This window comes from Pseudopodoces humilis, chromosome 2 (genome assembly GCF_049639895.1).
Source record: "Pseudopodoces humilis isolate 2021_Gansu_Grassland_sample_001 chromosome 2, ASM4963989v1, whole genome shotgun sequence".
NCBI classification, from domain to species: domain Eukaryota; kingdom Metazoa; phylum Chordata; class Aves; order Passeriformes; family Paridae; genus Pseudopodoces; species Pseudopodoces humilis.
The window spans coordinates 47578651-47650739 of record NC_142201.1 but is presented as its reverse complement, the minus strand read 5'-3'; the positions used below and the strand labels follow the sequence as shown (position 1 = coordinate 47650739).

The 72089-nt window shown below is 41.9% G+C and overlaps 2 protein-coding genes across 2 annotated transcripts; both read right to left on the bottom strand.

The window, feature by feature from the left end:
• Nucleotides 1–31675: 31675 nt before the first annotated feature.
• On the bottom strand, nt 31676–33770 carry POU4F1 (POU class 4 homeobox 1). Its single transcript, XM_005516431.2, has 2 exons — nt 33562–33770; nt 31676–32725 (listed from the first exon to the last, which is right to left on the bottom strand). Exons 1-2 carry the CDS (start codon nt 33682–33684, stop codon nt 31676–31678), a joined length of 1173 nt encoding a protein of 390 aa, XP_005516488.1. The 5' UTR covers nt 33685–33770.
• Nucleotides 33771–42777: 9007 nt separating this feature from the next.
• OBI1 (ORC ubiquitin ligase 1) lies at nt 42778–65722 on the bottom strand. Its single transcript, XM_005516432.3, has 6 exons — nt 65589–65722; nt 60867–61002; nt 59788–59879; nt 57915–58163; nt 54631–54719; nt 42778–45127 (listed from the first exon to the last, which is right to left on the bottom strand). Exons 1-6 carry the CDS (start codon nt 65658–65660, stop codon nt 43624–43626), a joined length of 2142 nt encoding a protein of 713 aa, XP_005516489.2. The 5' UTR covers nt 65661–65722; the 3' UTR covers nt 42778–43623.
• Between the last annotated feature and the right edge of the window lie 6367 nt (nt 65723–72089).

Below are 72089 nucleotides of genomic sequence, written 5' to 3'. Positions count from 1 at the left end.
AACCAACACTGTGCACATGCTGTTTGCTAAAATTGCAGGATGTTTTTCTATCAAGTTGCCTTTCCATTACATTATGCCCTGTGATTTATATTGCTAGCTCTGCTGGATTGTGAGTATTGCCATGGAGGGGTATCTGAAACATTCAATTCATAGCTGAGGTTGTGGATGTATGCTATTGTATCTCCCTTCATTTGGTTGCTGCATATACAATGTCAGTTAAAAGGGGCTCTAAATATTTTTGAGGGTGCTGTACATTAAAAAATTTTCTTTTGTGACCCACTAGATGATTCTGAGTAGATCAGAATCAAAGTGGAGTTTTGAACATTGTTATACCCATTTCAGATGATAATATTATGCTTTTCATAAATAAAACATTTTGGCTTTATCAAAGTAATTATTTGTAATAAGATTATTTGAAGTTACTGAATAAAAAATGTTGCAGGCTTTCTATGGCAGGAAATAACTTGAGATTTCAGCATTTCACACGTTTTAAAGATGAGTGCATTTTGAGATGTGAAAAATTCCTGTGAAATAGAAACTTCATTTTGCAACCAGCTCTGCTGATTGACTTTTCTTTAGTACTACAGATAACAGTTGCATTTTTAGTGTGAATTCCTGGAGTCTGATTCCAAACATTCATCAGCTGGGATTTTCTAGTGAATATTTGTCTCTATTTTCTTACTTTCTTGCTTCCACACCTTTCTCTAACACCCTGACTAATGTAGTTATTTGACAGATTATATGCTAAAGCAGATATTTTAATTAAAGGAAAGAAGTATCTTGACAGGTCAAGCCAGCCCCACCAAGTGCTCCTGCATACTTAAACGCAGAGAACCCTAAGTGAAAGCAGCAGAAAAGGACGGTGTTGCTTGTATTCACAGACATTGCTAGTTATTTTGGATACAGCAGGTACCCCAACACAGAAGTCACAAATTCATCTCAATTGTCAATAATGATATAAATACCTGCAAAAGAAGTATTGCGTCCTGATACAAGGGTCTGCAAAGGTAACTACCTATCATCCAGCTGAGAAAGTATTTTGGTCATAATTATGATCTAACATGCAGTCTTCCAGAAAATTTATTCTGGATGAGGCAGCAGCTTCTGTAGTGTCCTCAGGAGATAAGCCATCATGGAGATATCCACTTCCACCTCTGCTAGAGCTGGCTTTGCACTCTGGTTATTCTCACAGCATATGATGGCTTCTCAAAAACTTATCTGGCAAGGGAATTAAGTGAATAATTTTTTTCTTTCATCAACTTTTTTATCTGCCTTCCCTCAGTCTTAGATGAGATGAACTGATGCACTTTGTATAATGCAAATATAATAGGAATGTGTGATTAGATAAATGAGATTTTCATTTCAGTTGATGAGATATTGTGTCTTGCTGCTTTTTACTTTAGATATCTCTTTTATTCTGAGTAGCAAGACAGAGCTCTTCACAAGTGAAATGAGAAAATATTTCATCAGGTTTCCCTACAAATAATGGGTTTGAACTTTTTATTTTTTTCAGATTTTCACAAACAATTATTTGTTTGAATTACATATGGCAAGATCAGATATTAGATTTATGATACATAATACTCATGTTGTACAGACCAAAAAAGATTTTAATTTTTCCTTCCAAAAGTTTCTGACCTGTAAGAAGTAATTAGGATTCTCATTAATTGTAGAATTTGGGGTTTTTTGTTCACTGTAGCTCTGCATTGGAAAGGAGCAAAATCAATTTTGTGATGTAATTGCATTTAGAGAGAGAAAGAAAGCAAACGAGTCAGATTACTTATATACAGGAAATATATGTATGTATATTCCTTCTTACCATAAATACTAACATATTATTTATTTGTATTAATCAATGCATAGGAAGCCTACCAAGAATCATTGAAGCAATACATAGTAATGACAAACCAACAACAGGAGATTTTTTTTTTTAAATCAAGTATCAAATTCTTACCTAAAGAGCACAGAAATAACCATCCTACTTAGAAAAAAAAATCAATTTCCAGTTAGTCAGAAGGGAATGGGGAGAAAAAAAAGAGAGGGTGACAAAGAAAATCAAGAGAACAATGCAATGAGCAAGAAAAGATAGGTTCCTTTAAAATAATTGCATTCCCCAAAACATGGATGTAGCTGCAATCAGAGATACACCATCACTTCAACATTTTTCAAGCTATGATATGTGTGAAAGCAAAGGAAATAAACTGAATAGTTTGTGCTCTTTTCCCTCCTGATCTGAGTATTTTCTTGAAAGAAATGTTTTTTATTTCTCAGTGTGAAAAAAGGTACAGAGTAAATTAAAAGTAATCTCAATGTAACCATAAAAATAATGCACTAAATTTAAATCTAAAAGATTAAAAGACCATTTAGACTAAAGTCTAAAAGACCATTAGAAGTATGTTCCTCCTAAAACTGTTTCTTCCAAAAGTATTTATTTACTGCCTTAATACAACTGTGTTAATTTTAAAGGTTTCGTATAGTTTCCTCTTTTCTTTTTCCACACCAAACAAACAAATAAATAGATGGGTTCCATAGTGTTATATAACTAAAGCACCATTCAACCCTGTAGCAGCATAATGGGTCAGAATGTCTCTGACTATCTGTGACACTGGACAACTAACTCCCTGGCATCATTTTGGATCACTCCAACATCTCCTTCAGAAAGTAATTTATTCTAGAGGATCTCAGCACTGGATGTGTGAGGTTAGCAAAGCTGGATATCTGAATTTTGCACTAGAAGATCCAGTTGATAAGAGTGAAATACCTGCATGTATTTCAGATGTGCATTTTAAGTGAAATTCCTGAATATGTACCTGAAAAAATACAATATGTGTGAGGTTTCTCTTGGCCAACCTGAGATGTCTTACATGTTGACATTTACATAAAAATTATTTGTCTAGATACTTGGGCAATGAGGAGCACCAGACATTTGTAGATCTCAATTTACATGATGTATTTGGACATCTACTTTCAGAAGAGAAGTATCACTCCCCAGAAGCATGCTTTTGTTGTCTGTTGCTTATAAAAGGAGGCAATTACCTCTGATTGAACTTGCAATGCTAATCCCATCCTAACTTGGCAAACATATAAATGTTTCCATTTCCTTTGGTCACCATCACTTCCAAAATATTTTAACAGGAATGAGCTGCCTTTGACCCAACCTCCATAAAATGAATGCATTTTGTCTGTTATGTTCCTCCATTCTTGGTATAAACTGCTAGGAATTTTCTTATAGGTATAAACCCGCTAGAGGAAATGAAAGCAATGCAGTGTCTTTGACTTAAGAACTTGTAATTAAAAGGTAGTTTTACAGTCTGGTTTCTTTAAACACATCCATGTCAGAACGAGAGTCTCTCTGACATGGAATCCAGTGGATGTGGACTCCATAGCAGCTGTGCCAGGAGGATGGTGGCAGTGAGAGCTAAGGAAAGCTGCTGCTGACAGTGAGATTATCTGCAACAGAACTAAACTTGCACATGGTCTTGTTGTGTTTGATAACAAAGGGAAAACATAGAGAGGGCTCTGGAGGCTCCTAGCACACAATAAAAAAAAAAAAAAAAATATAAAAAAAAAAAAAAGTAGCAGACAGATGTGCTGAATCTCAAAGTCCAGTGCAAACGCATTTAGGTCAGGAAAAGTATAAAGAAAAAGAAAGGAAAAAAGTCCTTAAGATGAACATCAGCAGATTTATAATTTCTTGAGACTGTGAAAAACAACAGCAGTGACTAATTTTTCCCTCTTGTCCATTTCTTCTCACTGTGTCTCAATGGTCAATGTAAATAACCATCTATGTGTTCACACAAATACTGTATTTTGAAAATGCGTCTCTTTTTATTCTTCCTTGAACTTTTTTTTCTTCTTTTCAATCAGAAATAAAATAAAGACAGGCTATTACGCCAAACTAGACAGTACACAAATTAATATTTCCCAAATTCTTCAGCCTGGCTGCTTTTATATCATTTATAGTTTCATTTTTTCTGTGACAATGAACTACGGAATTTGGCTTTCATTCTCAAAACTAAGAGCCTCATTAGTGTAGGCTGCAATTCTTTTCACATCTTAGAAACTAAGTAATTTGCTGTTAATTTCACTGATGTTTTTCATTAACTTTGAGTAGTACTCGGCAGGGTGAATTCTGAAAGAATTCTGAAGGGATGGTGATGGCATTTCAACAAATCTTTTCTCAAAACCAGTGACTTTAAAGGTATCTAGAAGAGGTGATTGGCTGGCATAACTTGTAATCTTCATTTTATTAGAAATGGCCTGTAAAACTACAGTTACCTATACCTCCTCCCTTTTTTCCCACCATAAAAACTGTTTGGAATTTTTCAGTATTTCAGGAGTGTCGCCAGAGTATCAGGAGCTCTGACTAGGCTATAGTGACTAATGCCTTAAGTGCTATTAAGAAAATTACCAGAAGAAAAATAACTGTCATGCAGTTTCAAGATTGGCTTCAGTTTTCAGATTTTTCTGGATTTCAATTGTTTAAATTTAGATTTTTTTAGAATTAACAGTGTGTGAGTTTCTTAAATGCTTATAAGATAGTATAGCATTAGAGCACTATAACACTGCTAGGTGTATTAAGTCACCTTTATTGGGTTTTTGATTTTGTTTTGGGAGTTTTTTTGGTTGGTTTTTATGGGAGGGTTGGTTGGGTTTTTTTGTAGCTGGGATGGCTTTTTAGGATGCAGCTTTCTGTCTATCAGCATTTCAGAATCCTAGTAGGAGAGAGAAGTTCCCAGAAGAACCTGATTTGCTAGACTTCTTCAGTCTGACCTTTAACTGTTTGGGCTCTGCTGAGTATGACATCACTGTGATTCCCAACTATTACACACTAGTCTCGTGGTTAAAACACTTAACCAGGTTATACAATAATTCTGGTCCTAAACTACTCACCCAGGTGTGTAACAGCCAGGTTCTATGTGTACACAAGCCTGTGGTCTCACCCTGAGAAGATCTTCCCCTCTGTAGGTGTATAGTCAGTGTGTGTGCTCACACCTTTCCTCCTGAAATTGGTCCAAAGGGCACAATTAGAGCATGCATATCTATAAATTCTTACGCACAGACTGAGAAGGCTGTGGAATACTTGCTTTTCTTCTTAGCGAAGAGCTTTAAACACCCAGTTTTGTTGCTGATTGAAGATGTGATACATTTCTAAGAGAAAGCAATCAGATAAATAATTGCCCCTTGTTGCCCCTTTCCTACTGATTGCCACTGACATCACAGAAAACAGCATGAAGTCTCTCTTGAACCCCTAAATAAGTGTCTCATTATTTTTCTTTGGCCACCGTGCATGCCAGAGCAGAACACCCAGCCTGCTCACACTCATGCAGACAGACTTTAGACGGACTTTACTGACTGCCTGTCCTAGTGACGCTGCAGATGAGCAGTAGCATTTCTTTTGATGCTGGACACGGTGCCAGAAACAGAAACATAGAAACAGAAGTAGTATCTCTGGCACTTTTAAGTTCCTGATGGATTTTTCTTCTGTACAATTGCATTGGCTGCGCACATACAGGAATGGTCTGACATTAATAAATTAATTTAGAGTGACTCCTTTAAAATGACCATCAGCATATCATGTGGTGGGAACCAGGCTTTTATTTGCAAGGTGAGAGACTTGTCTCTGATTCCTTAGTTAGAAGAGAGAGGTTTAGTGAAGAGGAATAGGGACAATAGTAAAACAGTTACAAGTAAAATTATTTTATGAATTTCCCAATGTGTTCCTAGAATCTTTTGGATTTTAATTAAAAAGTGACCTAGCAGCATCCCTGAGTATTTCCCAGTTTAAGGGCTAATTGGAACATGAATCTCAGATGCCAGGGCAGGAGTGGAACACCAACCAACACAGTACTGGCTGCCCTCCCAGGGTGAGCCACCTGCTCCAGCACTTCTGAGCCACACCAAGGAACCCATTTGCTTGCTGGCTCCTCATTTCTTTACTTCTTTTTTCTTAACATGACTCAATTTGGAATTATTTAAAATGTCTTCTATCCTTTTACTTTTTAGAAAGGCAGGTAGTGCAGAGAGCTTCTGGCATGTTGAAGCTAAAAAAGGTTATTAACAGCAAGCAGACAAGTACAGAGCCTTTAGGGAGAATTTCCATATCTCTTGCCTCATCCTATCCACATCTCATCCTTAATCTTGCTCTTTCAGTCTGGAAGAGCACACACAAGCTTAGTGTAACCTAATAGTTTTCCTTTCTAGTCCCCTCTTTCTCCTTTGTGCTTTCAATAGAAAGGATCAAGGCCCAGATATTTCTTTTAGCTTGTTGAACTTTAGCGAATAAGAACAAAAATGAACAAAGCCAACAGTTTTTTATAAGTGATAGCCAACAGAAAACTTCCTCTGGCTGAAAAGTTCAAAGACTATTTTCAGAAACAGAGGATCCTAGCTTTCCTATCATGCCTTTCTGGATAAATATTTTGTTCTATTGGGAAAGAAAAAAGTAGCTACAAATGAGTTTGCAGCCAAGTCTTCCATTTAAGGAGAATTTTAAGGATTATGCTGGGCAAGTGAGTCTGGAATGCCCATGGTTGGATAGAGGGATAAGAGTGCAGGAAGAAAGCAAAAATAGCAGAAGTGAAAGAGGGGAAAAATCAAAGAGAAAAGGAAACAGTAAAGGATTAATGGTAGGCAGAAAGGGGAGAGAGAGAGAAAGGAGAAAATACAAAACATGAGAAGGTGTTATTTAAGGTCTACTTTGTTATATCTTTATGCAAAAATCAATCAAGTCCCCTCTTTTTTCTGAATCACTTCTTCCATCTTCTTTCTGAGGCAAGAAAAAACAGTTGTTTATCTTTCCAGGTGAAAATTTACATCTGGTTCATATTGTGACATGGAAAAGATTTGTATGGTTGTTTTTTTAAATTATTTTTCAATGTGTTCTACAAGGAAGTCAATATTTATTTTTCTTTTCTTTCTCTCTACTGCCTAATGCCAGAATTTTTCAGTGTCCAATAGGTGTTTTCTTGGGCAGATATTTGTAATTCAGGTCTTGAATTAGCAAGTTCATAGACATAATTTAATGCACAGATTTACCCCTGAAACTTCCTAGGTCATTTGTTGATAAATGAGAGACACATCTCCATGAGACATAGTAGATGTTCAAATTATTCACAACAATATATATAACTTTATATTTGTCAGCATAGAAACATATGTTAAAAAAATCAAAGAAAGAAATCCATTATCTTTGTATCAAGAATTAAATTATAATGGAAACTTGTGTTTAACAGGGTATATACTCTTTTTCCTTTGAAATTGCATGGGGAAAATAAGGCATAAAAGACACGTCTGCTGGTACAGATCTGCCCCTTCTTAAGTCCATGGTAAAATTGACACTGACTTCAGCAAAGCAAAATGTCTTTGAGAATTTTACCTTAAAGGATAGATCTGCAAGGGATTTTAGTTAAATATCATAGTACAGACATAACTTTGCAGCAAAATCCATAGTCTTAAGTTAGAAGTCTGTTTCCTTACAGATTGTACTGAAAAGATGGAATCCACAAAGACATTCTAGGCAAGGAAGCACTTAAGGAAATGTCAATATTTAACATATGCCTTAAACCTTCTTCCTGCGCTGCAACTTACTTTTGAGTTAGAGGAGATGCTGTCTTCCACTTGGAATTCCATGATTCTGAAGTCCTGAATTACAGCATTTACTCCTTAATGAAAGGGTGTTCTATCCCTCTTCTATCTTTTGGATATTAAAAGGACCTAAAAAACAGACATTTAGTTTTCCTTGCCACATAGAACTACAATCTCCCACCTCTTAGAGAAGTGCTTGCTCTTCCCAACCACAGCTTTCCTGGATAATTAAGTAATCACTGGAACAGACAGAAAGCATGAAGTACTTGATAGCCAACCCCCACCCCACGAGAAAAAAAGAAGCTGGGTTCCAGTTCGTGAACGAGTGTATGTATTTAATACTAAGTAATCATTACAGCAGTGACTGGAATCCAGATCTCCCTTTTTCCCAGGTGACTGCCTTAAGTACCAGACTCTTTCTGTCTTCTGAGAAGCTTGTTCTTTCACTAGCTTAATGAATATTTAATCACTCTCTGTGAAGTGGAACATCACATCTTGCAAGGAGAGGCTGTGAGCAGCCAACCCCAGAAAATCTACTAGCCTGATGCTTAGAACATTTTGGTGAGAGATGCAGCTTCAAATCCTTGACAAAACAGAATGAATTGGATCAGAATTTTCTACCTTTAAATGAAAACAAGTTCACACTAAACTTAAAGCATATGCTCTATTCTACTTTTATGCAACAAATCCTGAACGGCTTGGCATCCCTCATCCATTTACAGGGCCACAGAACTTGGCAAGGTACATCAGGAGTTAAACCTATTCTTACAGAGCTACATATACAATAAAGGTGTTGGATAAAATAACTAAATCCAAAGATTGTATAAGCACGTGTTACATATCTGGAGGACCAGGATTTAGGCAGTTAGCAAATTGTCCAGAAGCAGGTTTTTGACTCTTGGATAATTTCAATAATGAAGTGCTGGCTGCTTGGGCACAGTCTCAAAAGAGTTATATCATCTCCTAATTCCCTTTTAGGAGTTAGGAAAATTAAGAACATTAATTAGGTAGTCACAGACTGCCTAAATTGGGTGCTTAGGCTTCCTAATTGATTAGTGGAGTGAGCTAGGCACCAAAGAGTTTGCCTACTGGGAGCACACTCATGTAAAGAGAGAAGTTATGGAATGTCAGCCACAGAATTTGGCTATACCACTGCCTCCCTCTGAAGTTTATACACTTACATTCAGAGATTCATCCAGTTGCCTATACATAGGTATTTGGAGTTGTAAATGTGTGCAGAGTAGAACTGCAGCTGCCCTTTAGTTGACACCCCAGGTCTACTTAGCTCCCATGTTATGTCCACCAGCTCTGCAGACAGATAAACCTGGGGTGTTTGAAATAGCACTAGGGGCTTATTCACGGTCAACTGAATCAAACCACGAGTCATCTGAAGCTGAAACAAGTCTTGAACCCAATTCCTAAAAAAAGTATCCTAATGATAAGACTTCCTTAGAGAAAACAGGATCAATTCCGGTTGTGTTTTGACAGACGTATTTAACAACTGTAAGGCATGAAGACTCCTTGTTTCCATGGTATGACACCAATACACTTTGGAGCTGGAGATCTAACAATTTATGGTCCTAAATGGTTGGTTACCCAGCTTTTCTATGAAATTCAGGGGAAGAATAGGAATTAGAAACTTAAATATTTTATGGGCCTCCCAGGATGAACTGGGAGTCTGAACAGAAGATTAGAGCAATAGGTTTTGGACTTGGATCGCAAAAGTAAAATTCTTTATTTTTAAACTTTAAGAACTTAAGTTCTTAAACTTTATTTTTACATCTTAAATGCCCATAACTGGACAACTCACTCTACATTCCCTTTATCATTGACAAAGCCAACTTCAAGGGTGCAAGTCATCTCTCCATAAAATCAATGTCTCCTTAGGTCAGTGAGGGACTCCTTTTCCTAAATATAGCATCTAGTGCCATTCCAGACAGCATTAGATATTGCTCCTGGCCCTGCTAAGTATATAGGTCCTGGTTTGTATCTGTCAGTTCAAAACACAATGTAGATATCTTGGTTACCCTACCACCTCTCCAGTGGCACTTGGCACCTCAGCAAGAAACATAACCAAGATCTTTGAGTCTCCTGATCCAATGAACAGAATCACATCTCACTTGTCTGTCTGAAACTTCCACATCATCACTTATGAAAAGCACTTGAAGGTCTGCAATAGAAAAAATTTTAGTCGTACCATTTAATGTGACTAAAGACAATTCTTATGAAAAATGAAGCCATCTCTATTTCATCAACATCAAACCATTTTACAGTTAAACACCTAAAAACTAAACTACTAAAAACGCTTTAGTAATTTTCATATGTAGCTATCATATAAAGCTCCTTTAAAGGGGGAACAAAATCATCTGTATACTCATTAATTATTAATACTGAAATGTAAACCATAAAAACACATAGTTTTGTCTTAAGCCAACAATGTTGTACTTTTTCCATCTTTGTGTTAAATATACAACATTATTATGGAGAAACAACTACTATAAATATTCTAATCACAAACCAGTTATAAAACAATATCTTTTTAGGTACATTATTTGTTCACACCTTTAAAAATAAGTGGAAATAAAAATGTATATTATTCATTAGAGTGATATATAAAGGAACCTCAAGAATAACTAGCTCAATATTAAGGTTTATATGCTGTATCTTTCTTGTTTAATACAATTGTTCATTATACAGGGAAAGCAAAATAAAAGGTACTCCTTATTGCTCTTGTCCTTGTTTTTATGAGCGTGGTGTTTATGTGTGATGGGTAGGAACATATTTTTACACTTGAACTCCTTTTCAAAGTGTTTATTTCTGAAGATATTTTCATTTCTTTCATTGTTAAAACTCTTTCTATCCATACTTCCTAAATATTTTTTACAGTTTGGTTCAACCAATAGTCATTATAACTCCTGTTTACAACAGCAGTCTGTCAGGGGTTAATAAAGGCTCACCTTTAACTACCACCCTCTCCAAACTGTTTCTCAAAAGTCTGAAAAAGCAGTCTTCCCAGCTTCCAACAGGGTTAATAAACTGGAAATCTCCAACAGAAGAGGCGGGTTTTGCCTTTACATTTTTTCCACTGGAGCTGTTCCATAGTGTTGCTTCCCTAAATGAAGACCCTGTACTACTCGTGGCTCCTGTAGCCATACAAATGCACAAATATGTATATTGGTGAATGCATAAAACACATCTGTGTTGTACAGTGTGCTCCTGCCTGCCTTTTTTATGGTCAGATGACAACTGAAATCACATAAATATTTTATAGGAGGAAAAGGATTGAGTCTCCCTAGCTGTAACCCTTTAAAAATGAAGAGAAATAGGTACCTCCAAGGAGTGATTCATCTATCCTGCATGAGATACTTGTTCAGAGGTGGACTGAATTCCCACGAGGTGTTATATCTTTACATTGACTCCAAAGAGACCTTGAACAAACAGTTCAGGTTCAATGCCTATTTTTTGAATGTCTAAAGCCAGCTGAAGGGAATCTCACCCTAATTAATTGGTCTGTCCCAAAGGAAGAAATCAGTATTACTGTAACTACACAAAAGGAATTGATGATATCCATGTAGCTAGCATGGTATAACAGAAGATTAATACTGCTCTTACACCCACTCTCTGTTGTTGCTTCCTTGTCACCTCTGTGCAGGAGCTGCTTATCACAGCTGACTATCTCAGCTACTTTTCCTTTCCTGTCTGTACCTTTGACAGATAATCACCTCAAGCTCTCAGGCCCAATGGTGCAGCACCATCCTGACCTGACCAGGACCAGTGCCCTCACGTTGGCAGCACATGCACTACACTGTGTTCAGCCACTGATCTTACCAGGCCTTCTGCTGGGATCATGCAGCCCTAGATCAAGTTCAGGGATGGGAACAGGGAGAGGAGAAAAAGGCAGATGATATTTAAAACATCCGAGATATCACGAGGGATGCCCACTACATTAATTTTTAAGAGCAGAAGCAAGTAACAGAAATTAAAAAACATCTAAATATACAGTCATATAAAATACATTTTGCTATTGACCCAAGGAGAAGGGGATACTTCCTCTTTTTATCCTAGTCTCCTCTCCATCCCGCTTAAGGCAAAGAAATCAAGTTGGATCTCTGAGAAGGCAAGGGAAGTTTCTAGCCCAACCAACCAACCTGCTGTTGCTCCTTCCACATGAATGACTTTGGAGTCATTCTCATGCTCTCACAACTGCAGCCAAAACAAATTCCTGACTGAACAGACCCCCTATTTTCCCATGCTATTTTACAGACCTACCTAAAATTCATGCAGACCTGGGCCACACAGACTGAGATGAGGAGGTACAGCTCTCCAAAGCTGGTTAATTGCTGAGGCTTTACATCTGTACTAGCGCCATTGAAAGGATAGGCACCTCCAGAGAGCTATTCAGCTCAGCTCTCACAGTCAGTTGTTCTCAGGTGAAATAAATCTCCATCCAGAAAAGTCTACCTCTCTATTCATGAGCAGTATCAGAAACCTAACTGTTAGCTTAGACTAGGCAATTTGTCTCTTTTATGGTTAAAAGTAGGTGAGATGAACATACAGCTCATTGACCATTTTCTTTGGTCACAAGGTTCACTCTGTGATGACTGATAAATACAGGGATGCCACCCATCATGACAGATGTGCATATGAAATCAGCCAGCACATGAATTTCATCAGATTCACTTTCAGACCATTAATTACAGCAGGTACCTTGGCCTCTGCCCCCTGCAGGTGCCTTGGTACTGGTGGTAATCACATTTATTTTTGAGAGTAAGGAATACCTACTAAGCCACACACAAAGCATAGTGCCAAGTAGTGCCAAACCTAATGGGCACACCACAGAAGAATGGGAAAAGATATAGAAAAAATGATGTGTGGGAAGATAGAAAGTATAATGTTTCTTGTATGAAGAAGGGAGAGGTGGGATGGGAAGATTGAGCTCAGGTAAATGGAGTATGCTATGCAGAAAGACATGGCTAGGTGAAGGGACTGAAGGTCAGATGGGGAGAGGGAGCATTTTCTTTATATCATATCTCAACAGTAGCACAAAAATCTTTTCCTTGGGATCAGTGGGCATTCCATGTCCATGTACAGCTTTTAATATGAGTATGGAAGAAAACTACCGCTTGATGGTTGTGATGATAATTGCCCATTAGAGACTGGGTGGAAACCATCAAGCTCATTCCACTTCAGATTAAGGAAGGAACTAAAACTGGCATCCTCCAGATGAAAAGCTAGGTTTTTATCCACTATACTAAAGAAGTTTGAGGGTTTTATATCTATTGAGCAACTGTGAAAAGAAAGATTGTGCAACAACTAGAAGTACACTGTAAATATCAAGGTTACCAAAAGTCACAGAGCAACCTTTCCAGTAATCTGAAGTGGTGATAAGAAGAGTAACACAGCAAATTTGTATTGATGCAGAAATCATTAACCCTATGCCCTCACTTGGATTTGCAATAAAGAATCAGCTGACTGTTTTTTCATGCTCATTGCTTCTACCAAAACTGTTTAAGCAGGTCGGCAAATTTATTGTCTTTGAGTATATGTGTGCATATGTGTGTCCACCTATGTGTCTGTGAATGTTGGGAAACATAAAATACCCTGAGTTCCTTATGTTACAAAATAGTGTGCATATATTATTCTAATATTTTAAACATGCACTCTTAAAGACCACTTAAGGTGACTCAATTATGTGAATACAGATTCTGCCAATTTAGCAGCTGTTAAGGAATATTACTTTGGGCAGACCTACTGAAATATGTAACACATTTCTTGGGAAATGAGGTAGTCATGCAGAATCTGACCCAAACTGTTATTTCCACAGATCATTATAAACAACCATTTGTGCTCTTATTCTTACACAGTCTGTTGTCACTCCTGTATACTATGGCTTGTCCTATCCTTTATAGATGAGCCCTTGCAAAGCAAGAGTTCATTGGGATGCCTGAGTCCCTTATCCACATAAAACAGCAACTACTCACATTATTTTTCAGTGTCAATGATTTGAAACCCTACAGTGAGCAGGCAATTTTAACTGGAAAACCAGGAAAGGCTATTTAATAGTAAAGTAATCAGGAAGCAAGTAACAGTGAATCATTAGGATGGTTAAGAAAAAATAAACAGAAAAAAGTAACTGAAAAAGCAAGGATAAAATTAAACAGTAATGATGATTTATAGTAAGATACTCTGAGACATGACAGAAGTCTCAGTACACCAAAAGGAAAATCTTGTTTGCTCAAATTATTTGTTTCTTCTGTCTAATGAATGTAATTCTAATATACAAGTGATAACACTGGCATTTCTTTGAAATGTTGATTCAGTTTAATTATGAAAATCACCAAGGTATTTTCTGGCTGCTGCATCACTCCCTGTACTAAGATTAATCACATCAACATCATTCATTTAATCTTCAAAGAGTAAGCAGTTGTCCACAAAAGCCTTCAAATAGCTTCATTAGTGCAATTTTTCAGACTCAAACACTTATCTGGCAGCATATGATTGAGTGTAAGGAAGGTCGTTATATTCATCTGTTTCCTAATCCAGTTTATTTTTTTAATGTTTCTACTTTTTTTTTGTGTGTGTGTGTGTGTGTGGATAACTTTAAGCTCCACTTTCTTGTCTTTTATTATGGACAACCAAGCCATGTGCAGTTCAAATACAGATAAAATTGTTGGGGCTATCATGATTTACTCTGTTTGCGACAGACGAATTTGATGCAAAATGTGTTCCTCTCCCAAGCCCAGCACTGACTTAACATACAGATTGTTTTTGTCAATAATCACAAAAAAACCTGAAAATATGTTTACTTAAACATGCAAACAAGGTTAAAAAGGTGAGGCACACAGTAATGTGCCTAATGTTTTCAATGCCAGACTGAGACTTATTAACAATGTTTTAGAGAATAAAAATAAGTCCAACCTCTCCCTGTTATTAATATTTAACTACATGCTAAGAGCATCATCCTCTTCAGTCTCCCATGGATGCTGAAAAGACATTCCCTTATTACATATTACTTAGAAACTTCTCTAGCATGACCCTGGGTATTTTAAAAAAATCATGGTGCCCAATGTCCAATTAGGTGATACTGTGATACAATCTTTGAGCAGTTAATTTTTTTAAACATAGGATTGTAACCCAACATATTAGCTGTGTGACAGCTCACTATCACGATCACAATGACAACCTGGTCAGAGACAATTATCTTACCTGCATAGCACTAAAACAGCCACTGATCAGAATGTACTTAGTTCTATTATTGAAAACTAAAGCCTCCAGGTTTAGTTTTGAAGCTTTAAAAAACAAAGACTTTATTAAAGTTTCTGCTAACATATTTGCCTGCAGCTGTCAGGGAATTTTGTAAAAAAATCCATCTATCAGAAAAGGGGAAGCCTTGAAAAGCCAGTCAGCAAATGTATTTTTTAAAAATATAGACTATTTAAATAACCATAAACTATAAAAATAACTACTAAAAATTAATTAAAACTGTCATTTTATTTAATTTTAGGTAAGGAAAAAAAATAAATTTTGCATTTAACAAAAAAACTTGAACAAAAATTTACAAAAATTAATCTTAAGGCTCCGGTGAATTAGCACTGTTGCAAATATGCCAATCATTCAGAAGGTCTCCAAAAGCATGCAAAAATGTGTTTGAACCAGTAAGGTATTTGTTTTATTAACAACTGGATTTAGTTTAGAGAGAGGAGCACAGGATAGTTCTGTAGCTACAAAGCAATATATTTGTTTCAGTTGTCAGTATATCTCACAGAGAGATTTTCATTCCTTTCCCTGGCACACAAACAGCAGTCATGCCCCTTCCTAGGTTTGCAGTGCTATCTAAAATCAATTGCTATATGAAAAAAACAGCATGAAACACAGACTCCACATAGTTCTCAACCTAGCCACTCAACAACGTAGAGGTGAGGCTTTTCTAACCAAGGGTCCCCTGCAAAAGCAAAGATTTTCTTTATGCTTGTACTTTAAAAAAATAATAAAAAAAAAAAATCTGTATTCTCAGAAGCACATGTATAAGCTGATACCTTGATTGCACCTTTTGGTAGATAAGACTTCCCCAGCTTTGATGCAGAAAGGAAAAGCATAGGCTGGTGCAATATTTATTCAAGGCAGAGATGATTAAGGCATATCTCAACATGAGTTTACATACAAGCTTTAATCCTTGGGCTGTTTATGAAGTCCAGGGATTTTTCTCTTTTTGAGCTCTTTGGCTACTGAAGACTCATGCTTGGGGACACCTCACTTGTGACAGAAGATTAAGTCATGGAAATCATTTTATTTATAGCGGGGGTCAGGATGCAAGAAAGTCACAACAGCTGGAATAGCTTCTGTAGCTGAAGTGATACAGAAGCCACAAGAATGTGTCTCCACTGGTATTTATCAGGCTTTTTTCATCATTCATATTTTAAGCCATGTTGATATCTCACCCTTAGTTTGAGGTGTTAGATGCCATATTTATTTCTACTTTCATATATAAGAGCTTTCCTTTAAAGAACCAAGGGCCTCTGCAAAGGATTGTTTGTTGTTGCTGTTAAGAAAAACAGCAAGTCTGAGATTGGAGAACTGTGCTCTTTAAAATCTTTCCGTAAATTACTCTCAGATCTTGTCCCTGGATCTTGGCAGTATGAGGCCACATCATTTCAAACTGTGAACAGAGGGAATGACCAGATTCATCCTGCAGTTTGTCCCATTTCACTGAAATACTTAGAAAATCTTATGCAAGGTAAGCTTATTTCTGCCTCTACCTTCCCTCTGCAGGACATGGTGGAGTGGTGGGACTGCTGTTCTGCACTTTTAGACAGGAATATTTGTGAAAAAGAACAGCTGTATAACCCTGGAATCCTTCCATCCACAGAGCTGTCTGCAGTCATGGTTCAGTACTAAAATCAGTATGTTACTAATAACTCAGCCTTAAAGGGCTAAGCCTATACTCCTTGGGTGACATTTAAGCTCTCTTTTTCACTTATTCTTTTTATTCGGATAGTGTTATCCTCAGGAGTCCCAAAGCTTCTAGATCTCAATCAGGCCTTAAAAGAAGGAAAATTCTTCAAACAGGCCTTGCTGTGAAAAATGTGAGTATTATATGCTACTGTTCTTTCTGTTGTCCTCAAATCTCAGTTTCCCTAATTACACATTACTTCTCTGAAAACTATGAATTATATAATGAGTCTAACCAAGATGTATGCTGCATGTACTGCTTCAGTTATCAAGCAAAGATAAGAAAATAAAGCTAATCACAGGGAAAGAATTTTCAATTAATCTGCCTCACTATGTCGATGTATAAGGCATTTATTTATGTTGATTGCTTTTAATTTTAGCAATAAATGAACTTTTATTGTTAATGTAAGAACAGATCCCTGAATAAGTGGCAGTGTGCAGGGTAAATAATCAATTAAGGGTGTATTTATATAAAAAGTAAGAGAGAAATAACCTGTAACCCCTTAAGACAACCATGAATACAAATTTATTTAGATCATCCACTAAAAGAGAATTCACCTCTCCAACAGTCATGATCTGCCTTTTTTTTTTATTAACAATACACGAGTTTTCAATCAAAATTTGTACCAAGTGAAAAACCTTCTTCATAGAGCATGAAGAAGTAGAGATTCACCTTTCTGACAACCTTCTTTCCTGTCTTCTATATATCCTCATAAAATATTTACTCTGCTTCTGAATGACCACCCTGATTATCCTTAGACTCCTTTTCAGATTCCCTGATGATGTCATGGAAATGTTAAACCCATTATGCTAAGCTAGGACCTCCATCTACTGTGACCTCTTGGCACTAGCTTCTGAGGACAGCATGACACTTTTACATAAAAGTTAGTCTTCCTTTGGGTCATCAATAGGTGGACTGGTAATACATCAGCACTTCAATCAACACCAGTAAAACTTAAACAAGGCCATGTAAAAAGTCCAAACCCATTCTGTGCTTACAATAAAGTGATTAAAACGTCTGGTAAGAGGTACAATTATTTCCCATTGGAAAACAAGCATTTGTATTATTTCATGGGTCCTCCCCACAAGTAATACATGGCATTCCTTTTCATTAAGCTATTAGGGAAGTGATTAGTGACTAGCACCCTGCTCTAATTATCTTTAATGTAGTGTTTCAAATTGATCATGCATAATGCAATTAGAAATCATAATTAAATTAATTTATATTGATTTAAGCCTTTATAAGTTGTTAATAACCATGACCCGTTACATTAATTCCTACGAGCCAACATTAATATTTCCAATATGCTGAAATATTTCCCTTTTCCCCCCTTCCTTGCATCGGGCAAGGAGCTCGCAGGGGGTGACTGTCTGGGGATGCTCCCGGACAAGTGCCCGGCGGCTCCAGCCTGGCCCTCAGTGGTCCAGCGCCAGTGGGTGCTGGGAACGAATCGATCGCTGCCTTTAATGCGGGAATAATGACCGCTGCCAGGGCTGAGAGCCGCCCCTTCGATTTCCATGGAGACGGAAAGACCCCGACAGCCGCCCAAGGGGAAAACCCGAGGGGTGGGAGGCAGAACAGAGGGTTGGTGGGGGGTGCATGCTGAAGGAGACCCCCCAGCTCTCCCCCAGAAGGGCTTCTGCCGGGGGTCCCCGCTGGCCGGGAGAGCGCCCCGGGGCGCTGGGGCTTCCCTGGCTCGGGAGGCAGCGGGACCCCGCGGGGCCGTGCGGGAGGGCTGGGGCTGCGGACAGTCCCCTGGGGCTCCTGGGGCATGTGGCCGTGGAGGCTCCCAAAACTCCTCTCCCCGGACCCTGAACTTGTCCCGCCCCTTCCTTCCGTCCCCGTCTCCCTCCCCCCAACACAAAAGCTCTCGGGAAAGTTGCTGTTAAACTTGCGCAGCGCGGGCCCCTTTTCGGAAGAAATATGCATATAAACAGGCAGGAAATCATCCAGGGCGGGATGGCAGGGGCCAGACAGAACTCTCAAATGGGAGTACTTCCACCCCACCCCGTCTGACACCTTTCCATCACATACGAACGCTCCAGGGTCAAAATAAGTTTTCCAGTAAGAAAGAGGCCCGCTATAATAAAATCTTACCGCGGGGGGTGTCACAAATGATTTAAGAAACCATCTTTGCTTAAATAATATTTCCTTTAAAATAAATTCGGGGTTTGCAAATCACGATTTGGTTTGAAGAGGCATGAATTCTATTATATGTACAATTTAATCACGGGGTATTTAAAATAGACATTTCCATCTAAAATCCAATCAGAAATCAACACAGTACCTCGAGGCATTAAGATGATCATCTCCATTTTGCATTTGTAAACTGGTAGAAATAAATGTGGCTTGTGGATACCAAGAGGTCAAGTACGGCTGCTCAAATATTTTTCTTACAAAATGACGGATTTATTAGACAAATAAGTGGCCCGGCTGATGCAAAACCCCCAGTGATTGAATTTTGACGTTGAGTCAACAACAACTCGAACTACATCAGTGCTCCAAGATTTAGTTATGATGGTAGAGATTACTGAACAAATAGGAGGCAGAAATGAATACAGATTTCCTAGGATCTGCCCCTGGCACCCTCTTCTTGACATTCCCCTCCATATGCTATCCCTATTCACAGTGTATTCTAATTAAAGGACTGGGCTATGTCTTCTAATTTTACAAGAACTTTTAAATAATTAGTCTGGTGTGTGTTAAAAGGGACAGCTTCAGACATAAGGGGATTTCAGTCCCTTTAGGATCTCTCCTCGGCTTTGCAGTTATCATGGTCCCCTCCATAAGGAAAGGAGGAAAACGCCTCTGATTTGATTGCAGAAAGATGTGAACCCTAATCAAACTGCCGTATGCAAACACAGGCGTCAGCGGTTCATTTCCAGCCCATTCAAAGAGAATGCCTGGGGAGGGGGTGGGAGGGAAGGGTTGTGTTTGGGATTTTGGTGTGAGATTGGGCTTTTCTTTTCCCCTTCCCAGTGGAAAAGACGCTGAGAGTTCAGCATTCCTGTGAAAATCTGTCCACGGATCCAAATCGCCTCTGAAACCAGGTTGGGCTGTAGCCTGCACTGCATCGATAGCGGAATTTTTGCCACTCTGAACCTGCCCTCTCCCTCCTTTTCCCCTCCCTCTCTCCTTCTTCCCCCCTCCCCGCTCCCCACCCTACAGGTGTGTGTATCTAAAGAGTTCCCCGGTCTGGGCGCTGTCAGCCGGCAGGGAGCAAGCCGTGTGCTGGGGAGGCTGCGTGAGCTGGGCGAAAGCGGTGTTATTCTTGCTTCATTTCTTCAGCGCTTTGGAGCGTTACTTTTACTTGCTAATCACGAAGGGGCGCTTAAATAATTGAGAGTACGTTTAAGCATAAAGCAGTCAGTTTCTAATCTTTTCAGGGGAAAAGGGAGTAATCTGCACCTGCTGTGAGAGCCCTTTTTTTATTTATTCTGTATATTACTTCCACTCCAAGCTGGACCTGATGGCTCCAATTACAGTTGAGCCTTGCAGAATCCATACCCTCCCATTCACAGACCTTTTCTCTTCTCTCCTCCACAGCAATAAACTTTTCCTTGGCAGAGAAGAGGGATCGGGGTGATCTTAACAGACACCATTTAGCCGAGATTATAATTTATTTATTTTTTAAGAGAAGCTCTTCAGAATTCCCAAGCTCTCCAAATTTGCCTTCTTTCATTGCTTCTACTGTTTTGTATGTATATTTGTAGAAATGAGAAGCACACAGAGGCTGTCACGGTGGTCTGGATTGTTTTTTTTAACACGGGATGGTTCGAGAGGAGTGTTTTAAAGTAGATTTTCTCCTATTAAGAGTTTGGGAAGAAATTGTTTAATAAGCTTTTCCTGCACTACCTACTTTCCCTGCCGTGTTTTTACATTGGGTAGAGGCATCTCAGAGTATTGCCAAAGTTAATTCCAGATTTTTGTATCTCTAACCTACTTAGGATGCAAAAAGGAGAAAAAAAAATCCCTTCAAATTAAAGTGAGTCCTCCTGTCTTGTCTTCTCCCAGCAAATAACTTGCAGCACCTAATAAATCCAGATGGAGTTCCTCATATAGCCCGGTGTAGAAATAATTATTGTCCTGGCTTGTTTCATGTCAGAGGCCTCTTTGGCTCATCTGTCATGAAACCAATTTCACTTTATTTACATCCATTTGCTAGTTTAATTACTGTGCTGATGAATAGCCTGAAGGAATTAAGTTACGAGTCTTTGGAAACCTAAAACGACAGATATATGGGTTACCTTTTAAATAGAGGAAGAAAATGATGGGTGGTGTGTGCACCAAAATTTAAAGGTAATAAGAGACTCTTTGCTAGGTGGAAATGCAGAATCAACTGACACTCAGCCCATGCATTTACCTCTGTCTTTATGTAAAGTACTGCTTCGAAAGGCACTCATATTTTTGCAGGTTTAAAGAAATCTGTATTGAAGCAAAGGTTCTGCAAGATGGGTGCCAGCTTTAGGTCTAAGCACAGATGTACTCATTATTTTCCAGCCACAGAAAGAGGACAAATATTAGAAAATAAGTTGAAAGTAAGTCTGAAAGACTGACTTCAATATAACCCATGCACTGTACCATATAATACATATCAATAGGGTTACTATCCTATGGCTGCAATAGCGGAAATAGTCTCGAGCACCTCTTCCCTCTAACTTGCCCCTCTGTGATGCTCTGTACCAACAGAGGGAATTTCAGCCAGCTAGGGGATCTTGTGCTTTTTATTTAAATCTGCAAAACAGCAGAGCTTATCCTTGTGTTAGCTGTAGCCTGCATCCTTTCCTCTTCTTCGGGTTTTTCCATCATTTGCATCTCACACATGCGTGTCACTTGACCTGGAGATCAGGAATAGGGAACCCGTCCCATCCGCTCTCATGGTGCTGCTGCAGGATCCTGGCACACGGAAGTTATCCTGCCCTCCCCTCCTTCACCACTCAGTAACTTTCCTGAGCCATTTTCCTGATCTGCTGCTTTTATAATAATCTAGAATTTCAAAACTTTATGCAGCAGGTACCTGAACGAAAGGTCAGTCTCTTTAATGCTCACTCTTGGCCATCGTAAAAGGAAAAAAAAATAAAAATAATAAAAAAAAAATTAAATAATCCGGTGGCCTTGGAATTAGATCGGGAATGTCAATTGTCGGGGCTGTGCCCCAACACATCACCTACAGACTGGCAAATGAGGTCCAGGAGGAGCCCTTGTGAGCATGTTCATTCTAGCCTTGAAGACAAAGTCCCCCCAAAACCCTGTCCTCCAAACAAAGAGTGGAAAACAGATCTAAGAGCCCGTGCATCTTCTCGGGCTCTGAGCCTGAGAGGCACAATTTTATGTGGGCACGCTTTGAGGGCTCCATGAAAAATTCACATACACAAGAGCACTCTCCTACACAGACTGCTTCTTCTCCTTCTCCCTGTAATTTTGTGGATCCAATCCTTTTGTGGATCTCACGTGGGACAAACCTTCCTTGAAGAAATGATATGAGGCAATAGGCAATAGGGCAGATATAAAAGTGGTGAGGATGGCCAGAGCTCTGGCTGCCTGTGGGGGAGACGATGCTTGATTCGCTAGAAAAAGCCTTCTTCTCAGACACACCCTCCTCAAGGAGATGGCTGAAGGCGCGGACAGAGACCCCCTTTGTCACAGAAGTTGAGCAGCACTTTAAAACCAAATCCTTTGCCGGGGGAAAAGGGACGCATTCCCCCTTCCTGCCTCAAATATCGCTATCCACTAACCCGAGCTGGTTACATCGAGGCTATAAAAGAGCAGATCAAAAGAGAATTACAGCTGCCTATTCGAGGTACTCCGGGTCTTTATATCTGAGAGAAATGAAAGGAGAAAGTGTACAGCAACACAGGCTGGGGTATGAAAAGCTCCCTCCCCCCACTCCCCGCCTCTCCCCTCTTCTCTCTCCCCCTTTGATTAATAGATCCATGTGGCTAACGGCCTGACATATGGTGTGCGAGGCAGCTTGAGATGGTACCTCGGGCATACCCTACGGCTATTAACATATTACAGGCTTCTGTGCAGCCGCAGACGGACAGAGGGAGAGTCGGGCAGACAGACAGCCTCCCCTCGCCCCGCGCCGCCCGCCGCGGCCCGGCGGAGCTCTCCGTGGTGCTGAAGCGCCGCCGCTCCGCTCCTCCTGAGCGCAGCCCCCGCTCCTCCTGCGCACATCCCCCTCTCCTCCTGAGCGCAGCCCCCGCTCCTCCTGAGCGCAGCCCCCGCTCCTCCTGAGCGCAGCCCCCGCTCCTCCTGAGCGCAGCCCCTGCTCCGCCTGAGCGCAGCCCGCCCGCGGCGTCTCCGCCGTGGTACAGTTCAAATAGCAGGCGTGTACGCCCAGGCTGATTTGAAAGTCCTGCGCCTCTTTCAAACGAAGAGGAGGAAAGCAACACCGGCATTACTCCTTGTACATAATCTAGGGAATTTCTCTCCCTCTCCTCATTTTTTTTTCTCCTAGATAAAAAAGGTGTTGCTATGTATACAGCTCCTTTACCACAGAGTACATAAAAATTGCTTTCTGTGGAATCCGGTCGCATATACAATGCAGTGCCAACTTGCAGTGCAGGACTTTCCTGCCAATGATCCAGAATTTAGGGAACTCGCACCTAATGCACCTGGAGGTGTGGGAGAGATGTTATTCCCAGCCGTGGTGTTTGGGAGGAGGAATTATATTAGACAAAAGAGTAGCTTCGAATGCAGCAAAACCTGAGGTTTATTTGATAAATTTCAAGGGTTCTGACAGAAATACACATCACTCCCTGCACTTTGCCTTGTAGTCTGCTGTAGATAGCTTCCCCGACTCTTTAACTTTGTTCTGGCTGTTTTGTTGGGAAATAAATGCTAACACCAGATTAAATGTTTCAGGTAGCTTCATCTTCTGATTTCAGTAAAATAGTGTTAATAAGGAGCTTTGATGCCGTTTTACTTTCAGAGTGTATGCCTTAAGGCAGAAAAGCGCATAAAGGTACCTGGGAAAGTAAATTGCCAGAAGCGAAGAGCACCCCCCCCCTTTCAAAATCCTGTAAGTACTCCTCTTTCTTACATCAAACCGACCCTATGAAGAGCAGTGCTAGCTGTTTGGAGATTTCCTGGCTTTCACAAATATCTCTTCTTTCACTGCACACACGGCGTCGTGTGCCCTGTGTTTATGTGTGTGCACATTTCAGTATTAGCAGTTGCTAGTGAAACTGAAGATTATGGGGGAAAATGCCATAGCTGCTTTTTTATTATAATTATTTTCTTTTTCCCTAATAAGAATACAAAATCCCGTGAGGCAAAGCCTCCTAGAGATTTTCGGCAAAGAGTAAAGCCGATGCAACGTGAGTAGAGAGCTGTAGGTCTCCACCACGCTGAAGGAGCCCAGAAAAAAGTTTCGTATCCTGTATGTACGTTTGGAGCTTTCTTAGCTATTTCGCCAGTAGCCTCCTCAATTCTTTCGGGAGCCCAGCACATCAGCATCGCAGATTCCTCACACACAATCAATACATTTTGCATAACTCGAGTCTCCCTCGCACGCTCTCTTCTTCTCTTGCTCCCTCTCTATTCTGCTTTGCCTCTTGTCGGTGGCCAGGGTTTCTACACGGGGCTTTTCTTTTAAGAAATTAGCGCCGACGATAGAGACTCTCAAAAGCAGAACCTGCTTGCTCGCGTCGGAAATTTCGCTGGAGCCCACCACAGCAACCTTTCAAGCATGCGGTTCGGTTTCAGACAGACACAGCTTGTCTCTCTCCAGTCTCTCCTCTCCCCCCCCCTCCCCTTCTATTCCTCTTACAGCAGTGCTTTAATAAAGTCACATAAGTGATTGAAATTAACATAAATCATTATTAGTTATTAGGATTTGCTCTAAATTACTCTGTGAATATAACACCAAACCCCATCTGCCACTCCTGCTCTAGCAGCAATAGATTGCAGATAAAATAAATGTCCTTACCCCATTAGAATGTTCCTGTCTCTGTAGCCAAAAGCCAAACAAAAGCAATAAATACAGAGCTTTTTTCTCTCCACTATTCAGCTGTGACTGTTTTCATCAGCTCTTCCTCTAGAAAAGCTCAATAGCTGCCTGAAAATATTGCATTTTATATCACCAAAGGGCGATTAATATTGCATTAACTGTATTTAACATTTTTTAAGCGCGAGTAATCTGAAATGAGTAAGTTTCTGTTACTAAATACAGGGGATGTCAGAGCTGGTGAAAACAGCTTAAAATATCTGTATAAACAGATTATTTGTTTCATACTTTGTATTTTTATAATGTTATGGTATAGTGTGCTCTGTTTGAAGTAGAAGAAGCCATGCTAATGGTCTGTTTAAAGTATTCTGACACTGTCTGGAGACATCCAAGTCTCTGCCTTCATTAAATGTTTATTGTCAACACTTCAGTGAAAAAAAAGTCTTGTGTAAGTGAATTTCCACTGCTGGATGCTGTCAACACTTTGTTTTATTCTGATCCGCGTGTACAAAAGTTTGTATACATTATGCTGAAGTGAAGAGAGGTAGAGATTTAGTGAGCTATAATTAGTTACCAAACAAACTTTTGTTAGTAATTCGGTTTATATAATGACCATAATCAAGGGCTAAGTTATGTATATCGGCGCCTCGTCTCCTTTCCGCACAGCCCGTAAAAAGATGTGTTCATGTTGACATGCTACCTTCTTGTCAAGGAACACCCTTTTTAAAATAAAGTAAAAAAAGCAACAACAACAAAAAAAAATCAAACCAAAAGCATACACACGGTTCTTACATCTTTTAGCTATGCCTCACAATTTTACATTTTTTTCTTCCACCCGGGCAAGGGACGAAAAATCCCTCTCCGCACGCCGGTGTTTGCAGTATGAGCCGTCTGTCTGTCTGTCTGCTCCCGCCGCTGGACCAGGGCTCGGGGCGGTTTGTCCCCGCACCGGGACCCGCCCCGTGCTACAGCCCCTGTGAGAGGCTGGGTCGGTCGGCATTCTCACCCGAGGAGGCACTTTGGAGTCTTTTATGGCTCGCCTGTGGAAATCTGTGAGAAGTTACAATTTATCTTCAGCATACCAGGACCGAGTGTCTTTTTAAAAAATTATTAATTTTTATATAAAGCCTTTTAAATACTTTAAATACAGTCTTTATGGTGATTAACGTCTTAAGACATCATTTTTTTAAAAGTAATTTCCCCTACCCCCCGACTGCCTGATAAATTTTAATTTTATATTAAAGCCAAAAGAGGTGTTTAACCACTTTTCCCCCAGAGTTAGAGATGCTTTGGTGCACTTAGGTAAGAAGGCTGAAGGAGTTAAAAAGCAGTTCAAAGGAGGACGCCTGCTTTCCCAGAGGGGCTATGACTCCAATTTGGGAAGCAGATTTTGCACGTACAGCTGTCCCTGGACTACCAGCCACGGCGAGCACCCGAGCGGGGCTTGGCCGGCGACATCACCATAAATCCGCAGCCGTGCTGAGACCGGGCTCCCCGGCACCCTCTGCCCGCGGGGACACCGCGCTGAGTCCGCCTCAAAGTTGCATCTTAAACCAGCGGGCGGAAAGGGACTCGGCGGGGGAGGGCGAGCATCCCGCGGCGCCTCCGCCCCCGCGGAGCAGGAGGCGCGGTGGGGGCCCCGCACCGCCTGCCGCTGCCATCGGGGCTGCGGAAGAGAAGGCGGAAAGTGCGCGGCTGTGCCCGCGGGCCCTGCCCTGCCCTGCCCTGCCCTGCCCTGCCCTGCCCTGCCCGCCCCCAGCCGCTGCCCGTCCGCCCGCCGGCGGGGCTGGGGCCCTCCGGTGCAGGCGCTCCCTCTCTGCTACGGCTGCTTCTTCAAAGATTTATATGTGACATCTTATTTTGAATTAACTTTTGAGCCCTGGGTTTCATTCATCCATCCACGCACCCACCCACCCGCCGCTTGCCTATCTATCTCGCTACGATGCGAAGAGACTCGCTTGCAGTTTTACCACCTCGGTCTCATCTCTGGGACCTATATATTCAGCTGACCTATATATTCATCCACTGCTTTTCTCCCAAATCGAGCCTCCTTCAGGTGCGAAGGGGTTGCAAAGGAGAAAAAAGAAAAAGCTTTTCAAAAGCGGAAGGGGGAAGGGAAGGGTGGGGGGGAGGGGGAAGCGTCGTGCAGCACGCCTCCCATCAAGCTGTCTTGACAACAATTACTAAAGTTTTTAATTAGCCTCTTGTTATAATTCATTTTATTAATTTTCTAAATCTCAGCCCATGAATTATTAACGGCGGCCCCGTAATTGTGTTTGCAGCGGCGCACGTGATGGCGGCGGCCCCGCTCTCCCGGCGCGGGTCCCCTCCGCGCCCCGGCTGGGGAAGGGGCCCGGGCAGCGCCGGGCCCCGCTATTTTATCAACTCTTAAATAACATAATTACCGATAATCAGACCCTCGTCTGGCAGGTGGAAACAGGTTCCCAAGCGGATTAGAATTCTGCTGCTGATCTTTTAAAAATCAATTAGGCTTGCCTCCGCTTTGGAATCAGCAGGTAAATATAATAAAGCTTAAAAAAAAAAAAAAAATAGCGCCGGCTGAAAAGCGAGATATAAATAACTGGAGGGATTTAAAATCGTTTGGGAAATGCCAGAATAACACAGGGCACCACCGGCGCTATCAAGCTTTATGCGCTCGAGTCCGTCAGAGTTAAAATAATTATCTTTCGACAAATCTATTTCTCTTCGGAGGAAAGGGGGAACACAGGGGGGCGGAGAGGGAGGCACATAAACCATAAAGTCAGTGCTGTAGGACACTTCATTCTCCTTCTGGGGAGCCTTTTTACTTGTTGAACCAGGACCGAATTAGTCTTAATATCACAGGAGAGTAAAAATCAATACGACCGTGGCAGTGGGTGTCTGTTACTCACTTATGATGGCCTAATCTAAGTTGAAAGCAAGCGGAGAGCAAGTGTTAGGCAGAAATTCCGGGAGCCAAACTGCGTCTAGCAGACTTAGGACTGGAAAACCACATTAGGAAAGCGGAGAGATACCTCGGTTGTGGGGGAAAAAGGCCATTCAGGGGATGACAGCACCGAAATGTTCATCGGCAAAGGGACACGGGCTGGAGTGCAGGAGTAGTCAGAGCCGCCGGCCGGCAGCAGCCTGACACGTGGGGGGGAATATCTGTATCTTTTTGATCACAAATGGCTCTTCTCTGGGCGAGAAGCTGAGAACTGTTGGGGAATAAATGCGAACATTTGTTCTGCCTCTTCGTCTTTTATCTTACTTTTTGTCTTTTATCTTACCTTTTTCCTCGCATGAAAAAGTTTTAACAGTTCTTAGGTTAAACCTTATAAACTAACTTTTTCTCTTCTTTCTTTCTTTCTTTCTTTCTTTCTTTCTTTCTTTCTTTCTTTCTTTCTTTCTTTCTTTCTTTCTTTCTTTCTTTCTTTCTTTCTTTCTTTCTTTCTTTCTTTCTTTCTTTCTTTCTTTCTTTCTTTCTTTCTTTCTTTCTTTCTTTCTTTCTTCTTTCTTTCTTTCTTTCTTTCTTTTTCTTTCTTTCTTTCTTTCTTTCTTTCTTTCTTTCTTTCTTTCTTTCTTTCTTTCTTTCTTTCTTTCTTTCTTTCTTTCTTTCTTTCTTTCTTTTCTGTCTCTGTCTGTCTCCCTCACTCGATTTTCTTTCTTTCAATATTTTTAATGAGGCATTTATTAAAAAGGCCTCAAGAGAATTTTGTGGTTTTATGAACTATACGGATTCATCTGACAAAAAGCAGGACGTTTTGGTTTTGCACAGTTTCCTACCATGAAAAATAGGAAACTCTGCAAAGCTTTTATTTTCACCATGTTTTATTAACATACTTTTTTTTTTTTTTCCTTTGTACTCCATAAGGATTGTACTTATTACAAAACAAACTCCTCAGCTTTTCAATACATACATCGGTCATTACTGAATGATACAAATGTGGTATCGCTTTCAACATTTCAATCGTTTGGGGCAGATGAAAAAGAAAACCCAACATTTGTAATTATTTTTATTTGTTCATTCCTGACTCTCCAAAAAAATGATATCCGGTAATACTTTTCTATAAAATAATATTTTTACAAATGCATTTATTAAAAATTCTGATGACATTTCAAGTTAATAACAACAGAAACAAGTCAATTTCCGGTGGACGAGATCTATGGGTTTTTTTAAAAAATACCTTTAGTGCTTATTTTTTAACATCAACAATTGTTTAAAATCACAGCTTTTTTGAAAGTATTATTCTTTTCTGAACATCACGTGTCTTGGTTCACAGATTTACCGGCAAAATTAAAAAGATTTGGCTAAAATATGTCTACAGAAGAAATAATCCCAGCTATTAAGTAACTTTTTACATTTGGCATCTGATCTAGTCACAGGTCATCAGAAAATAGAAAGAGGTTCTTTGATCACTTGAAGCAGTAGGTGGCATCCTATACGTTCCTAATGAACAATTGCATTCACAACATAAGGAGAGATCAGTTTAGGATTTTCATATTTATTAACCCAAAATAAAAATAAAGTATCTTGTTACATAATTAAGTGCAATTAGGCCAGTCAGAACAACATATAAACCTGAAACCACCCAAGCTTTTCTTCTTTATACATATTTTGTAGGTGCATAATCCTTTCCAGCACACTGAAAAGAAATACTTCAGAAGTCCTTCTTAAAATTTTACTTTGATTTATATTCTGCAGTTATAGAATAAACTTCAAGAAACACACGCAGCTAATATATAGTTAATTTTATTCAGAGCACCGATTTTCACATAAGAGCTATCTCAAAGTAATGATTTCTGGATTTAGCAGAAAAATACATCTCTCACTATTTTCTTTTTGGTAGAATTAGTCTTATTGTCGAACGGCCATACCTTGAATTTACCAGCCGTGGAAATATTTTTTTTTTTAAATGCACCCAATAATGATAATAATAACTATTCTGTTTTTACGTTTCTTTTATTTGTAAGTATGCTGGGACACATCTCCCTGATGTATTTTGGCGTACAGAAATATTTCTGATAGAAATTAAAGTAATAAAGACACAACCAAGGAGAAAGCTCAGCAAACATACATGGACAGGTAGATTATTCAGTGAGACATTTCAGGATCCACACGTGGTTGCAGTTTGTAACCTTTTTGTTGTTGTTGTTTTGTGCATTAAAGAAAATATTTACAATCGTCTTTCTTATCTTTTTTTTTCCCCTCTTTTTTTTTTTTTCAATTTTTTTTTATCCTCTTTTAAATCTAAATACAAGAACGTGACAAGAACGTTTGTGTTTTCGGTGAAAACAGGCAGTTAAACTGTGAAATTACACCATCCACAAAAGATTCTACCAGAAGCTAGTCTATTTAGTGCTCAGTTTCAAAATGCATAGAATGTTTGCGCTGCAAACAATGATACACAAAATAATAATAATAATAATATTAATAATAAAATAAATAGATAAATAAATAAATAAATAATATCGAGACTTTATAATGGATCTTTCTATGCCTTTTACCCCCTCTTTTCCTTTTCTTCACTTTTTTCTTTTTTTCTTTTTTTTTTTTTTAATTTTTTATTCTTTTTAGGTCATGTCATGCATAATTTCAGTCTATTGATTGTTTTGATTTAAACGGAATGGTATTTTCTTTTCAGAAATTCTTTTTTTTTTTTTTTTTATTTGAAAGCCTCAGTAGTCTCTCGGCAAGAGACAGAATCAGAGATGGCTTCTGCACGTCGCTCCCCTTTTTACCTAACAAGCCCTGATAATTTTGTTTGTTTTCAATCCACGAGACATGTAACACACCTTGACGATTATTAGCAAAACCAGAATAACATCATCGCTTCCAATCCAGGAGACTGTGATAGTGCAAATTGAACCCCACGCACCCCTCCCAAAAGCCTTCCTCCACAAAACGTTTATGATTTACAATAAACGACTTTTAAGCCCAAGTGGTTTTTTGTCATGTGTTTGTTCCCAACATGCACACCCCTCAGAAACAAATGTCATTTCAAACGCATCACGGGTGATTTCTTTTGCCTACCGGGTGCAATAACCTGCAGCCCTCGGAGGAAGCCAAGGGAGGACCTTAACCTAAATCCAGCCGATTTGGTGGGGATGCCGGGGGGCATACTGTTGGGAGCAGCGGGGAGGGAGGAGAAAGAACATAGTTACCCACGAGCCTTAATGAGTCTGAACATAATCTTTTGGAGAGCATCCCCGCTCTGGCAGGTTTGGCATCTGCCTCCAGATGCATCTCTGCAGAGAGAGGGACCTGTCTTTGGACACAGCTGGAAACGCAAACCGCGCAGGCGAGGGAGGAGAGACAAAGGGGTTGTGGAGTAACTTTTTCCCTCCTTGTTTTCCTTGAGCTAGCTGGGATTATTGAGGCAACAACGGAGAGGAAAGAGACTGCTCCCCAGCCTCGGGGGGCCGTCTCCCGTTCCCGGCCTTTGCCCCGCTCTCACCATTCCCCCGGCACAGACAAGACCCATCGCCAAAGCCTCGCACAAAACCGCGTTCGAGGGAAAATAAAAAACAACAGGAAAAAAAAAAGAAAAAAAAAATCAAAACAAACAAACAAACAAATAAACAAAATCCAAGCCAACCGAAGAAAAAGTTCCCCCGCACAAACCACCGCTGTCCTCATTCATTATTAAGCCAGGGAACAGAAAGAAAAGTAGAAAGTAATGAAAAGAAACCCAAACCAAACGTAGCATCATCATCACCGACAGTTTCGCCTTCCGGGTTTGTTGGTCGGTTTTGTTTTCCTTCGGGAAATTGTGACTTAGGTTTCTCGGTTTGTGGCTGTTGCTGTCACGGTATTTATTGGTGTGTGTCTGTGTGTGTTTACGCTTTAAGTTGTTCTTTCTCCCGCTTTCTGTCGGGGGGTGGGAGGGGGCAGAGAGGAGAGAGGGCCGCAGAAGTGACCCCCCCCCCCCCCCCCGAGCTTCTAGAGCGTTTTTACCTCCTCTCTCCTTCTTCTCGTTGGTGTCCTGGTGTCTTTTTTGTTTTAATAATTGATAGCGCACCCCCCCCACACACGCACGCCCCCCCTCTCCCCGAGTAGTTCGCGTTTAATTTCTATATCGTCCCTTGGTCCCCAGGAGCCTCCCACGGCGTCTCAGGCGACGGTGGCGGTGCGTGGGCGTCCCCCGCGGCCCCGGCCCCGCCCCCCCCCGTGCCCCCCGTGCCGGGGCCGCCCCTCCCGCCCGCCCCTAGTAGGTGGCGGAAAATTTCATCCGTTTCTGCTTCTGTCTCTGGTTGCAAAACCAAACCCGCACCACGTTCTTTTTGAGGTCCAATTTCTCGGCGATGGCGGCGATCTTCTCGGAAGAGGGCCGGGGCTGGACGGCGAAGTACGCCTCCAGCGAGCGCTTCTCCGGGGCGGCGATGGAAGTCCGCTTGCGCTTCTTCTCGCCCCCATTGAAGAGCTCGGGCTTGTTCATTTTTTCCCGTTGGGCGCCCTCGGCCTCCTCCAGCCAGGCCTGCAGGATGGGCTTGAGGGCGATCATGTTGTTGTGGGAGAGGGTGAGGGACTCGAAGCGGCAGATGGTGCTCTGGCTGAGGGAGCCCACCCCAGGGATCTTCAGGTTGGCCAGCGCCGAGCCCACGTCGGCCTGGGTCACCCCCAGCTTGATGCGGCGCTGCTTGAAGCGCTCGGCGAAGGCCTCCAGCTCTCGCGGGTCCGTGTCCGAGTCGCAGATGGAGGCCAGGCCGGCCGCCCCCACCACCGCCGCCGCAGAGGCCACTTGCCCCGCGGCGCCGTGGTGCGCGGCCACCAGCCCGGGGTGCGGCAGCCCCGACGGCATGTTCATGGCGGCCGGGTGCGAGAGGTGGCCCAGGCCGTGCATGTGCGAGTGCGGGTGGGCCGAAGTGGAGATGAGGCCGCCGCCGCCCCCGCCGCTGCCGCCGCCGCCCCCGCCGCCGCCGGCCCCGCCGCCGCCGCCGCCCGCCCCGTCGTGGCCGCCGCCGCCGCCGCCTCCGCCGCCGCCTCCGCCGGGCATGAGCGCAAGGGAGGGGGAGGTGATGTGGTCGAGGAGGTCGCCGGGCTCCAGCGCCTGGTGATGGTGGTGGTGGTGGTGGTGGTGGTGCGCCAGGGGCACGGTGGAGGTGGAGGTGCAGGGCACGCTGTTCATGGTGTGGTACGTGGCGTCGGGCTTGAACGGGTGGCTCTTGCCCTGCGAGACGGCGATGTCGACGGCGGCCAGAGCCTCGGCCCGCGCCAGCAGGGTCTCATCGAGGCTGGCGAAGATATTGCTCTGCAGCTGCAGGAGACACAAAACAGAGCGGGGTGCGGGGAGAGGAGGGCAAGGGGGCAGAGAGGGGGCAAAGTGCGGAGGGGGAAGGGGACGGGCGGGGGACAGCGTGGGGGTGCGGGAGCGCCGAGGAAGAGGAGGGGGAAAGTCGAGGGAGGGGAGAGAGAGGTGGGCAAAGTTGAGGTGACGGCCGGGGAGCCGGCAGTAGGATCGGCGTGTAAGGGAGTACGGGATCGGGGGGAAGAGCCGAGAGATTGGGGGGGAAGCGACAGCCCCGGGAAGTGAGGGGAAACGGGGGGATGGGGTAGAATAATGGGGGGATGGAAAGAAGCGAGAAGAGGGAGTAAAACAGGAAAAGAAGCAAAGAGTAGAAAGGTAAGGAAGCAAGCGGGAATCGGAAAAGGAGAGAAGGAAGGAATGAAGGGAACAAATAAATTAATAAATTAAAAGGGAGGGGGGAATGGAACGAAAGGAGAAGAGAAAGGAGGAGAAGAAATGGATCTGTAACTCTCAGCTGGGGAATTGTGTCAAACACAAGAGCACATAAAACGCATTCCTTTTCAGAGGCCGAGTCATAAAAATTAATACAGAAAGTGGATGAAGTCGGAGACTCGTGTGAACACCGCTTTCAAAAAAGATCACAGGCGCTCAGATGATTGCAGAGGAAGACATGAAAAAAACATTAAGCGCCGCTTGTCAAAATGTGCCTCGCAGCGGTTTTTTTATTAATGCACATACACATACATGCAGTATACAGAAAAGAGAGAGAGAGAGAGAAAGAAAGAAAAGTGTGTGCGTGTAAGGGAAAGAAAGAAAGAAGAGAGCTGCAGCTGTCTGTCCCTTACCGGTGGAGTTGGTAGACATGCTCTTCTTATTGCTTCCGAGCTGGAGTGTAGAGAGGGGTATTTGTGCTCAGGTAGGGTGGGATGCATGGCAAAATGAGGCTGTTTGCTGTTCATGGACATCATCTTGAAGGCTTGGCATGTAAATCCACAAACACTCCTAAAGTCGGGGGAAAAGTGCTCTCCGGGCTCTCTCCTCCCGCCGGGGGAAGCCGCTGACAGCGGCGGGTGGCGGAGCCGGTGGTGGCGGGGGGGCCGCAGCGGACCCTCCCCCCCCCCCCGCCGCCGCTGCCGCGGTGGCCGAGGCTGGGCTGGGTAGGCGAGCGGGCGGCAAGGCTCCCTCCGGCCCCCGCCGTCTCCCTCGCTCCCTCCCTCACTCAGTTCTCTGCCTGCCGCTGCCCGGCGCCGGGCGCGCTGCGCTGCGCTCTGCCCGCACCTGAGCCCCGCATCCCGTGGCTACCGCCGGGCGGGCTCTCGCGAGAGCGCCGCGGCTCCGGCTTTGACAGACATCAGCTGTCTCCCCCCCTTCCTCCTCCTCCTCCTCCTTCTTTTCCTCCTCCTCCTCCTTCTTTTCCTCCTCCTCCTTTTCCTCCCGCCGCCCCCGGTCCTTGCCTCCCCGCGCCTTGTTGCATCTCCCGCGGCCCTCGCCCGTCTCGCCGGGGCGGCGGCGGCGGGGCCACTCTTATAGCGAGCGGCACCGAGCACCGGGCGGGTGCGGCACCTGTGGCTGCCACACGTGCGCGCTGCGCGGCCGCCAGCGCGGCCCGGGGCGCCCCGATAGGGCGGGGATGGGCGGGGTGCGGGGCTGGGCGCCCCATCGCTGCCCTCGGAGCGGCGCAGGGAACCGGCCCGGCCCTCGGCACTGAAGCACAAAGGTGCGCTGCCCCTCCGCGCAGCGGAGCTCTGCCAACGAAAGGGCCGTCCTCCGGCCGCTCCCCGCTCCTGCCGCGAATTGTACACCGGCTCCTGGAGAAGACCAACGGCGGCAGACATTTGTTTGAACCATTCAGAGGCTATTGTTTTCCCTGTAATTCAATTTTCCCCCACCCCGTGTAGTTTTATTGCACGTATATGCCAGGCGCCGCGGGTGACAGCCGCTGCGCCCACGAGGGGCGTGTGTGTGCGTGTGGGCTCTGCACGGGCAGCGCCGCCGAGGTGACACTCTGCATCTCCTACTGCTGCCCAGCCTCAACTCCTGCGCCGTGGGAAAACCCAGGTTGCACTGGCATGCCCTGAACAGGAAAAAAAAAAACACAGTCTCTCCCTCCCTCCCTCCCTCCCTCCCTCCCTCCCTTCCTCCCTTCCTCCCTTCCTCCCTTCCTCCCTTCCTTCCGCCACTTCCATCCTTGCTTCCGCCACTTCCTTCATTCCTTCCTTCCTTCCTTCCTTCCTCCACTTCCATCCTTTCTTCCGCCACTTCCTTCATTCCTTCCTTCCTTCCTTCCTTCCTTCCTTCCTTCTTACTTCCTTCCTTCCTTCCTTCCTTCCATCCTTCCTTCCTTCCTTCCTTCCTTCCTTCCTTCCTTCCTTCCTTCCTTTCCTTCCTTCCTTCCTTCCTTCCTTCCTTCCTTCCTTCCTTCCTTCCTTCCTTCCTTCCTTCCTTCCTTCCTTCCTTCCTTCCTTCCTTCCTTCCTTCCTTCCTTCCTTCCTTCCTTCTATCCTTCCTTCCTTCCTTCCTTCCTTCCTTCCTTCCTTCCTTCCTTCCTTCCTTCCTTCCTTCCTTCCTTCCTTCCTTCCTTCCTTCCTTCCTTCCTTCCTTCCTTCCTTCCTTCCTTCCTTCCTTCCTTCCTTCCTTTCTTCCTTCCTTCCTTCCTTCCTTCCTTCCTTCCTTCCATCCGCCACTTCCTTCCGCCACTTCCTTCCACCACTTCCGCCACTTCCGCCACTTCCTTCCCTCTTGCCTTTAAATCAAACAGTTAAGGAGTGACACTGTTGGTATTATGAATGATTGGGGATTTCTGTCCCGTTTCAGTGTAGATTCTATTTTTTCTTGTAGTTGCTTATGAAGTCGGAGGCAAAACTATGGAAGGAGTGAATCTGCTACTGTGCCTATGAGATTAATACGAATCCTTAGCGAACGGCCCAAGGTGAATCCTGTCCCTTGGGGCACGCTGGAGCCGTCCCTCGGTGACCGATCAGATGCTGCCTTGTTTGTTTCAGCAGGGCTGCAGGCAAGCAGGCAGCGGGGAGAGGAAGCGGGGTGTTTGGATCAGGGATGTGACAGCCTGAGAGTGCATCGGAATTGTTCTGTTTCTCCTGAACGCCTCTTATTTATGCGCATAAACACAGCCGAAAGGTCACACAGGAAAACACACACGCGCACAAAACAGCACACACCACAACCCCAAGTGAAGTCACATTTGTCTTCATAAGCCTTTCCCTAGCTCCCTAGCCAGTCGAGGGGGAAGGAGGGAACGTCTGCCAATTACTTGTGTGAGAGGGAGCCAGGTCTCCATCCATTACCGTGTCCCCTGGGGTGGCGAAATGCAACTTCATCTCTGAAGGGGGTGAACTTGAAACTGGGATTGGGATCTCCTTATTTATCGAAATCATTGTATCAGAATCCACAAATCATACCTTATGTGAATTTATTGATTTTTTTTTTTTTTTTTTTTTTTTTTGCCATGAATTATTCTGGTTACTTCTCAGCTATCATCCATTGTAAAGGAAAACCCTCCTGAGAAAGGGATGGGGAGGAGTAAGGAAGTGAGAGACATCACAGTTTTTCGCCAGAGTTGCTGAAAAGCTCCCAGCTCCAGGAGCAAGGCCCGAACCGAGCAGGCTGCCCTTCCCGACCATGGTGAGATGCAGCCCAGAGCCGCGGTGCTCCTGGGCTGAGCCCGGCAGGGCAGGGAGGCAGATTACCGGGAGTACGTCCTCGTCCCGTGGAGGAAGGCGTGGGATCTGTTCCTTTTGGGATGCATGAGCGCTTTTCAGTGCGCCTCTGCGCGAACCCCACTCTCCAGGATGCTGTCAGGCCAAGTTCATCAGGTTTCCCGAAGGAAAACACCGAGAGAGGAAAATTGTGCAAGCAGTGGCAGAGTGGAGGGTTTCTAGGCTAAGCGGTGTCCTGCCTTCATGCCCACATACCACCGGGCACTTGCTTTGCCTCTGCGGCCGAGTCTTCAACATCTGGGCTGGCAGGGGCTGGGTTGGGGCAGCCAGGGCAGGCAGGGAGCGCAGACAGCCGGGGCAGGAAGCCACCAGAGAAACGGGAACATACGGCTATGGCAGGTGCTGTTGGGCGAGACCTTCTCCCTGGCTTGAGGAACATCAACCCCCTCTAGTACCTTTAAAACGACCCCTTCGTTCACTGGCTTACTTTTTAGGCCAGAAAGGCTGATAATTCAGCCCTTCACTCACCTCTGCCCCCGGCGCTTAGCTGGTTGAGGAGGTGAGGACCTTTAGGAGTTCTAAGGGTCCCACCTCCAAGGTGCATTCTGATCGCCGGGATGGGGGTGGGCACGCCGTATCTGCAGTTTACTGTATACATCCTACTGTTTTGTCCTCGGGGGGGAAGCAGTGCCGCCCGGCTGGAGATACACCCCCTGTCAGGGGCTCCTCGCTTCATCACTGAAACCCCTCGGGTCGCGGCCGCCCGAGGGACCGGGGTGACGGCGTGCGGGGGAGAGAAACCTCTCGGCCCCGGGGAGGAGGCGGCTGCTGCCGGCCCCCGCCCGCTCCCTCTCCTTCCCCGCAGGCAGATGCCTTCTAAGGGAGTTGGAGCCAACCCTCTGTCTGATCTTTCAGGAGAGGGGAGGAGAAGGACAAGAGGGAGTTTTGTGGAGCACCGTTTTGTCTGTCCCTTATCAAGTCCCGGAGGAAAAACTTTTCTACTCAGTCCTTGGGACTATATATATTGTTTTGTCGGTTTCTTTTCTTTTGTTTTTTATTTATGTCGGTTTTTTTGTTTGTTTGTTTGTTTTAATTTTTTAAAAAATATATATTTCAGGAGCTAAAGCGCTAACTTTAGGCTAACTTTTAAAGCAACGTTAAAAATTGCAGCCTGACCGTAAGTCCCTCTACCGAGGTGCAGCAGCCGGTCCCGGTCCCGGCGCCGCCGCTGCCCTGCTGCTCGTTTGGCCGCGCCGAAAGCAGGGGCTGTTGCCCGAGGGAGTTTCCCGGGGCCCGCCGGGTACCAGCGCCCCTTGTCACCAGCCCCCCGGTGGCCCCCCTCTCCTCGCCACACACTACCAGCTCCCCGGGCAGACGGCTTGAGCCAGGCTCAGAACCGCGCGGGCCTGGTAATAGATTTTATTTTAATGTTAGCTGTTATTTCTATTCCTCGTGGGTACTTCCAGCCTCATGAATACTGATGGCAATAGTCGCAGGCATTGAGGAGCGAGTTCATTGGTGACACCACCATGCTGTAGCCCTACGTTTTTGGTCCGAGATGCTCAATAAAGCAAGGGAGGCACATATATATATACATATACATTTACTTTTCTCCCGTAGTTTTCTCCGGCTTCAAATGCAAGAAATAGGCAGAATTCTTTAATTGACTGAACTGCCTATCTCGAGAAAGCAATAAAGTAACCCCTTATTCCCACAGTGAAACGATTTAGAAATTAATTACTGTAACCCATTGTATTTGATTTCTCTTTTTAGGATTCCCCAAAGATGAATATACTAAAGCTTATGATATTAACCATTAACGTCTGATCATGGTTTGCTATATATCCCGACTTAAAAAAATAGCTAATGTGGATCTCACCGCTCACTCTAAACCCTCTGGATATTTTCATTTCAGCAAATGTTAGCTTTGCACTTTGTAGTCGTGGTATTTGTCCTACCCTGAGTGTCACTGGGAGCACTGAGACAAAACCTACAGTACATGTGTTATTTGGTGAAGTTCACAGAAAGTCAATATCCCATTTAAAGTAAAAGCTATTTTCCCTTTAAATGATCAAAATTAACCTTCAGGAAAAAAAAAAATCCCGAAACAAAACAAAACCAAAATCCACAACAAAACACAACCAACCCTTTGGGTGAATGCACAAAAAGTATTTCCTTGTCCTAATGAGGACTTTCCTTACATCAGCAAAGACCTGCTAATTACTGATGTGCAAGCCGCAATAATTGCTTTTGCAGCCAAAGTGTAGAATGTTGTCATATTAAAAATTGAAACGCTTGATGGTGTTTTAAGTCCCAAGGTAGTTCACAACGTCCCCTTTCGGGAAAGGAAGGAAGACCGGAGCAGCTAGGCAGAGGTCCGGCGGTAAACACTACAGGTCCTGTTGGTAGTAAGTAAAGTTTCTCGCTCTTTCTTTCAAGTCATGAGGAGGAATTAAAAAGCACACCGAGAAGCCCCTCCAGAAGAACATCCCAGACCCCGCTCCCTTGCAGCTCCGCTCCGTGGGCAAACCGGCTGCTGGCTTTCACCCGTGCTCACGAACGCTCCCGCTGCACGGACGCCACGTTTCCATGGGTCAGCAGGAAAATGCATCTTTCCGCCCCCGGAGAGAGGCACAAAGAGCTCTCCGAGGGGGCAGGGGTCGGTTCCCAGCCGCGTCTCATCTCGCTCCGGGGTCCGCTCGGCTGCCCAAACGGGGAGCGGAGCGATCGGCTCCCCCCGCCCCCCCCGCGAATCAAAGCACCTTCCGAGGGGCTGGGAAGTAGCTGCCTTGTCATGTAACACATTGCCCTGATTTATTATAAAATTTTAACGAAATCATGCATATTTTAACAGCCTTTAATCACTGCATGAAAATTTAATTCATGAACTGTAGCGCGTTTAAATAAATGAAGTGTTAATTCATTAGGATTAATTAATTTGTTAAAGGATTGTGTGCAAGGTTAAGGTGGAAGAAAAACTCTTTGTTAGTATCGAGTCTTAATCACCGCGTTTTGTTAACAGTGAAAGTGGGAAAAAAAAAACCGCAAGGAGGGTTTGTGTGGATCGGGGGAGCCCGGGGATGACAGCACCGGGGGAGGGGTCACCTCGGTCTCCCCCGGCCTTTTTTCCGATTACGGGGACCCTAATCCTGGCTGAGCAGGTGGAGGTCGAGCCCCGAGCGGGAAGGGATGGGGCAGGCGCATCCCCACGACACCCTCTGGGTAGGGTATACTGGCTCCGAGATGCTTTCCTGGCTGGCAGCCAGCGCCAAGAACTCTCTCCCCAAAATCTGGAGGCAGCTCTAAGGCGGACAGGATAAAAAGCATCCCCGACACCGTTTTCTTTGAGATCCGGGTGGCTGCTGAGCCGCCCAACGCTGTGGCTGGTCCATACTGCTTTCCCAGGCATGCTACCAAGCAGAGAGTGACTCGGGAGAGGGACAGGGACTTTTCTCATCCCGTCCCTGGGTTCCCCCAGCACTTTCTGCTGACTTGAAATGGGCACCCGATGGCCCCATAAGCATTATGCAGGACTAGCTTGGCTACTTGTCTGAGCTTCCCTGAGAGCCAGCGCCCACACAGCCTGTAAGAGCTTTAGGCAGGACATGCTGCTTTCTGCTGAGAAAAGCTGAAAAAACTTGGGAATACTCAACTTCATTTGTTCTACATCCCAGTTTCACTCTCGCGTTCACTCTCACCACATTCACAGCTGTCAAAGCACACACAAGCTTTCCCCTATGCCTACTGTGCTTCTCTTTCCACCCTTCAGCTAATGAAGATGACTTTTCCTGTTAGGGCTGAAGGACACTGAGGCAGTAACTCAATGCTGGGCCACAAAGGCAGGATAGCCAGGCCACCCCTTCAGGCCAGGCCTGACAAGCAGGCAGCTTGTCACAGCAGTAGAGGACTGCAAGGCGCAGGAAGGACCTGGATTAGTGGCCATTTAGTTATTTGAATCCTTGGAACAAACATGAAACCCCCATATTGAGTTATCTCATAGCTGCTTTCCCTGGTCCAAACCTGGGAAGCAAGAAGTGTAGAAGCCTTAGTCCATTTATGTGGGGATGCTCTTATGCCAAAAAGTAGCAAGGAAGGAGTGTCCATAGTTTGCAAAACTTTAACCATAACCACAGCACAAAAGAGGTGTGTAAGGACTACATTTCAAGCCTACAGTTACTGGGAATCAGAGGGATGACTCGGATGCTGTGCAAGAATTAGGATCAGACCCAGTCAGTTTAAACTGCCTTGAAACGGCATTATTGCGTGAGGGAAACAAATGAAAAATGAAGAAGGTTGGAGGATGAGAGACCAAGTTAGCACACCTTGTACTGCATATAGAAACTGTGCATTGTCCCCCTTGCCCCCTTTTTATATGTTCTTCAAGAAGAGACAACAGAGCACATTTAAAACCAAACACAGCCCAAGTCAGTATCTGGTGCTCGCAGGCAGAGCTGTTCTGGTAGCTCCTTGCCAAGGAAGTAATACCAAGCAGAGACTCCCAAGGCCTATAAGGAATGGTGGATAAGCAGGTCACTAGCCAGACTTCGCGTACGTAAAACTGAGAATAATTAACTAAAAACTTGATCTTGGCGCTCCCGCTCTTACAAATAACCCAAAAGATTTCACTAACAACAAATTTAGGCTGGTAGCAAACTCACTTTCCTGAGCTACTTACAGTCTGGGAGAGCATTCTCATGTGTTAAAATCTACAAAGTGACTTGTATTTAGTACAGTAGGTATTACTAGATGGAGTAAAAATTTCATGAGCTATTAAATATCATTAGACATCATAGATTTCATCTGTACATCACTTGGAAATGTCTATTGTTGTAATAAAAATTCTAATAGTTAAGTTGTAGATCTTGTGTATTCCAGTCCTACATTACTACATAACTAGGTAACTACCATAAAAAATTAACAGCAATGAGCTCTAGTTTAGGCCATTTTATCAAGGGCAGAAGGAGATCAGACAAGCAAGGCATTGAAAGAACACAGCCTGGAGAACTGAAAACCCATGTCCAGCTGAGAAATTTATACCTGAAGAAACCCAGTCATTACATATAATTGAAATTTTTGAGTTGATATTGCACTGATCCAAACTTTAAGCCAAGAGGAACACAACCTTTTTAACCTTAGGTTTGGCTCTTCTACCCATTCAAGCTGCAAGACACCTATAGTCAAAACATCTGTACTGAAAAGCAAGCCTGCATGTAGTGTTCCTGCTCAAAGGACAAGAAACTCCTTTATTCTAGTTTGCTTTCAGGCATGACACCAGTTGTATTCATGCCTCTGTAACTGGAAGTGAAACATGAAAAATCAGAGTATAAACTCATAAATTCACTCCCTGCACGCCACAATGAAACAAACCCACAACAGACAGCACTTACTGTGTTCCTTATTGCTCTGCAACACAAGGATGTTTTAATAAAGTGTTTGTCTATTCTCCCAAAGAGTTGAAGCCTGGCAGCATTTTTTTGACTTTTAGTAAAACTTGTCAAACCAAGTAACAGATAATTTCCATGTGGTTTTGAGAACTCCCTAATTTCTGACAAATATATTAAAATTGAACAACTAGATTTTTCTGTGAAGATTAAAAACTCAGGCGGTATACTGAAACCAGTATATGCAAGCACAATGCCATCCTGCCTGTCACCACAAAATGGTCCTTGCATGTATGGCTTGAATGATGATTTTTTTGGTAAAGCCCAAAAAAGAAAAGTTCCAGTTCAGAATGAACACATCAATTGCACAAATGCATGCTGACATTTCAATGGAAGGTGTAGCTCTTTTTCAAACAGCTTACAGAACTTATCTCTACAAGACGAGTCCACTGATATTTTCCAAGTGGCTATCACTTTTCAAAGGGACAAAAGGCAGCATATGGATTTTTCATATCATAGGTATTGATGAAGCAAAGACATCTGTTTCTAAGAAATGCCATCAGAGGCCTATACAGAAAGAAAAAAAGCCCCCTGCATCTTGTAATTAAATATGGCCTTAAAAAAACCTTAAAACACAATAATGCAAAGAAACCAATTTTGCTCTGTTGCTTAATTAGGTCTCCTGCCTGTAGCAGGCCATCACATTATGTTGACCTATGCAATACTTCATGGAAGAGTCACCTCCAGAGAGGCTGAAAGCCATTTCCATCAACTGTATCGATGCTGACACTGGAATGGTAGTATGTCTAACAAGGAGGAGGGAGTTGGGTGGTTTTTTTTGTTTTCTTGTCTTTTTTTTTTTTTTTTTTTTTTTTTTTGTGAATAAGCCCAGGTTTATGCTTTACAAAACTTAGATATGTATTTTCCAAATTAGGGGAAAAAAAAAGTTTTTCCTTTTTTCTTTTTTTTTTTTCTAATTCAATATTTGAGGCAACATCAAGGATTACAGTGCTTATAACATGTTTTATTCAATTCACATAGAAAAGCATGCAGTATTAATGTAAAATGGTACAGTATTAATGTAAGATGTTCAGTGCACATTAGGTAAACAAATCATTAGCATACAAACCCATTTTTACGGTCTATACAGGCATACTAAACACATTTAGAATAATAATGATTTTTGGGAACTAAATTAAAAATTGTGCTTAAGTTCAAAAAGAGACAAGACATAATTGCAGTGTTTAAAGTGATAGTTTCTGACTGAAGTGCTGTGACCCTGAAAAGAAAGGGGCTGCTATGTTACACCCACTTAAAACAAGACTTTCAGTACAGTACAGAGAAACAGTCTATGAAACAGTCTAAGCAGGAACATTTTCTCTGGGAGGCAAGTTTTATGGCAAAACTGACATTAATTTATAGCCATTTCAGGAATCCATAGGATATATGGCCAGTAGCTGCCTTACATGCACAAAATATAATCTTTAGGAATGGGAAATATAATCTTTGAAACTAATTCTTACATAAATGACTAATTTGACAAGACCACTTAGAACTGTCAGGGAGCCATTAGCCGTGCTCGCAATTGGAAGAGCATGTAATCTGAAAACTTAAAGAGCATCAAAAACTCCCAAGCCCCCAGGTAAATAAAATGCCCAGTCAAAGAAAAGAATCTGGAATGGTTCTTCCTTGGGAAAAAGCTTGCAATGGGCAGGTGAATGTTCAGTTTTTTCATAGTCAAAAAAAACAGGATCAGATTGCATGGAGGTCATAAACAATTAAGTTCACCTGTAAATATTAAACATTTGCAGGTTTACAACTTTGAGTCATGTTTGATTTCCAAGCAGAATCAGTTCTTGGTGGTTTTTGATGGACTAGCACTGGAAAGGCTGTTTTGAATTTTCCTCTTGGTTGACTGACCGACACTTTTATTTTTTCTTTCAGTGGTAAAGGAAGACACCCAAGGAGGATTAATCTGACTTTGCAGATCAGATGACATCTTTAAAAAACATGAACCAAACTTCTGTTCCTCAAACAACCTTTGTGAGTTACTGAACAGTACATTTGGAGAAAAGTCCCTTTGAAATAAAGAGTTTGGAGGTTTGGCATCATTAGCCACTACATTTTGCCCTGTAAACAGTGGAAAGTGGTCACTCATATCTACGTCAGACGGGGAGAGGTTGGAAAACATAGCAGTTTTCCAGCCAGTTCTGTCAGCTACCAGATCTCTTGTCTCTGGACACTTCATACTCTGCTCCTCATTCATCTCTTCCAGATTCTTCTCAGTTCCATTCAGAAGTTTAGCACACTCTGTTGACTTTAAAGAACCATCATGATCAGAGGACTTGAAATTATAGCATGGACTCTTGCTGTTGTCTGACTCAGACATCATTGAGTCCAATTCAGAAATTTTATCGAGGTAGGCAGCATCCATAGAGGCCTCGCTGGAGGTTCTTGTGCGGTTCATTTCAGAAGAGCAGAGAGTATGCAACCTCTTAGGTAAGCAAGAACTTGTTTTATCACTGGACTTTGCTGTTCTCTCATCTGACTCACCAGCTACTGAATTTTGCTCCGATCCATCAAAATCTAAGTTCTCAGCAAAATTTGTTGGGCAGGTGCCCCAAACCCCTGATTTTCCTGTAGTAAAACAGTTTAGCTTCTTTTTGCTATTACAGCTGCTTGTGCTGTGCTCAGAAGAATCTTTGCTGCAATCATCAGAAGTGTCATGAAACTCTTCAAATTTCAGTTTTCTCAGGAATGTTGATGGTTTTCTCACATTTTCTTTTCCATCAGGAGTGTTCAACCGAAGGCGACTGAGAGACAGAAAAGGAGTGCATGGTGGTGGAAGATCATAAAGTTCTTCATCTTTGTATGGAGTACATTCCTCAATTTTATTCCACTGGTCTTCTAAGCAGGCATCCATATTTGTACTATTTTCATCTAGGAGAACCCTGTGACATCCTGGAAACAGTTCTTTCTTTGGGGCACACTGGGTATTTGAGCTATTCAAGCCATCTTGACTAGTAGAGCTTAAGTGAGTTCTGCCACTTGTCAGCTGCTTCAGACTGTCAGGACTTTGACTGGTATTCAAAGCCTTTTTCTCCTCAGCTTGGGTTTTCAGACATGTTGTATCTTGACTGCTCTTACCTTCTTCAGCATCTGTGGAAAGCACTCTCTCACTAACAGCACTCACTGTCTGGCTTCCTTTGCCTGCCTTTTTCAGCTGTAAAAGCTGACACTCTATTTCTTCTATGTATTTATCACTTCTTTCCAGTGCCTTTTTCAGACGGTTCATTTCACGTTCACTTTGTTCCACTTTGGAGTGAAGTGCAGCTACTGTAAACCTACCAAACCTGCAATAAGCAAAAAAGAAATAAAACGTTAAGCTGGAAAAAGACATTCTTGTGAAGGTTTGCAAGCTCATTTCAAGACAGAATGAAGCTATTAAACACTCTGTTAATTTGAAAACAAAAGTCAGAACTTCTCTCTGCTAGTTATGAAAAAAAATACTAAAATCATCACTAATAACATACAGGTGGAGGTGATACATGAAAAGACAAAATTGAAGTATTAGTGGTAGCAAGGCAATAACAAGCAGATTACCCTTCCAGGGGCTGGTTCTATCAATTCAACTCAAATATGCATGAAGAATTATCCCCTAAAACAATGGCAAAGATTTATGATAACATTTGAACAGTGGTCCACATCTTGAAATATTTACATTCAATCATTTTCCTAGAGTACAGCAGTGTTTTACAATACATTTATTTCACAATGTCACCTTGTCAAAAACAAAATGCTGATATGAAATGCCGAAATTGCATTAGTCCTCTGAGGTGGTTTAAATACTTATACAGACCATTTCAATTATGTTCCCGTTAGATATACAGCTTTTCCTCACCCATCCTGTGGATGGTATATCCACTTTGAGTTACTTGTTTTTATGAGCTTTACAACCAGAACAATCTGATTTCTATCTTGACTCCAATACAAAAACCTGCTGCTTGTGGTTTGTGAAAGTTGTGTGTTTGTGGGGTTTCCCGCTTGAGTACATTTTCAACTGCCAAGATATGGACTCACCTTCCCCTCATCCTCCACCAGCTTTCAAGACTGACCTTCCCCAGAGGGCAAGTGAAGGTTTCAGCTATATGCCCTGACTAATACTAACCTGTCACTGACAGGTGAGCACCAGGGAATTTCCTGCTCCATCCAAGGCTTTCAATTTACAGAAAGAAAAAACAATTAAAGTTCTGGTATTATTAGAAAGGAGGGAAGGACCTGCAGCCACCCTACAATTCTGACAAATAAGGTTTTACATCACAAATAAAGGACAATTGTGTATGTGGGCTGACATTGAATTTCCATTTTCCATCTTGCAGCTCCACGTTACAGCATAGGTTTATATTTACTGTTTCAGCACAAACACTGCCTGAAATTTCTACATTTTTCTTTGTCTGCCTGTCCCTCCCTCAGAGTCACACTGAATTTACATTCCATTTTCCCCATTCCATCAGCTCACCTCTTCACAAAGTGCTCCCACTGCAACCCTTCAATCAGTGAAATCTGAAGGTGGTGTATCTGTGGCCTGCAACTATGCTGGCAAAACAGCCATGGATCCATGCATGCATGCATTTGCAGCAAACAATCAAAGCATATTCTGCTTGTTCAAGTCATGAGCCCGAAGTAGCAGGAAGCTGCTGTATACTCACAACTGCAAGACAATTAACTGGACAGCTGGGGAAAGCAATAAGGGCTATCATAAGCCCAAAAAAACTGGGCAGCAGTGACCAGATCTACTGATGTATTTCACTGTTCAACTGCTTCTGCATATCTAAAGAACTCCGAAGACTTTGGTGTAGATGGTTCAGTGACGGATAAGATTTACACAACAATCTAAGTCCTTTCTGTCACAGCTTGCAGACCACTTTTTAAATTAGATCAGCCTAAGCTTCACACAGTTTTGATGTGTGCCACTCCCTTCCTTGTAGACAAGAAATGGACATGTAAAAGTTTTATATTTAGTAAGATTTCCTTTTTTTCCCCAAAAGAAGCTAGCTGGACTGCAACTCGATGGACACAAGGACCCCTTCACCTCCACAGTACCTCTACCCATAAAAAAAGAAGACAGACCATTTTTCATTTGCTTACTCTCTGGAAAACAAGTTTTCCCAACTGCTTATAGCAGTTGGTCCATTTCTAGCTGCACACAAGAGGGAAATAGGAAAAAAGGCACAGAAGACTTTCTTTTCCCATGAAATTAGGTAAAAGCAGAATCACAGCTCAAGAATGTTTCCATTATATTTTTAGGGGGAGTTACATGAAATAAGAATCCTTATATATGACACATTTTGACTTATTTTCTCCTTCAGTTAAAGGAACACAGATTTTGGTTTAAGATACAGAAGGAGTCACTGTAGCACAGCAGGACCAAGCAAGAGCTTTCTCACTTCCTAAGGTGGTCCAAAAGTATTTATTTTGCATTTCTCTAACAGACTTATTCACACAGTCTTATGGTAGCAAACCCCACACTCCTTAATAAAATACAGAAAGATGATGCAAAAATACAATTTAGCTGAATAGCCAAGTGAGAGAAAGGGAAAAATGCTTCTGTAAAACAAGCAAGATTTTCTGGAGCCTCCTGTAACAGACATGCTGACATAAAAATTAAAACATGTTTACATTTATATGCATACCTGGTAATTCCTTTTTAATGGAAGAATGGTGTAATATGTTTATTTAATGCAAATAGCATTAGTGACAGCCTGAGATTTGCTTATGAGGAAGCACTGTATTCTCAAGTGTAACTTTTATAACAAGTGTCCTCAGGTTAAAAAAATACAGTATGTTGTTCAAAGGCAAATAGCATCACTAATATGTTAATTGTTGCAGAGGGATGTGCTTGGGAATCTTGGTTTTCAGAAATGTAACATATGACAAGCTGCCTACAAAGTTATTTCTGCAGTTAGGCATTAGAACAGCAGTTGCTTTCTGTTCCTGCTTTAAGACTTGAATACATTTATTTCCCATTTTCAAAGACATAGATTTTTTTAACATAGCCAATTACTCCAGATATAGGTGCTTTAGTGATTGACCTAGCAAGTCAGAAGAGAGTTTGAAAACATTAATATTTTGGTTAAAGAAACCAGAACCCTCCCCATCTCCCCAAAGCAAACCACCCATAAGAGATTTTTTCTTTTTTTTCCCTCAGATGTACAGTGAGCCATGCTATAGCCAAAAGGTTACAGTCTTATGATAACAACAGACTGCAATACAAGTGCTTAAAAATAAATCTAAGTTTCACCTGACAATCTAGATAAATTGTATTTCATTAAGTATTTGAATTATTTCACACTTGGTAACAAGGTGATGAATTCTTCAGTAGAAATTAAGCTATTCAGTAAATGTGGTAAATACCACATTTATATATATATCACATACACCAAAAGGAAGGCCATATCCCCCCACATGGACAGACTTTTAAGTGTTAGAGTCTTGTTCTCTAGTTGTATCATTGAAACTATGACTTTGGATCTCACTGCATTTCAAGTACATCCTTTGTATAGAAATCTGCAAGCCCTGACAAACAAATCATCACTCATAAAGTGAACAGGAACACATTTCAGGTGGGATTTGGATCCTTCAACACAGACATCTAACATCATTTTACATCACCTGAACATTTTACATTCACTCAAACATACAGAGTGATATCTGGCCCCCAGATATCACTCTGGAAGGATGAAGTTATGTATCACAGCTACGAGCCTCAGGAATGTGTAGTGGATATGTTAAAGTGTCTGAAGTGACACTGGATGTCTAGATGAACATTTCAAGCTCATATTTCAGGACCTTTTCTCAGTCAGAGGAAAAGGTCTCTTTTCTTGTCCTAGCATGATTCTAACTTGACACCAATCAGAAAGCTGAAGTCATCTCTCACCTATAGTGAGCAAGAACTAAAATTGCTGGAGTCACCCTCCTTTGCATAATTTCACAACTGCTACCTCAGTTATGTTTGAGTACTCCTATCCTGCTTTTATCTGGGATACAGTTACTTTTCTTCACATTAGCTACTATGGGACTATGTTTTGGATATATGATGGAGACAATGCTGATAACACAGAGATGTTTTAGTTTCTTCTGTGCAGTTCTTACAACAGAGTCAAGGCATCTTCTGCCTCTCAACTCACCAGTGAAGAGGCTGGGGATGCACAAGAAGTTGGGGAGGGACACAGCTGGGGCAGCTGATCCCAGCACACCAAAGGGATATTCCAGACCATTTACTCATTATGCTCAGAATAAAAAGCTGGGAAAAGAATAAGTAAAGGTGGGATATTCTGAGTGACCATGTTTGTTTCCTGAAGTCACTGTTAGGCACAGATTTGCTTTCCTGGACACCTGTCTGTCTGTGGGAAAGGATGAATGAATTCCTTGGTTTGCTTTGCTTGTGCACAACTTTTCTTACCCTACTTAACTGTCTTTATCTCAATACATGTGTTTTTTCACTTCTGCTTCTCCACTTCTCTACCCCAGGAGGGGAGTGAATGAGAGGCTGTGTGGGGCTTAGCTGCTGCCTGGGGTTAAACCACGACAGCTTCTGAAGACTGGCAAAGTCCATTTAAAAACTCTTTTTTTTCAGTTTCTTCCTTCTCTTCTTACCTAATAGTTGTGCAAATTCAGCTTTAGGGTTTTATTTTACACATCAGTGACCACTAACTGCAGCATGTCTGTCTGGTTGAGCCCTTTAGTCAGTTTAAAACCACACAACCTCATACAAACTCTTCTCTTTCTGGATAGCAAGCAGCTGCAACAAACTGTTTTCTTGTATAACCACTCCCCAAAGACTGCATCTGCAGGGATGCTATGGAAATTGACTCTCCAATTCTAATCACCTGATGGCCCAAACCCTGCAGTTCAGGATGCATGAACATCCATCCTCCAAAGGAAACAAAGAGTGAAAAGTGGAAAACGACAAGGTACACTAATGGGCTTATTACAATTTGAGATAAGGGCAATGCCAGAGTGTACAACCAAATCCAGTCCCATCATTTAGATACACATTTTCCCCTGGAATCTGCAGTTAGATGGGAAGAAAAGCAGGAAATTCAAGAACAAACCAGCTGAAAAACTTACTGGTTTCTAAAGCTCCTCAGTGATATCATATACCAGCTGTACCAGTTCTGCAATTCCCCTCTATATCACCTATGAAAGGTGGTCTACAGAAACATCTTGGCAACATCCCAGGTTTTATACAACTCTCTTAGAAGTGTGTCATATTTGCATAGACATCAGAAATAAATAAAAAAAAAGTTACTGCCAGATGAGAGTCTATTCCTAGCAAGCAAAAAAACCCTCAAAACCCACAAAAAGTTAAGACATACTGTCCACTGGGAACAGACAACTCAGGTACAGTCTTTGAAGTCAGTTCCCACTTTCATGTAGGGAATTGGCTGAATTTAGACAAAGATGCAAAGCCTCTCCAAGCATTTTAACATCTATCAGTGAATCATCACTGGTTTTCCATGTAAGAAAGGCAGATTATCACCAGGGACAGCAAATAGCAAAAGCTAGAAAGAATTACTTCAGAACTAATAAAAAAACAACCTCTACTGGAAAACCCACAAAATCAGTGTCATCTCACCATCCTTACCCATCTGCCTAAGGTTTAGATCTTTATGCCTGAAGTGGGCACTTTCTCAGGGTTTAATGACTCAAGAACTCAGAGTTCATTTGAAAGCTATTATATGTTACTTTCTTCTACTTTACTTTTACGGCCACACTGCAGCTAGTATTCGAAAATGGTCACTTCTCTGAACCAGCAAACTTGCAGAGAGGTGAGACCGTAGCCCAGTTTTCTATCAGGGAAGACAGCAAATGCTCTTACCCTCTGCACCCGGGGCACAGGTTTTTAGAAGCCTATTCGTAGGTCCAGTGAAACGCAGATTGAATTTAACAGTCTGGTATGTGCAGGTATTTGAGTTAGGTAAAAACTGAATGTTGTAAAGAATGACCTAGAAAGTCAACAGGTTTAGATTTCAGTGTACCTGAAGTCACAAATCTAGACAAAATAAACAGTAAAACTGAAGAGGAACTGCTCTTCCCTTCCCTAAACTGCAATAATAAAACAACTTGCAACCAGAGAAAAGAGATAACACAACAATTTTATGCATGTTACAGATAGTTTTTCAGACTGGGACTTTAACTGGCAGAAGGAATTAAATATTTAGGGAAAAGACTCCTAGGAAGCCTAGAAGTCTGGTTCACACTGATTTGAATCAAACCATTCATAAAATACACTATACCCTGGAGTAGATGGACTTGCTAGCTATTTTCCTTCAGGTAAAAGGCAAACATCCCTTTGCCAAAAATGCTTTTAGATCCACTGTGCCCTGCCAATACACCTAATGGTTTTCTACTTGAAGCAGAGATGGAAGCAATAGGGCTTTATTATCCTGCAAAACTGAAATTTTAGAAGTTTTTTTGTTCTGTATTGGGAAAGTGGAAGTCACTGAAAATTCATCAAGAGAAAAGGTAAAGAAAGAACAAATAACAACCATGAATCAGTCTGAGTTGCCTGAGAAATGGAAGACTAATGCAGGTCTTCGGTAAGAATCAGAGCAAGGAACTTACTCTCATCTGCCTTTCAGACCTGTGTCCCAGCTATATGATGGTATGGTATTCTGGTGAAGGTCCAGTCTCAAAAATGTTTTGAGGAAAAAAATAAAAAGCTAATCAATAAATCAGCACCATGAGTTTAAAAAATGTATAAAAATTCCTGATATGGCTGAAATATCGATTTTATTGACATACATGACATTTTTCAGCAGGTTTTAATGGATAAGAACAAAGAAAAAACAATCCAAGCCTATGATAAAAGGAAAGTTTTTATTGACCACTGAAGAAGGCTAATTATACTTTTCCCTGTGATGTAAGAGGTAGAGTCTGTATTACAAAGGGATTATTCACCTGCCATTAGTGTTCCCTCTTCTGTAAAGCAAAGTCCACTGAAACAATTTATGTTGTGCTATTTAGCTCCAATGTCATCACGCACAAAATGAACTACACTTGGGATATAGGGACTGAATACTGGCAAAACCTTTACAAAATACTTTGATACCAGTTTTATTTAGTTACTTTAGTTATTTGTTTAAACATGAATCCATACCTGAGAATCTGAAGCTAAGGAATATATGAAAAACGAAACAACAGTGGTGGCACTAAAATACAAAAATCCAATTCAGTAGCTACTTTAAATTATGTTAAAGACCTATTCAGAAACTTTTCCCAAAATTACCTTCTGAAAACTTCTGAATAAAGCACACAGGAGCAACTATACCGTCAAATCCATGTACTTGTATGGAAACTTAATTCTAGTGACATTGTTGGGCTCTGATACTTACGCCTTCAATTCTGATTTTATAGGCAAGTTAAAAAAACCATTAATTGCAAGTCCTGTTCAAAGTGTGAAGCCTAGCTGAAAGACCCTTTAAGTATTATCAAAGTTGGCCATCAGAGCTGAAAGAATATTTAAAAAATGTCTTGATGTTAGGTCTGATCTGGACATTGACCAGACTAATGACCACAAGGATGAAAGTTAATTTAAAAATTCTGCTTAACAACATTAATATAGGAGAGACTTCTCACCATCTGAAGGATGTATGTGGGATTTGAAAGAACGGAGTTGGACATGCATCAAAACATCAACCTGAAGAAAGCCAGTAAGTGGTTTAATGCCCACACTTTGAAAGGGAACATTAAAAGCACAAATGCAAAATGAGGTAGGAAGGTAACTTTTTAAATACCAATTTGGCAGAACTGGTACTGGCCATTGTGCTAGAAGTGTCAGGTAAAAGGAAACAACTAAAAAGGTATTGCAAGATATTGATGTAAGATGTTGTAGAAGACAGAAGACAGTTTTTCTGCTCTAGTTTGTGCTACCAAGACTTCATTTGTAGTCTAGTACCAGTTCTAAGCATTATGACTTCAGAAAACCACAGACACTGCAGATTCTTGAGTGCAGAGTAAAACCAAATAAACACAAGTTTACTTGCTCTCTCAAGTCATAAGTATCTAGAAGACCTGGACAAATTCAATCTTCAAGATGTGTCAAGGAATGAATCGGTATAGGCTGGATGAATCAAAATTGCTAAATTTAATGTGCTGAAGGTTTTCTTTCAGGACAAGTTTTTCCTTGCATGTACTTAAATTCTTGTATCACATCACTAAGCTCAAAGGAAAGGCAAGACTCAATAGAGCAGAAACACGGTACAGAAACACAAACTCCTGAAGTATTTGAACTGTTCCTAGCCTAGTTTAAACCTGATTCAATTAATGTCCTAAATCCAAACCATCAATTGGCACCAAATGCCCAACTATCACAATCCCATGCACAGCTCCAGAGTTAGCATGGGCCAAAGATAACTCCCAATAGACAGGCAGGATGTGACATTTGTTCAGGCGACTAAAAAAATAATAATAAAAAAATAATAGCAGAGACACAGACCAACCAATCTAGTGGGCATCTGGATTCCAAGACAGACCCTGACAATGCAATTTGTAATAACATTTGGCTATATCTGGGCTTCTAAAGCAGAAAGTGACAGGCTATTGTTTTAGATAACCATGGTAAAGCGTGCACAAGCTAGAAGAAAGGGAAATTGTCTCCACTGGGGAGTTTACCTGGTATCAGAAAAGTAAAATCCAGTTCAGATTATCTGGTCTCTTCTAGCATTTATTTAGTTATATCTATTTACTTTTTAAGTTTGCCAGCTTTGCCAACTCACTCTTGAGTCTTAGGGGAAAAGATATTCCATGCCATAAAAGCCAATGCCAAGGCCTTAAACAGGGCTCTGTTTTACAAGGGGTCTTTAGGGCAGAATGTGCTTTCATGTATCCACAGCACAAGGATCATGCATCTTCTTTCCTGTTGTCTCTAATGACAAGCAGTCTGGCAAGTAAACTCTTCTACAGGGATGAATTTTATCTTTCAGCAGGTGTGCTGCCAGACCTAGAACAAAATCCAGAAAGCTTTCTTCTCATATTACACAGGTGCCTCCTAATCCCCTTCCTCAAAAGCCCTGTATAAACCTTTGGCCAGTATCGCTATTAGCTTTTGAAAATCTAAACAAATGAGAGAAGAAAGGTAGAAAACCAGTGAAAGAAAGGAAAAGAACTTTAAAAATATAAATATATTGCTGCACAAAGTACTCCCAAGAAGAGGCACCTTAAAACACAGCTCTGATGAGTATAGCAAAGTTTTTGCTTTTTGAGGGTATTGTCACTGGTGTTTTAACTGTTTAAAACAGAGTATTAAACACAGATGTCAGTTCTGGGAATGATGGTCTCGTGCTGCAGAAGCTCAATTCTACATATGTTGCCCATACACAAAGCTATCAGGAGCCTTCCTTGAACAAGGAGCCCAAGCCCACAAAATAAACCTTGAAGGCAGCAAAAGGAAGAACAAAACAAACACAAACACCTAGAACATCTGCACTTAGTAAGAGACCTTCTACTTTGACCATGTACCAGATTCAGAAATGTCCCTATAACAACTGCAGAATTCCACTAATGAATCCAATACTTCAATACTGGCCACGTAACAAAAGGAACAGCACTTGTAGTCAAGTCATATTCCTTCACTGTGGACTTGCAGCAATTTTCTAAGACACATTTCTCACCCACTTGCTGCTATTTTATAAGTTTAGTTTTTCACCTAAGTCCATGAGGATAAAAATTCTCAAGTCTACCTGGAGACACCTATGCAACACCATGTACACCACCACAGTTTTAGGTTAAACAGGCTTACAACAGTTAAACAGTCTATAAATAAAAGATAGTAGCTTTTAAAATATTCACATACTTTTGGGGTGATCTACTATCAACTTCAGCTTTTAGTCGCAAATTCTCTCTTAAAAGGCTATTGTTCTCCATGCTCAGTTTCTTATTTGCCTAAGGAAAAGAAAAGGAAAAAAAATATGTATACAGTGAAACAAAAATGATTTCTAATATTTATAGGACAAGCTGTTTCTCCTTTTTAAAGAGACAGAACTAGAAATGTGCAGGCAGGAAATAGCCTTCAGACAGGGACACTACTTAAAAATCACCATGGGAAATGGTTTGCAAAACTGAATAGCGAACAGACATTTTTTATTTATATTCCCAAAATACATTGCAAGTGTCCTATCTAGGGAAATAAACACAGCTATGTTAGTTAGCACAGAAAATCATTAAGGAGATGTACTAATGGCAATTCCATGTTTTTTTTTTTCCACATGACTAAATACGTTAAGTACATTAACATTACAATGTGCAGGTATCAGCAAAACTAATGTTGAACAGCTTCCCCCATTCCAAATTAAAGCAAGATTACTTTGTGGGTTTTTGGCTTGTTTTTAAAGCATAGTTGTCCCGTGGATGTAAATCCATTATGACAAGCTATTTGCAGTCTTTCCTCACTTTCTTCCAGGACATTATGATTAAGATTCCTGATTCACAACACTTCTTACTCCTTGAATTGAGGTCAATTCTTTCTTCCCAGTTCAGCGGACACTCTTGTTAACAAGACACTTCATATTCATATCAAGAAGTTTTCCTGCCACCATATTTCAGAACAATGAATGCTACTATCCTAACAAGCAGAATATACTCTTTGCACTTCCTAGAGTCTGCTCAATCTCCCTATGCTAAAAACAGCACCACAAGTCCAGGACTTGTAATTCATCGCCTCAATTAGATAGCGCTTCTGCTGCATAATAAAAGTATGATCTAGAGCTAGATCTGAGAAAGAGCTATGCAGCTGGGCTCAAGAGTGAAACATACATTTTCAGAAGCATCAAACAGTGCAAGAAGGGAGGCAGAGAACTTTAAATGCTCATACAAATAACCCTAGCAACCTTTCAAGGTAAGGGGGAGAAGAAATGGAGCAAAAAAATATAAACAAACATCTCCCTCCATCCCAAACACCACAATATTCCTATGGACAGAAAGAGTAACTGAGACTTGTGGCAGAGAAGAGAAGGGTGAGCCCAAGGCTGAGTGTCAACTACTCGGTATTTAAAAAATAAAAGCACAAAAAGCTATCCTGAAAGCAATGAATGAGAGTTCAGGGGCGCTCACTTCCAAAGCATCATCAAACCATTTGACAACCTGGCCAAGCCCTTTCTCTCTTTCCAAAAACACAGCTCCCCCAGCTACATAATCAAGCAAAAATTTTCATTACTTGTGTAGCACTGATAGGCAAGGCATCCATGTGAAACAGCAAGGCAGGACTGAACCTCTCTGTTGTCCTCCTTCCTGAGAGTGCTCTACTCTCCAAGCCAATAATCTGCAAGGGACCCCCACTTGCAGCACAATGTCTACATTAATGAGTTCATGTAACTGCATTTTTAAGGAGTGTACTTAGCCTAGGTTTTCTCTATGGAGTTTGTTTCACCACTCCCATAGCTTTTATGACTCCACTCAAAGTAATAATGCCTACTTTGGGCATTCCTGTATTTGTCTGTTCTAGAACATCAAATGATAAAGGTGGTTGCTATCTCCTGATTCAGTCTGGTTTTGAAAAAGGAAGTGATGACAACCACATTTGTTGAGGGATCTTATCTCACTGGGAAGTGCTGTCTGGTTGGAACTCTTGGGTCAGGTACTTTCAGAAATGAGAAGGTTTCTGGTTCCAGATATTGTGTGGATGGGAAAGAGGTCTTACTGTCTCAGAATGAGGATGGGCAGTGCATGCTGACAAATGAGACAAGGTCTGCCAGAGCCAACTGACCTTAGGTACATATGGAACTGAGCAGCTGTTGAGCAGTGACCAGATGGGGAAAAAAGTGTTGGACTCAAAGATCTTAAAGGTCTTTTCCAACCTAAATTATTCTATTACAACAGTTTAAGAATTCTTCCCTAAAACCTATTTAAGCCTCTATTTTTTTCTAATTTCACCAAATTCAGATATTTTATATGCTTAAACCTCTCTTCTTGGCTAAATTTATACTGAAAAACACCCAAGCAAACCCTTTCTTCAGTTCCTGTTACAGTGTTCTTTCCACTTACCTAGGGAAAAGGTTAAAAATCTTAAGTCATCAAAAAAAAAAAAAAAAGAAAAAAAGAGGCAGTACGGTTTAACATCATGAAAAAAAAAAACCCCAAAAAATATAGTCAGACAAGAACTTCTCATTGTGAATCCTCTTTTGCCATCTACAAGGGAATCTGAAGTTTCTGGGGTTCTAGAAGTGTCCCATCAACAAAATGCCAGAACAGTACAATGGGCACCTCCAAGTCTATAGCACAGAAAATGTGTGAACACTGTTAATGCTAAAAACTTTTAAAAAAAGTCCTAAATGCACCACACTTCAGTTTTGCAGGAAGTAACCCAATATTGTTAATAGAAGAAATCAAGACAGCATTTTGAATAAATACAAGTCCAGTTTTCTCCACCTTGATTTCAAATTAATCTTGAAATTTCACTCTTCTTCAATTTTTAAGGTGATCTTACTTGTGCCTGCAGGTATATTTTGCAAGATACTTTTATTTAGATGCATTTTCACATGTCTATCTCCTTCATCCTTGCTTCTGCAGTATCAGATTTACTTCTATGTTACATCAAGATATATATAAAAATGTATAAAAAGGCCACAGGTTTCCAGTAAAGGATATTCTGGTCATAAAATGCTGAAGCTTGTCTATTTTCAGTCAAAGGGTCAAGTTACTCTGTCTCAGCAAATTGCACCAAAAATATCGGTTAGCAGGGAGGGCAATAGTGCAAAATCTGCCTCAGCCAACTGTACTGTGTTTGCCCACCAAATGTTGCAAAATAGATATATTATATAGATTATTGCAAGCCTGAAAAATCTGGTCATCAATACTGTCGACAAGTGCTACTATAATCCAATTACTCAGTCACAGAGTGACAGAGGAGTTGAAGAAGACTCACATACAGGACTCACTAGAACAAGCAATAACATCTGACACTTGCAAGGGCAATATGGAAATACTATGATATACCTACAGTCACTGGAATTCAATTTTTTTCCTCCTTCTTCTAGATCTATGAAGTACCAGAAGGTCATGGTAGTTCTTACTCCCATTTAACTAATACAAAACAGTTAAAGTACAAAATAGACAAAGAAATGTGTTTGTTACATTTATTACCTCCCTTAGCTTTTCCGCATTATCCATCAGTTTTTCGCACATATCATTGGCAGTTTTCAGCTTTTTGCTCCACTCCTCTGGGGCTTCTGGGCCACTGGTACTTGCTTCATTTGCTGACTGGCTAGTTTCCTCATTTTGGCAAGACAAAGCTGATGCCGCAGGGTCCAGAAGAGATTTCAGCTGTATCTGTAAACTGAGGTTTTTACCTCTCAGATCTTCTACTTCTTTTTGCAGGGATTCTATTTCATCCTGAAGGTGTCAGAAATTCAGAGGAATTAAAATAATAATACTGGCAAGTTCCCACTTTAGAAACACAGGTTCTGGCAAGCCCAGATGCATGCCTTCATTTACACATATATCTAAGTATGCTTATGTACTGTGCTTTAGGCAGGATTTTAATCAACCTGCACACTCAAGCACACTGAAGGTTTTAGTACAGGGAATCCCTTGATGACATAAAGGACCCTGAACAAACTGTTGGGCAGACCAAAAGCTTCAAAGCATTCAGCAACATGAATCTATTATTAGGGCACTCTGTGCAAGGATTTCCTGTATCAAGAGTGTTCTTAAGGTTATCCTCTGCTGACTCATTTGTTATTATTTAAGAGTGTTTCTCTCATATCATTCTGAAATGTCACATGTTAGGATGCTGAAAGTTGCCGAATTCAAAATGGAAAGAACACTGCCCAGAAAAGGCAACATGCTCCAGCTATGCCGAAAAGGCAACATCTTAAGGAAGACTTCCAAAATGCAAAGAACAAAGCTCTTAGCTATATCAGTCTGAAGCCACAGGGAAGCAAAAACCTTTCAAAGCCTGTTATTAAAGGAATAAAAGAAATAATTTATCCTGAAAACATGTCTTCAGCACTGTTTACCAATTCAAGTGTATGAGTTGTTCATGGCCACACTACTTAAGGAGGCCATGTACAGCAATTACATAAATCCAAGGCATATTTTCACAAATAATCGTGCCCACCCCTGCCCCCAGCATGGAAACAACCATTTTAAATTAAACGGTTTTTAAAAATAAATTTATCCTATGGCTAGCTGTATGAATTTTGAGCTGACTCAACAGAAAAGCAGGAAGCATCTTTTTCCTGACTCCTCTCAGAGAGACTAAAAGAACCTGAGCTATGGGCAAGCTTGTCATAAAAGACAGCTCTTACTTCCCCCGTGTTAAGGATACAGGGAGAGTCCATTGCCTTTCCCTCATTCTCCTCCCCACGACAGGTTTCCTTCAAAAGCATGTGATGTCTTCACACTGCTGCTACTGAGGAAACAACAGCTGAAAAAACAAACTAAGGACATTCCTTATTAATATATTTTCATCTTCTTCCCAAGAGAATATTTTTCCAGCAGGAGATTGGAGTGTTCAGCTTCACTTTCAAACATTTATTCACTTCCAGAAAACAATAAAGCTAAAAATTAATCTATGCCAGAAGGTTACAGTGGGCAATATTCTTTAAGAAGGAATTTAGTCTCTCTGAGCAACAGGGAGAAACATTTCAGAAAATATGTTTGTATTGAAGACAAAACAAAAAGCTTCCTACACCTAATATGCATAAAGAAAATGTTCCCATACCACCTGGGGGTGGAATTCCCACAAAACTAAAGAATTTGCTGTATTTGGCTACCTGTCATCTAGAAACATTATTACTGTAACTTCAGTGGGATCACTTCAAGCACCAGCAAATGCTCTCTTGTAACCTCAGTCAAAAGGTGGCATTTTAATGTGACTGTGTTTCATGTAGATATAGTATACACCTTTACTCAAATTAAAAACAGCAGGATTCAAAGCAAAAGGACCATTTGTATGTCATAATTTAACAGCTGCAGTTCATCTGGAAAGGCACAACACTCCCCCTGTCCTTACCTCATATTCTTTGTGGAGCAATTCAAGCCTTGTTTTACGTAGGTGTTTTCTGACTGCTGGACTAAATATAGGATCACTTTCACTTGCTCCTCCTAAAGCAACAATAGGATGAAAGAAGCACCGATATTGTTTCCTTTTCAGTCAATTCAATACCTTATACCACTTTTCATATTATCAACTACAAATGCAGCTAATATTGGACCAATTGGCTACCATGGAAAATTTAAAGTCCTCTCACTTTCAAAATAGGTTCAACTTGAGTACCTACTAGTGATGTTTATAAGTCAAAATCGTGATACACAGCAGGAAGAAAACTTTCACAAGTTTCAACTTTTTTTCCTTAACAGAATCCTATGTTATTTAAGACCATACTAATAAATACAGCTGAAGGGAAGGAGCAGGGTATCAAGCATGCATTTAATTAGTACAAGTAACTGTAAGTTTTTAAAGTGAGATTATTCAGATAAATTTTTCTCTTAGAATGAAATAGCACAGATGATATTTTACGTCAAATAAAGACTGCAGTATTTCCTAGCTCTGGGGAAGTAAAGATCCTCATGCAGTTGCTGCAGCTTTGTCTTATTTCTGTGCTTACAGTAATTTTCTTTTAAAACAAAAAAAAAAAAGAAAAGAAAAAAACGGAGGAAGTGATGAACAAAAATAAACAAGTAAACAACCAGTAAAAAATACCACATACTCATTCAAGATTCTGGATTGAAGTACATTATTTCTCAGCTCATGCTGGTCTCTTAGGTGAACAGGTTGCAATGCATAGGTGAGAATGCATTTTTAATACATTTTTTGCAGTTAAAGGCACATCCAAACAAGATTTAAAAACAATCATTAGAGCCACTGGGTACTGATTCTGCTTGGATAATCTCACCATTAATATACACAATGTCTTTGGAACTTTCCAGTAACATCTCTAATAGCTACAAGGTTAAAGATTTAGTTAATTCTTCCTTAGATGCTGGTAAAAACACACAGAAGAAAAGGTATCCAGACATCTCTGGACTCAAAGCAATCTCCTCCAGCAGTAAATACCAGAAAGCTATTTCAAAGCCTAAACTTGTCCTTACCTATAATTTCCTTGCAGGGATTTTCAGGCGTGATGGGAATCCTGCAAGCTGGGCACTGATTATTGTTCTTCAGCCACACTTCAATACAAATGGAACAGAAAACATGGTTGTTCACACAGATAACTGGGTGACGGACCTTTTAGCATTAAAGAGGAAATAAAAAGAAAAAAAACCAACAGACTCTATGAATACCTTAAAACTCCTTCAAATAACAAAATACAAAAATATACAAACAAAATACAAAAATATACAACTCCATCTCCCAGTGCAATTCTGGCCTTGCAGGAAAATGACACTGCTGTTTCTCAGGGCTAGCTAGGAGCAACCTCCTACTCACAATACCACATTTCCCCCTTATTGAAGGCACCAAAGCTATAAGAGTTTCTGCAGAACTAAAGTACTTGTTTCCAAGAGCTCATTAATAACCAGAGCAGCAGCACCTTTCCTTTACCCCACAACTCCCAAGAACTACAGCCAGCCACTCCAGCGAAATGCATTCACCTCCCAAGGTAGAACATAACCAAAGCAAGCACATTTTCAATACAGAGGGTTCTCTACTGGCACCATGCAACACTTTGCTGTGGAAGAGGTATCACCGGAACATAAAGTGTTACAGATTAACTTTAGCCTGCGGATAATCAGCTTCATGGAAATCAGCTTTTAAAAGGATCAGGGCCAAAACCACAGAGCTGAAATGTGAACCAGCAATCACTAATTCAAGTCTCCTGCTAGATATGCATTGCTACTAAATAAGTCATTACCCAAGAATGGGGCAGCTAACTGAAGGATTAAATATTCCAATCAGACACAGATTCTTTCAAGCTTTCCCTCCCCTTCCAAAACGACAGGGTAAACAAACTTTTAGAAAATATTAATGACAATGCACTATTCTCTCTTGTCATTTAACTATAAACCATGTTTGAAAGTAAATCTGCATAGAGGGACCAAATATAATGAAGAAAAATACTTTATGTCTTACTGCAGCTTGCTACAGCTTACTGTAATGCATACTCTCCAATCTCTTACTTGTTAACATTAGTATTTGTGTTAGGGATCTTCAAATAATTATTTGCTTTTCCTCCACTCCTGTCTTTTTCCAATAAATGTATTTTTAGACACAGAAGTGTCAGAATATATACTAAATTCTATTGTACTGCACTTAAAACCCAAGTTCAAGAGAATCTTCATCTTTAAATGAAGTTCCTCATAATCTCCAAGATATTCCTCTTTCATTCTATTAGTAAACTAGTCAAACTGAAAAGGAAAAATTAAATGTTGACAGGGAGAAGCAAGCACCTGGAAAGGACATTCATAACCACTTGGGCCAACAGATATGTCCTGTAGCAATTGTATCCATATGATCAGCACTGCACGAGCTAAAATCCAAGTGTTTTACCACTGAAATATTTATGGATATGAACTAAGGCATAGATCTGTCACCTTCTTTGCCAATTCACTCTCTATGCCTCTGTTACCTTACAGGATTCATAATATTTTTAAGACCTCAAATATGACAGTCCTGGGAGTCAAACAAATTATCTATACATAAACAGAAACTCAAATTACTGAAGGTATGAACAGAGAGACAATGAACTTTCACCTCTAATTAAGGAGGCTTTTTTTGTGATTACTGCAAGCATTAGCACACCAATGCTTTGGAAACATTTAAATATTAAAATTTCCATTATTTCTAATTTCAAAAATCTTGTTACTTATTGCTTTCTTTTACAAGAAGAAGAGCTTTCTCACCTGCAGCTAGCAGGGAAAAAGAAAAAAAGATTTCTTCTCTAGTAATACTTCTTTCTTACTCTGAAGCAGCCTGAAAATAGTTATATGGACGGTGATGATATGATACAGAACAGAATAACATAAAATAATCCAAACAGGAAAAGATGCTTCATGAGTGCAAGGTTCCCCTCTGGGGAGAAAGAGACCCTCAGTTACCCCAAACCTGACATAGAAGCACACTTCTGTACATGAATGATTACTCTGTATCTCTAGCAAAATAGTAAGTCACATTTATTACTCTCCAGGGTACAGTGCTCCTGATTTACATACCTTTACGAGTTTCATTTCAGGGCTGGGGTTTTATACTTTAGTTGGCTCAGGATCCACACAAAGCAACGCACACCAGAACAGCAAAAGTCGCTATTGAAATGTCACACAATGGCTGGTGGTGCCACTGCCCTTCCCACCAACTGTGACAAACCCACAGGGTGGGGGATCAGGACATATCTATTACTAAAAAAGCACTTTACTTGAATTACAGCACAGTTCCAGTTCGTTCATTGACCATTATGTCTAGAAAGACTATGGTTTATTTCAGAAGGCTTGATCAGCTAGGTGATTTTGAGCAATTTCCTAATTTTTCCCCTCTAACATCATGCCATTCCTATGCAAATCAAAATCCAATCCTGTACACATCAACTACACTTTGAAGGCACATCTGGGCCTTCAAGCAGCACTAACGGAGGAGCAGGCACATGGAAAATCAGACACACACCAGTGAACCAATCCCTAGACATGCTACACATTTCAGCCAACACAAAACTGTGTCTCGAGCCCAAGCAACCTGTCTACACCAAAACTAACAAGAGAGACCTTCAGACATCCTGGGACAAGTAAACCTAACAGTCCAAAGCAGATGGCTTCTGATCTGGTGTCTAATTAAAAAGTATGTATGGTAAAAGACAGCCCAGACTGTACCAAAAGAATATTCAGGTAACAAACATGAAATTGATCCAAGTAATTTACTCTTATTTTAAATGGTTATTTGCACATCTTCCCAATATACTTTCTAACATTTTTCACATTAACAAAATGGGCTAACATATCCCTGCTGCCCAAGGTCTCTGCTTTAAAAACAATGAGTGGCCAAATAATTGAAAGAATTTCTCTGCACTATCTCCTTTTTTATCCTCTTACCATTATACACAATTAATAGTTTCTATCTTGCAGTCAGGACTTTGCAAATTTTGCAGGGATAGCAAGATATACATTCTGGGTTTAGGGTGGCCTTCTACTTGATTTGAAGTCTATGCTACAAACTGTGGAAGTACCAGATTATGTCAGCCCTCCATGACACTCTGTGCTCCGCCCTAAAAGGTGGTAAAAACTAACAAGACTTTTTCCTTAATTTAGGCCAAACAAATTCCTTCCTCCAAACATAATCTTGAGAAGACGAGTTTTTCTGGTGAAGTTTTCAATGAAGTTCCAAGCTAGAGACAAAGATGCATATTAAAAAGAAAGGGCAGTCACAGCTGTCAGCTTTGCCAAAATTTGAACTGATTTACATGTCAAAAAATGAAAGCATTCAAATATCTTTATTACATGTATCACCAACAGATTCACTTATATAATGTTAATGCATTATCTCAGTGCAAGAGAGCAAGAAGGAGTATGGAAGTCTTTTCCAGTACAAATTCAGGAACATCTAGAAAGGAAATGAAACTACAAAACAGTGGCTTGGAATAACCCAGTGGGTTTATAGCAAGACATGAATGAGTACCTAACCAAACTGTTACGTGCTTAGATCAGAAACTAACAAGGAAGGGACACAAATAGGAAATATCTTTTGTCAGTTCGATTTCACTCTCCTCTTGTCATTCTTTCCACTTTTTGCAGAGTGGGGGGTATCCACGCTGCATTACATACAGAGTACACTTGGGTTCTCCTCCATTTTCACTAGACAGATAAACAGAAGAAAAAAAAAGTAATAGGACAAGAGCCAGGAAGTCTTACTCAGCTTCCACAAAAATAGACAAGAAATGAGTAAACATGGTTGCTAAAAGTAATGCACTGTCAGAATTACGAGACTTCAGAAAAGGGAGATGTCTGACTACTTTCACTAGATGTGAAATTACTTTCATACTTTCAGATGTCACACCTACTTCACACATCAAATGTGCCTGCTCTTTTGTTATAACCCAACAGAGGTCTGGGAGTAAAGGCCAGGTGAGGCAGAAACAAACAGACACTAAATGCCAGAGTACCAACATAAAAGGCTATTTCTCCTCTTGTAATTATTATTGTGCTTTAAGAAAAGAAAGCGAATTAAAAAAAAAAAAAAGAAGAAGAAGAAATGAGTAGTAAGGAATGAGCAAAGAATTTGAGAAGCAATTAGTGACAGCTATGAAATTAGCTCTGGGGCTTTTAGAGAAGAACAGACTAGCAAGAGCCCTCCGCTTCCCGAGGGAGAAGAGAAAGGAACTGAGAAAGTGTCAGAGAGAGGAAACGGAAACTTTTTCTCCAGACTGCTGCAGTTTTGCTCAGTACTTTTAAAACCTACTTGGTTACACACCCCCCTCTTTGTTTCACTTGTCCTCCGCGACACAGCACTGAGCTCCCCGAGCATTTTAGAACAGAATACCCTACTGGTACCGGGAGAAAACCCCCAAACCTCAACACCTGCACCTCGGGAGCTGCATACGCGCGTTTCAGCCACCTGGGACGCCCTGGCCCATCCCACACCTCCCGGGACGCTCCCGCCGGGACAACGCACGCTTCCCAACATTCCCAAAGGTGCCAGCGAGGCTCGGCCACTGCCGGGAACGGCCCACACCCCAGCTTCCTTCCCCGCACGGAGCCTTAAAAGACACAACCCCGGTGGGGGTCGGAGCGTCGAGCCGCGGCGGGGCCCCTGAGCTGCCGCCACCGGCCGGACCTCCGCGCTCCCCGCAGCCCCCCCCGCCCGCGGGGGCCGGGCAGCGGCGGCGCCGTTACCTTGCCCAGGCAGATGTGGCAGGTGATGGGCAGCGGGAGGGGCAGCGTGGCGCTGGGGCCGTGCGGCGCCATGGCGGGGCCCGAGCGGCGCGGCCCGGCGCCAGCAGCACGGAAGTCCCGCGGGCGGCCCCGGCCCCGCCAGCCCCGCTACGGCAGCCGGCGAGGCCAAGCCGCCGCCCGGCGGAGGGGAGCGCTCCGCGCTCTGGCAGCGCTCCCCTGGAGGGCGGGCGGGAGCCGCGGCCCCTCACGGCTCTGCTCTGCTGCTGCTGTCCCCCGAGGAGCTGGCCCGGGAGTCCATGGAGGTCTCAGCCTACGCATGGCATTCCTGGGGGGAAGCACAGCGCCGTGGGGAGCGCAGGCACAGTGCCTGTGCAGGAGGAGGCCGACGCGGTAGCGAGGGTGATCTGCTTTCCCCGATAAACCTATGCTGTGCTCAGGTTTCTTCATGCTGAAATAAATAAACGGCTGTTTTAATTCTGTTAATTGCCCCGAATCACAGGATCATAGAATTATGCAGTTACAGAATTACAGGATCATAGAATGGCCCGGGACAGAAGGGACCTTAAAGATGGTCTTGGTCCAACCCCCGTGCCATGGGTAGGGGCACCTAGACCGGGTTGCTCAGAGCTCCATCCAGCCTGGCCTTGAACAGGGATGTGGCATCCACAACTCTGGACAACCCGTTCCAGTGCCTCACCACGCGATATCTAATCTAAATCTACTCTCTTTCAATTTGAATCTGTTCCTCCTTTTCCTGTCACTACGTGCCCTTGTAAATAGTCTTGCCCCATCTTTCCTGTAAAGCCTCTTCAGGTACTGGAAGGTCACAATTAGGTCACCCTGAAGTCTCTTCTAGCCTGAGCAACCCCAATTCTCTTAGCCTTAGGAGAGGTGCTCCATCCCTCTGACCAACTTGGTGGCCTCCTTTGGTCTCACTGCCACAAGTCATCGTCCTTCCTGGGTATGGGAAAATATTCTCATGGCACATGTCCTAGGGGAAGCTCCCTGGGCATGAGCTCCCCTTCCTCATTCCCTCCAGTCTGTCTGCAGGAGCTCATGCTCAGCTACAGTCTCACACTTGGCATCACCGCTGGGTTCCCACACTGCCCTCCTGCTGCACGGGCAGCTTGGGCCAGCCTTTGCTTCTTAGCCCATCACATTGCCGGTCAGCTCAGGTGGGATTTCCACAGCCCATGTAGCTTTGGGGGCAACAAGAAAATGAGGACTAGGATAAGCCCTCGCGCCCTGCAAGATGTTGCATGTGATGGTGCCATGTAGAAGATTCTGATCCATGGAAACCAAAGGGCCAAAATTCTGCATCTGCTGCCCAGCTTGTGCCAACAACTCTCCAAAGCATGGAGCTTTTGTGTCGCACTTTCTGGGCTGCTGGAGAGCAGATGGAAAGCAGTGCTGGGGGGATATGGGGCTCCTAGGAGTCTGCTCACTTGACCTCAGTCCCAGGATTCCTGTAGTTTCTTGTAAATGTGCCACAGCATGCTGAAAATTATATGCTGAGTGATTTAACATTGCACCACAAGATAAATGCTTATAATGCTGAGCAGCTAATTCAAACAAGCGTAAAGTCGTGGATGCAATGATTAACAAGGAAAGTATCTTAGACCGACATAGCAGAGTTGCACGGATGCATTTCAATTTGATATAGGTAAGTCACTGCAAGTAAAGCGAGGAAACTAATCCATGGTGACATTCCAGCATAGACAAGACCTAGCGGATTTGGTGGGAATGTAATGCTTGGGTAGGAGAGGATGGGTTTGAATAAAGTGTGCTTGATAAAAATTGAGTGCTTACATGTTACAACACTTTTTAGTAAACTTCAGGAAAAAATACTTATTGTCAAATAAGAAAAGAACCATTGAACAACATAATGCACATACCATCAATTAATATAGGCTGGAGTGAGTGGACATCCACTCCGAGAAGATTTCTTTTAGCACCGCTGACATGCTGCTTAGGTAGAATGATGCTCAGAGAAGTTTTTTCAAGAGAATGTAAAATTTTTGAGATTTTTGAGCTTGAAAGAGAACCACTGGAGCCTGAAATTCATTGAGTGAGTTTGTTGTGCAGCCAGCAAACTACACAGGAATGCAATGAATCCTTCTTATTTATCTTTCTTAGCTTTATTTTTATATTGACTTCTGTTGAAAAAATGTGAATAGACAATATAGAGAGTAGAAAGGGTAAATGCATGAAAGAGAAATCAAAAGCAAGGAAATACATCTTACATTTGACATGTGAAACTCTTTTAAATGAATCTGGGATAAAGCAGGAACCCTTTCAAAGACATGACTTCCACTGCTTCAAAAAAGTGTATGTAACTGGAAAGTGACCTGTTAGAGAACAAGCTCTGTTGGGATGAATATATTTCCTCTCAACCAAAAATAACTTGTGAAGGAGTTTATTTTTCTGAATAAGCTGCTAAAAGGAACATGTTTTTTCTTAAGGAGGTTAAACATATTTGTTTAGGGGATTTCTTCTGAAGTTATATGCCTAGTCTGTGAAGGAATACTTAAAAAATTATTTGTGATCTAGTAGCGCCTCAGGTTTTGTTGAAATTTATGGGTTGATGTTACCAACTCTTCAGGGGTATGGAAAATACTTAATTCTGTAGTACTGAAAGAAAGACCTCAGAGAGCAAGGAGAAAGGAGCTGGAGGGGTAACAATCTGCTACAGCTGAGGGGAGCTGAGAAATACCATGTAAATGCAGGAGGTAAAAAATGTGTAACAGGTCCAGGCTATTGAACACCATAATCCACATAGCATGAAGGATACTTTCGCAGGAGGGCTGGAGCCAGGATGAAACAGATAAAAAAATTTGTGGAATGCCTGGCATGCCTCTGCTGAGGCACTGGGGCATAAGGATCAAACAGTCTGGCAATTTTCCAACAATCTGGTCACTGCTGGTAAATCTGTAGAGAAAGGATGGGTTAAAAGCCGAGACTCTAACCATGAATGATCTCCTAGGATTAGGGTCTCATTTGTGAAATGCTTCAGCAACTTCACTGCCTACTCCTGAAATCTCAGAAACCTGAGAGGATTAATAGTGGAAATATGAAAATAGCATCTGTCACAAAATGTGAAATGTTCTTTGATGAGAGCTTGAAAAGAACCAATACAGGACAAGACAGACTGGTCAGAGTACTAAACTGAGACAATTAAGTCTTTTCTGCTTGAGACATATATTATTTTATTCATAAAGATTGATAATGTTACCATATTTTTGGGTTAGATTCCTGTATTTTGCATCTGTGCATGTTTCCCAGCAGTGTGCAGAGAGAGGAAGGAGCAGGTAAAGGTATGAAATGTCTGTCTTGACTGATTAGCCCAGTTATAAATAATGCAGTTACATTGCTTCCAATAATTTGGAATGTGGGGCTTTATGCCTTGAAAACCTAACTTAAAGGTCATTTTTTGTACCAACACAAGCAGATATAAACCACTGATAGCCAAACTATCTGCTCTCAGTGGCCACTTCTGCAACAGTGAAGTCTGTTCAAATTTGAAGTGTTTCCTCTTCAGGAACAAGATTGGATGGATCTTCAGCTTTTATAAAAGGGTTTCCCAGGTGGTTTTGCATGATTTAGGGGAATATAGCGTGAAATTTGCCTAAAACTGAGCAAAGAAACATTGGATTTTAGGTGCCTAATTCAGACCTGTGGTCATTAAAGGCTGTAAACAGGTTCCTCCTGCTCAGGATTTTACTGTTGAGGAGCCCTGCAGAATAATGGCCTCACTGGCTCCTTTTGTGAGACACCATCTGGGGATTCACCAGCTGCCATTCAGAGGCCATTCAGTGGAAATATGTAGCTCTCAGATACCCCTGTCTATGCTGCCTGAGGACTGTAGGCTGCTCTTGCCACCTGCTCTTTGAGAGCTCCCATGTGGCTTTCATTTTAAAATGTAAGCAAATTTCATCTCTCTATTTAAAACAGTGTTTTGGGGTTTGGCTGCGAAAAAAATTTGGTATTTTTTCCAAAATAAATGAAAATAAGTTTCCAGAACGAAAATAAAATTAATGCTAGAGAAGACTAATCTTTGGCCAGTAAGAAAACTGGGACAGAGAAAGAGAATAACTTTGTTGATTTAATAATATTTGAGATTGACAATCTTGTGTAAGCTTGGTGCATTTAGTCTTCTTTGCAAGAAATAGTAAAAGACAACAAATCACTTTAAAAAATAAAGTTTTCATTTTAAGTTTAACCTCTTTAACTTTATCCTCTTAAAGATGAATATTCATACTCTCAGGTTCCACAACCCATGAAGGAATTCAAAGTGACTAGCTCAGATGCAGACATCTTGCTCCTAGGCATCCAAAGTTCAGTAAGAAAAACCCCATTCTTCATGGTCTCTTTTAGATTTTTTGATCTTACACTTCTGATGTTTTCCACTTTTCTTGTTGTGTCAGCAAGGAGCCAGACTAGTAAATAGATAATGCTGGGTTATACCTGCAGTCGGTGCAGCTTTCATACTTAGGACTCTAGGCTGTGCCTTTCTTTCTTTCTGAGGGTCATGCAAGAGGCTGATTTCCTTTAGACCCTTGTTCAGATATTTTATCTAACCAAACTGTATTATACTAGAATGACATCTGAGGGCAGGGAGAAGCTCCACAAGTATTGTCTGTGCAGGCACTCTCTATCCTACTCATAGGTCTTAGCCTTAGGATGTCTCCATGGACTTTTCACCAGACAGGAGACTGTCTGGATGAAGGCTGATTGCAGTGAGCCACAGATGTACTAGGTGAGGTGCTGACCATCGAGAGGTATGGATAAATAGACTTTTAAATCTTATTTCCTTATTTTATTTGCTAGTATATACAGAGCCTTTGTGAAATAGGCAATATAACAGTGAAGAGGGGTGAATTTTAGCTACCTTCTATGCATAGAAGGTCTCTCACTAACCCACCTGCATAGATTTAACTGACTTAGGAGCTTGCTTCTGCAGGGAGTATCTACAAGTTTGGGCAATTACACTGCAAGTTTTGGTTGCTACCTTATCTCTGGCATTGCTCCAAGTGTTTGATGCAACAGGCCTTGATTTAAATCGTAATTATGAGAGCCTTTCAGAACACCTTGTGGTGCCTGCTGCAGCAGAGGATCTGTCCCTGAGGATGTAGTGAAGAATGAGGCAAAACATTGCAAAACATCATAAAAGTTTGATAAAGTTACAGAGGTTACAGAAATCACGGTCCCTTCCCTTCCCTTCCCTTCCCTTCCCTTCCCTTCCCTTCCCTTCCCTTCCCTTCCCTTCCCTTCCCTTCCCTTCCCTTCCCTTCCCTTCCCTTCCCTTCCCTTCCCTTCCCTTCCCTTCCCTTCCCTTCCCTTCCCTTCCCTTCCCTTCCCTTCCCTTCCCTTCCCTTCCCTTCCCTTCCCTTCCTTCCCTTCCCTTCCCTTCCCTTCCCTTCCCTTCCCTTCCCTTCCTTCCCTTCCCTTCCCTTCCCTTCCCTTCCCTTCCCTTCCCTTCCCTTCCCTTCCCTTCCCTTCCCTTCCCTTCCCTTCCCTTCCCTTCCCTTCCCTTCCCGAGGCTGGAATTAACAGTGTAAAATCTTAATGAGTAGGCTGTGCTGAGCAGTGCAGTTCACCTCCATTATTCTCCCAGTCACAAATGTTTACCAGCCAATCACAGCATTCCTTAAAACCAGAGATTTATAGTGAAAAGTCAGCCCTAATTGAATTTCTTCATTAAGAACACCATCAAACAGATACAGAACACCTTACACCACCTTGTTTAAATTAGATTCATTTTTCTGATTAATTATTAAAAGGAAAGTTTAAAAAATCATAAAATCTTAAGTGCTATTAAAAATTGATTAGGAATGCATTTTTTCATTGACCCAGTTTGTATTTTTTTTAATTTTTTTTTTGTCAAAGCTAATACATTTGAGTAGCTGCCTCAGACAGAAGTTTGTAATCATTTGGTCATCAGTCAATTAATCACAGCTTCATAAATATTGATCTCAGATTACATTTATTCTTCATTCTTGAAAGATAGTTTTTTATTAATTTAGACTCACTCACATACATTGTGGTTTACACTGAAATTATTTTTAAAAGTTCTATTAAAATTTAATTGGAGCAGCCAGCCAACAGTGCAGCCACTGCACATTGTGCCACCTTTCGGCAGGTTTGTCACCTCCTGAAAGGTCCTGAGTGCCCATGGGTCATCTTGTAGGGCTTTCTGACTGTCACCCATAAACCTCTTCATGTGGAAGATACACACCACTCATCCCAGGTAGAAGTAATTTGTGACTAAGTGTGGATTTTTCTGAGAGGAGCAAAGACGGCTCTGATGTTTCTCTTCCTACCCTCAGTGGCCATGTCCTGATTCCTGGTAGTCCATCACAGATGGTGGTGTCTTCCTGATTGTCATTCAGCACATGGCTGCCCCTTGGCCTCTACCAGACATCCCACAAGCCATGTGAGTGGTGTGTTTGTGGGTACGTAGGCTAAATGTCCCCAGTCCTGCTGCAGTCCCTGTCATGGAGG

Coding starts and splice junctions, on each gene's coding strand:
- OBI1 (XM_005516432.3), bottom strand. CDS start 65,660: ATGGCGCCGCACGGCCCCAGCGCCACGCTGCCCCTCCCGCTGCCCATC. Junction 59,880..60,866: donor TCCCTGCAAGGAAATTATAG/GTAAGGACAAGT, acceptor TTGTTGCTTTAG/GAGGAGCAAGTGAAAGTGAT. Junction 45,128..54,630: donor GATAGTAGATCACCCCAAAA/GTATGTGAATAT, acceptor TGCTTATTGCAG/GTTTGGTAGGTTTACAGTAG.
- POU4F1 (XM_005516431.2), bottom strand. CDS start 33,684: ATGATGTCCATGAACAGCAAACAGCCTCATTTTGCCATGCATCCCACC. Junction 32,726..33,561: donor CATGTCTACCAACTCCACCG/GTAAGGGACAGA, acceptor TGTCTCCTGCAG/CTGCAGAGCAATATCTTCGC.